This window comes from Bidens hawaiensis, unplaced genomic scaffold (assembly GCF_021521415.1).
Source record: "Bidens hawaiensis isolate Kalapana, Puna unplaced genomic scaffold, B.hawaiensis_p1.1 tig00050843_1, whole genome shotgun sequence".
In the NCBI taxonomy this organism is placed as follows: domain Eukaryota; kingdom Viridiplantae; phylum Streptophyta; class Magnoliopsida; order Asterales; family Asteraceae; genus Bidens; species Bidens hawaiensis.
Window position 1 is genome coordinate 21,257 of NW_027499127.1, and position 72,089 is coordinate 93,345.

The window sequence follows — 72,089 nt, forward strand, 5'->3', positions numbered from 1 at the left end:
TAACGGAGCTTGCATAATTATAATCGAAGGATACACATAATAAGCCATTGTCACTTTCCTTCTTCTCCAGTCCAGAACTGGAACTTGCATAACTATATGCTGGTCTTTAACGTATGACAATGAAACCGAAGTGGCTCCTGGCGATAATGTCAAATAGTACAGAAAGTATTTTCCATAATCTAAAACTGAAATCCCAAATACATAAGATTAATCAATAGATAAAAAAATATAATAAGATATAGGGGAAGGTTAACGTACAAATAAAATTAACGCGTTAAACGTGAGAATGAGTAATTATATATACAAGTAGAGTAATTATGTAATTACATCATAGAGTAATCATTTTCTGTAATCTACTTGATTCTCACATTTAGCACGTTAATTTCATTTGTATTTGATCCATACCCTATAAGCAAAAGAAAAAAACCACCGTAACTTGGAAATGTAGTAAAGCTTCGATTGAACATGTTCTGGCGTCTGCCATAGATCTTAAGCAAACGATATGCAAAAACAGATTTGGTGAGGTGATTGGAAGTACTCATGTGGCGCAGGAGGGAAGCCATGTGGGTGCAATATGATAGTTTGGAAGTAGATCGAAATGAAGGGTACTAATGTATTAGGGTTTATATATTTTGGTTTCTGCTTGCTTGCAAAATAAGTAAACTATTTATTTAATTATTTATTTTAGGACTCTAATAGTGGTGCATGTCACTTTAACTATAACTTCCCGTGATAAAGGAGAGTAAAATAGGAACTGTTATTCAATAGGTATAAACTATTTATTTACTAGGTTAGTGACCCGTGTAATACACGGGTCGAAGAAAATAAATTTCAATAATAGTAATAAAATAAATGAGATAAAATGATTATAAATATTTCATGAATAATATAAAAGTATAATCTCATTCAGTGATGTTATAATAAAAGATTAGTTTTAAACCTAAAAAAATAAGTTAAAAAAATGTTTTAGAGTGTACTCTCCTTATTGTTGTTTGGGAGTCAATGGAATATAACCGCAACCGGTCTTGTAATGTTAGCCAACTAAACATTATTCACATAGTTAGGTGATCCATCCTACTTTGATTCATTACCCGACCCAAACAATGTTTTTGATGGTCAGGATTAAAAATAACATGAACATTCTTGTAATAATGTAACAATGAGAACATTATAGAAATAAATTCACAAACTTATAAAAAACTATCATACAAAATATTTATCATTTGAAACGACAAAATTCCAAAAATCAAACAAATTGTTGCAAACATATTAAAAAACATCCAAAACCAAATGATAACGGTCTTAAAACTTAAGCCACTAATTATTTTTCTTTTCTTGGAATGAGTAGGTTTCCAAACTTCCCATCTTCTTTACCGCCTTACAAAAACTTTGGCCCACCTTTTGTTCCTGAATTACTTCACCTTCATATTGAAGGTATATTGAGAAATGCTATCTCCGGTTGTCAGATGCATAGAACCAGACAACCCATTCTGACCTGGTCTAGGTTGAGCTTCTTCTCAAGAGTGGCAATCATCTTCACAACATCATAAAATTTTGCAATTCCAAAGCACTTTTCTGTCTGTCCACATTATATTTCATCTTGAAAGCATACTTCTTCTCCGACAAAGTGTTCTAAACACCAGATAAAGGGTTCAGTTTCAACACCTTGCAACAAAAATAATTAAAAAGGTTCAAAACTGAAGGTCTGGTGGGTCGGGACGACTCAAACCAGAATACTATGAACGGGTTTATTAAGTATATTCCATAAGTCGTTCAAAAAAAAAAAGAAGATATAGACGGTGCATACAATAATGTTTTATAGACAGTTTTAATATTTACCTATGTTTATGAAATGATTCAAACAAAACACATTTCTGGTATTTAGGTATATATTAACATTTCTATTTCATTTGGTGGTTTTTAGACAACTTTTAAAAAAATCTCTGAATGAAAGGTCAATTACAAAATCTGTTGATCAAGTGATTAACAAACCTGAATTTTGAGTAGGTTGACGATTTTAGGGCCTACAAAACCATATGCGCCTGATACATTGATAAACCAACATAACTGCTTTCGATTATACCTAAGAAAACATCCAAAAATGTTTTAAGAGTTTAGTCAAAGATCTTTTACCTGACATAGGCCCATTAAAATCTTAACAAAATGTTTTTGATTAATGAATGCTGAATGACGAACATATCTACTTTTCAGACATTATAAAAGTCGTGGTTTGGTCACTACAAGAAATGGTTGCAAAACAAAACACAGCAATAATTAGTAACTTCACACACATGAAAAGAAAATATAAGTGAAGTTATATAAGAACATAAATTAAAGATTACTTGCAAGGAGCATGACATCACAAATGGATTATATTTGAGCATGTTAATAAATTACTTATATCATATATATGGCCTGCATCACATATATAAAATATTACCATTTCTTACTTCAGTATATATAATACGGTTTTATAATCACGCTTAATGCATTAATTACTAATGTTGCCCAGCCCAGTCCCTACATATGCTTGCATAAACTCGCAATGAAGTAAAACACAAACCTGAAATGAAATCAGAAGTTTCGCATCCGCCTCAGATATTGTGTGTGAACTTTAATGTTATTGAATTTTCTCGAAAATTAAGTGTTATTAGAGATAAATCCCTTATCATGTGCATCAAACATCCAGCTTTGACTCTTTAAAGTCAAACAAAGCCATTAACAGTCTTGAGAAAGATGCACAAAATTGCAACTGAAATAACATATCGTCAAATTCATATTCATCAGATGATTAAAATGGGTTATTTCAATATTAATGATAAAATAGATCATGACAAAATACGAGCATATTATAGAATAAATATAATTACCTTTATATTATCACCAGTCACACTTAAAAGTTAACTGAATTAAAGGAACAACAACATCTCCTGATAGTGAAGCTCAACAGCTGGAATTCCTAAAAGAGCATGTTTAAATGATCTCCACCATATCATCTGCATATAAAGGTAGTATTAGTGTAACAATTTATGAGTTAATGAAATAACAAATAAATAAGAAGTAAAAAATATTGATACTATTTATTAACTAAAACACAGCTAGTTTTATTGTTAACCTAAATACTAAAGCTATGGTTATAATCACCATCAGATGTGCAATTAACATAGCAGGAAAATAGAAACTAACACTTGTATCAATCATCAAAATTACACAAACAAACTTGATATACAGACAAGAGAGACACAGCTACAAATGATGAAAAGTTCACCAATTTAAAACACAATATAATAACTACATAGAGACATTTGATGGTGTGATTAATAACCTAATAGCGTATAAGTCATATACATGGTGCTCACCTCTTGGGCACTTGGCCTAATGATACCAAACACTAACAGAAGCTATTCTTACTTCGGAAATTAGGTATTAATCTAAGGAACAAAAATAATGATGTAGTGCTGACCACAAAAACAAATTGCAAGATCAAGAAAACTAATTATTATGGTAACACGAATAAATTAATTAGTGAAAACTTATTTAAATTTACATCCTCCTAAATTAATTAGTGAAAACTTATTTAAATTTACATCCTCCTCCTGTAACTGATCATTATGTTTAAGTAATTCCTCTGATAAATATGGTTCTCATCAAAGTATCAAAAAATCTCAACTTTTATAGCCTTGTCACAATATGATCATCATCTTCTTCAACAAATAATAATGTTGACTATTATGGCGCTAAAAGCTTAATATATTAAGTAACAGTAAACAAAATCTATTAATTAAAAAACCAAATCTGAAGAGTTGAAACATTTTGTAATACTAAAATTTTAGCAAATCAGTATTATGACTATTATGGCTATACACACATAAAATACAAACATGATGCAATGATATTTAAAGATCAAGTTTCTTGAACTGAGTACTCATTGCAACCCTTAAAAAAATTGATTCGGCCGGGAACGATCAAGCTGTAAGTGAAACACTCAAAACTGTATGCATAGAGTTTGTTATCCTTAATCAAAATCACAACACGTTGATATGTGATGATACCAATCAAAATCACACCATACACCAAAAAAATAATACCAATTGAAGATTAGATGTTGAACATACCTAGTGAATCTGCAGCAATCGATTATATATGGTATATCCAAATTCAGTTCGTTAAACCATGCCCCGTTTATCTTGAATAATGATTCAATCCGGGTATTAAGAAAAGGGATGAAAAATAAGAATCAGGAGGGAAGATGAAGCGTATTGTGAGACGGCTTTGATGGAGATGATAATAAACCCTAAATAATCAATCACCCGTGGAGAATAATAAAGGGGCCTTATTATTGTTATGGGCGGGAAAATAAATTTTTAGGTGATTGAGATAGCTGTCCCTAAGGATTTCTTTATTAGAGAGGGTAGATTTTAAGACTCTAATAATCCATGTCACGTTAAACATAACTTCCCGCGATAAAGGAGAGTAAAATAGGAATTGTTATTTAATAGGAGTATAATCTTACTACACTAATAAAGCAATACAAGTTTTTCGTATGACATTCAACTATCATGTCTACATAGGCTTTCAACTCATCAATTTTTCATTTATATAATTTTCACATGTTAATTTGAGCATTAATTTTAAACATTAACTCCTAAATGATTATAAACATCGGATTGAGTTATTCTACGAAGGCCAACAAAAAATGAGAAGTGTGAGAAGCCATAATTAATTGACATATGTCAAATGAGGACAAAAAAAATGTTATAAAAGTAATAATACATATTTTCTCTCTTCACATGTAAGACACATGTTAATTTCCCCATCATTTTTAATCATATATAACTTTTCTTATGATATATATTTTTTAAAATAAAATTTACCATAATAACAAGCGTGTTGTTGTCTTTAATATGAATATGATTTTGTTATATAAAAAAAAAATACGCCAATGTGTCATTTTGCTTACAATTGTGTCTTTTTTCGTCATTGTGTCTTTCGGTTTGTTATTTGTGTTTTCGTCATTGTGTCTTCAATTGATCATTTTGTTTTTAAAATAACACCGTTGTATAATAATATGTAAATATAATGAAAAATACAACAAATTATCTAATCTATAAAACACAATGATAAATACATATTACACAATAAAATGAAACGTAAAACACAATAATGAATACATATAATACAATAGGCTGAACTATAAAACAATGGCCTGAAACGTAAGAGTGTAAGATACAATGGTAAATACATATTACACAATAACATGACACGTAAAACACAATAATGAATACATAAAATACAATAGGCTGAACTATAAAACAATGGCCTGAAACGTAAGAGTGTAAGACACAATGGTAAATACATATAACACAATGGAATCTACATATTACACAATGACTTAAATGTAATGCACAATGAACATGATACTATTTTTCGCCGTTATTCTCGCTCAAAAAAATATCCCCGTAACCCTATATGACTTGTTCCGACCCAAAACCAAAACAACCCTTTTTTTAATTGACCTGTTTTATGACCTTAACCATTCTGACTCAAACATGTTTCGACCCATGACCCGTTTGACCCAACCCAACCCATTTGCCACCTTAACTCAACACCAGCCATATGATATGGATCACCAGGGAAAGCTCAGAAGCATGACATCTATTCTAGCAACCATGACATGGGGTATGTTTGGCAACGAGCTTTTATGAGCTTTTAGGAGCTTCTAGCTACAAGCTTTTAGGAAAAAACCTCCTATTCAATAAAAAGTCTTGTTTGGTAGAGTTTATTTATAGGAGCTTGAAGCTTTTATATTATGAGAAAAAGCTCCAGGTTGAAACGCTCATAATAGTAGCGTTTATAAAAGTCTACAAGCTTTTAGGGATTATAATTACCTAAATAGCCTCTCTGTATGTATATTATTCTATCCCATCTTCCTTCACGTCTTTATCAATTATCAGTCCAAAACAACTTTTCTCCTTCACGTTTCTTCAAGCAAGCTTAAAGGTATGAAATCTGATCTTCGATTATTATCCGTTTTTTATTTCATTGATTACACATGATATATGTTGTCACGATTTGGTTGATTATTATTGATGATACGTAACCGTGTGTGACGAATTTGATTTTAATTGATGATTTGGATCTTCAACTACTTTAGATCATTATCCTTATTAAACTAAATTATGCAGAATTTTGGCTCAGTTTTCTATGTAATCTATATTGATGAATACAAAGTTAGGTTGTAGATGACATTATAATAAATCATATCTTCTGTCTTGAATGTGAAACTACTTACATGTTTTTATATGACAAAAAGTATTAGAAATCTAAAGCTCTTTACTTGATAATCATGTTTATGTATATTTCGTGAAACTGGTGTATATATTTAGAAATCTAAAATTGCTGCCAGGAACTTCATTTGTAGGGATTATCAACAGTAGTATATAGGGCAAGATATAATAAATTGTTAAAGAAAATAGGGAGAACTGATTATTTATTTAATACGAACTTGAAATCGTTTAGGATCGCGAGCCGGCTCGAGCTCGATAACTGAAGATCGGGCTCGTTTATTAAACGAGTTTACTTTTAGACTGGAGCTCGGGCTCGATCGTGGTTTTATACGAGCCGAACTCAAGTAGCTCGCGAGCGGCTCGGCTCAGCTCGTTTACACCCCTAAGTATGGTATGAGTGATAATCAACTTGTTTGTATTATTTGTGACAACTTAGTTCCATGACCTGAAAGAATGAAATAAGATTCTCAACATTTGATAATCATGGCCCGCTGTGAACGGACCCGTATTGAACCTGTACTCACTTATTTTGCATCAATATACTCACATTAATTTTCAAACTCAAATAACTTCTTAAGTGATTAGAAGATTCAACATTCAGAAAACGAAAAGTTGATCATAGAACCTAACTTTTCCTTTTGAAGTGATTAGAATATTCAACATTAAGGAAACAATTTCTGGTTCAACAAACTACAGCTCATGGAAAATTTAACTGGTAAATATTTTTGTTGTAGTTGGGTGACATGCAAAGTAATCTAAAAAATTCCCAAATTGCCCTTGTATGCAACCTACCCTTGTATGCAACCTGTTAGCAAACAAACCTGAATTGAGCTGTCAAAATAACCTGCCAAATCTGACCCGTTTATAATTAAAACATATCTGTCCGAAATGTCTCTTTTGACCAAAACTTTGAATTTTGGCCCGAAATTAGCGAGGCCCGCCCGTTTAAGTTGCAAATCTTTAAAAAAAGATTCAGTAATTCAATCCTACTGCAAATATTCTTAAATACTATTTACCCGTAACAAAACACAAACTGACCAGTAACATGAAAAACTGAAAGTCTGACCTGAACCTGCAGTCCGCTTCGGCCCGTTATCAAAATTACATCTTTTGAAGCTCAAGTCTAACCTGAAACTGCAGTCCGCTTCGGCCCATTAGAAACATATAATGGTTGATAGGTTAAACTAGTATTATGACCACATACCATGAGTGAGTTATGCGAGACATTTCCATATGAGTTTAATTTTTTCTAAAATATAAATTTAATAATTGTTAATTAATAAATATAATGTCATGAAAAAATACATAAAAATAAATAAATAATATATATATATTCTTTTATACATAAAATTATAATAGAAAAGATTATATAAAATAACTATAATTATATAAAAAAATAATTTATAATAGTAAACGAGCCGAGCCTGAGCTTCAAAATCCATTCATGAGCCGAGCTCGAGCTTTGAAAATAGAGCTCGGCTAGGCTCGTTTGCACTAAGCCTTAGTGTTACTTAATATTGAAAACTACTGAGTACGATGATGATGATGATGATGATATTTTAGAAAAAAATATATATATAAATAGCAGGCTCGTTTAGGCTCCCGAGCCGGCTCGAGCATGAATGAAAGTTATTAAAGTTATTAACATGAATGAAAGTTATTAAGTTATTAACATGAATGAGTTTACCAACACTTTTATGAAACTTGATAATCAAATAATTATGCACACTGTACAACATCCGTACAGTGTAAAACATATCTTTGTAGGTAATTTTAATTATTTTTTTTATATTTTTAAATTGTGTATATATGTATTCACGGTTACTAGATGGATTCCAAAAAAGAGAGGGAAAAGAGAAAATTGGACAAAAGAAATGGTATTAGAATTATGTCGGTTCTTAAACAAATATATAACGAAGCATGGTCGAACTTCATCATTCAAATGGGTTTCTCTTCAGCCAGAGTTTGAAAAGGTTATAAATCATAAATTTGTCAGTGACAAAGCTATGAAGAACAAATATGACCATATGAGAAAAGAGTACAACCTTTGAAAGTCACTTAAGAACGGAGAGACTGGTTTAGGCTGGAATGAAAGTACCAAGCAACTTGGTTGTTCTGATGAGTGGTGGAAACTAAAATTCAGGTGACAAAAATATAACTCATTTAAAATTTAAATACCGTATAATATTCCAGTAGTAATGATAACTAAATAGTCACCATTATATTGTGTAGGAAAACCCGAAAGTTTTAGCAATTCAAAATAATCAACCATCTATACAACTACAAACAAATATATAACGAAGCATGGTCGAACTTCATTATTCAAATGGGTTTCTCTTCAGACAGAGTTTGAAAAGGTTATAAATCATAAATTTGTCAGTGACAAAGCTATGAAGAACAAATATGACCATATGAGAAAAGTGTACAACCTTTGGAAGTCACTTAAGAACAGAGAGACTGGTTTAGGCTGGAATGAAAGTACCAAGCAACTTAGTTGTTTAGATGAGTGGTGGAAACTAAAAATTCAGGTGACAAAAATATAACTCATTTAAAATTTAAATACCGTATAATATTCCAGTAGTAATGATAAATAAATAGTCACCATTATATTGTGTAGGAAAACCCGAAAGTTTTAGCAATTCAAAATAATCAACCATCTATACAACTACAAGAAGAGTGGGATCAGTTATTTGGAGATGCAGTTGCTAGTGGGGAAAATTGTGTGGCACCCTCTATGGATCCAACGACATTCAGTGAGGTGCATGTTGAGAATATTGAGGATGACAATGTTGAGGGAGGTGATGATGCAAATGCTTATCATGTATACAGTGATACACTTTCTAATCTAGAAAACTTGGAAACTCAAGGAAACAATTTCTACGCTGACTTTTTGAATGAAGTAAGTCAACCTAATGCATCAACATCAAGCCCAAGTGAGGTGGCAAAAAAAATTAAGAAGCCTATTAAAGTAAACACTAAGCCTACACCTGTTAAGATGAAACGTAAAGGAAGAGACTCATTGGGAGCTTCAATGCTTAAAGACCATTTAACTCAAAGTAATATGTATCAACAACATGCTCTAGAAATATTAGAATCAGATTCTTCCAAACTTAGTCAAAGTACTAAGTTTAGTATTGAATGTGATATAGGTGTGCTTAAGTAGATGGTAGATGCAGGATTAATGAGAGAAGATGAGGAGTTGTGGTTATTTGCAATGGACTTATTTGAAGGTCCCGTGAAAAGAGAAATGTTTATAAACATGCGACATGATCATAGTAGGTTAGCGTGGTTTCAACGAAAGCAAAGGGTCACCGACTAAAGTTTTCTTTGAGGGCATGTTATGAAGACATTATTGTTTCTATTTATTTAAACTTTATTACTCTTGGATTGATTTATTGTTTTTTTACCTTGATGTTTTATTGCCGTGACTATGGAAGTTATTTGATCTCTTTTATTTTAATTTGTATTTATGCAAGAATATTATTTACGTCTTTATATGTTAATCTATTTATGAGTTTATCTTTTAGCTATTTATGTGTTTATATGTTAAGATGATATTGATTTATTACCAGGTTTGTTATGGATAATGAAACAAGCAAGAAGAAGCACAAATTGCATTGTTATAACTTTTTGTTGGATTCAACCTATACAAGTGATCTAGTTGCTGCATACTTTTATAAGTATATATACAAGGAACCATGCATGACATCATCACAAACGAGACAGGCTTGGATAATGGAAGTTTTAAATGGCAATCCTATACGATGTGTAAATGCATTCAGAATGCATCCAAACGTGTTTATGAAATTATGTAGAGAGCTTGAATCAAACTATGGATTGCAATCGAGTGATAGAATGCCAACTTTTGAGAAGGTGGGGATATTTCTGTATACATTGGCATTGGGTTTATCTAACAGGGATGTTGGGGAGCGTTTTCAACGTTCTGGGGAAAGTATTAGCAGAGCATTTCATTAAGTTTTAGAGGCAATAGCTGGTAGAGATAAAGGTTTTCAAGGTCTAGCACGCGACATTATAAGACCAAAAGATACAACTTTTCAATTTGTACCACCTCAAATATTGAACGACAACAGATACATGCCGTATTTCAAGGTATTAAATTGATTAATGTCATTCATGCTTGTGTACTTTTACTTAACTAATTTCAAATTATATTTAGGATTGTATTGGATGTATTGACGGTACACATATAGGGGCCTGCATCCCAGAGAGTCAACAACTACTTTATATTGGTAGAAAAGGGGTGCCAACTTTCAACGTAATGGCAACATGTGATTTCGATATGTGTTTCACATTCGTATCAATTGGGTGGGAGGGATCAGCACATGACACACGTGTTTTTAGTAACGCGACCCAAAATAGTAAATTCAACTTCCCACACCCACCTGAAGGTAATATTTGGAACTGTTTACATATATATATTTGGAATTGTTTCATTTTACTCTTTAATAAATTTCTAACGCCTTTTGTTTTTTAACTCCTTTATCAGGTAGATATTATTTGGTTGATAAAGGATATCCGGGCAGAAATTGATACCTTGTTCCATATTCAAAGACAAGATATCATCAATCTCAATTTCAAAGAGAGCCCCCGAATAATATGCAAGAAGCTTTCAACCGTTCACATTCATCTTTACGCAGTTATATTGAGAGGTCCTTTGGAATTTTGAAGAAACGATTTAAGATACTTGGTACAATGCCCAAGTATAGCGTGCACACACAAATTGATGTTATCATGACTACATTTGTACTGCATAACTATATACGTAATTGTCAAGAAGATATCTTGTTTACAACAATGGAGCAACATCCAAACTACATACCACGAGATGAACTGGATGATATTAGTAACCATGAAACAAACGCGAATGGTCTATCTGAAGGAACAACGAATGAGATGAAGCAGGTTTGCAACAATATTGCTACTTTGATGTGGAATGCACGACATTAATGAGTTAATAGTAGTATATTATGGTCTTGACTCTTTGTTAGTGACTATGTTTTATTTATTTGTCAGAACTTATATATATACATACATACATATATATATATATATATATGTGTGTGTGTGTGTGTGTGTGTGATTACATTTAGTATTATGTTTTTTTAGTTATGTCCATTTTGGTCATTTTATATATTTTATTTAAAGCTCCAGCTACTCTGTCAAACACATAAATAATCTAAAAGGCTACAGCTACCCGCTTCCAGCTATCCGCCGCTTTCAGCTAGTTTTGCCAAACATACCCATGGACAGTTAGAATCATAATATATTTGGGTGTTCTAGCAATCACGTTGGCTGTGCGTACCAATACCCTATTAGCTCTTAAACACAAAAGTCGAAACTGTTGACTTTATAGTAAAAGTAAACAAGAGTTTTGACCCGAAGAAATCAAATAAGCCAGATTTATACAACACGTTCCAACTGAGTCAAAACAAAAGTTGTATCCACATTAGAATGAATGAAATGCCTATAAGAAATGAACAATTCTTAAAACTGCAGATTGATGCAACGCGGTCCAACAGATCAAACAAAACTAATTCAAGATACCTGCAATAAAGTCGGGTGTCATTAGATCTTTCAGTCATTATTGTCAAAATCAACACAATGTATTGGTTTAACAAAACATGTGTTCCCTATTGCCATTAGATTTTTCGGCCCCTATTGTCAAAATCAACTGCTTGATTGTCACAAACAAAATAGGAAAGCTGCGTACTTCTTACATATAATAGATATATCTGTTGAAAAGACCAAAACCCACACAAACCTTACAGAACTAGTTGCCAGTAGTCTCTTCCTTATGCTTGCTGGGAAGAGTTGCTTTGTACACTCCTTTGTAAATCTCTTCCTTAATCATACCATTCTCCGTCTCGTAGCCCTCTGGTATATGAAAGCACACAAGATAGTGCTCCGTCTCTGATTTCCCTTCGATTACAAAAATAGTGTTGTTTTCAAAAGAGGACTTGAAGTTCTGTGTCTTGAATCCGGTCATATTTAAGGACACGCATAGGCTTTCACCAGTTGACTCTATCTGCTCGAATTCTCCGCTACTCATTTTTACATATAGGCCTTCAGCAGTCTTCTTATAATTTGTGAAGGACCTGCAACTCGCATCCGGGCAGGCTATTAATGGGAAAATGTTCTGTTGTAGATATGTGCGATCAAACAACGCGTCTGCAATCATGAAGACGTATATATTATATATAATAGAGGGATTTCTTCTGCTTGATATTAAATTATTGATTAAAAAAAGAGAGACAATAATAAACAAATAAATATATAAACCAGAGAAAGCATCAAGATCTTCGAGCTTCCGGAGTTGGTTGGTGGTGCGAAGGGCGGTAGAGACAAGGTTAGTGAACATTAGCAGTCTGTACTTGAGTGTGTAAAGGGTCACTAATAGCAGTCCACCTCCCTTGATCAGCCACTTAAAACCCCTCTTCTTGTCACAGGTCATGGGCAGATTCATGCCAGCCAGGTAGGTTGTAACTCCGTCTGCGGTGCGGCCTTGGACGAGCAAATGGTTACCGTCAATTCTTGCGACCACATCTTCTACTAGTCCATCAATCTTCACAACTATACTTAGGTCTACGTCAGTTTCTACCTGCTTATGTACTCCAGGATCTTGCATAACTATGTGCTTGCCTTCAACTTTAGTGAACGATATTGAAGAAGCTTCGGGCATCAATAGCAATTGAGTCTTGAGCCATTGTTGATTAAATGACACTGAATGAAGTCCAAAAGTATAGTGCATGTTACTACATGCATAAAATTAAACAGGCAAGTAATATAATTATAAGACAGGCAAAGAAAAATAAAAACAGGTACCGTGACTTGGCGTAGGAATATAACTTCGGTTGCCAATGAAGTACAGTTCAGGACGCGGACAAGCTACTAATATTCAAGGCCTTGTTTTGCTCATGTTCTCCGCATAAGTAAGCGAACGATATGCAGAGACAGATCTGGAAGCATTACGGCGAAGCATCTCGGTATAATGGAATTTAGGAAGCGCGATCGAGACAAGGGACTGTGGCTGCTTGGACAATATATTGAACGAATATTTCTTATAAAGATTTCCACATATCTTGTAATTATTGTTGAGATTGTTGGAAAATCAGGCCTATAAAAGAACACAAATAAATCTTTTATTATTCTTTTGCACACAAAAAACGAAAAAAAATATTAAAATAGGAAGAAGATGAAGGATAAAATGGATAATAGGAGAAAGAAAAGATGTATTAGAAAAATAGAAGATCCGTCATTTTAAATGGTGGATGTCAACAAACATGTACCTGTCAGAGTGTCAGATCTTGTCTGGTGAGGTGAACGACAACCGGGTGTTCTGTCATTTCAAATGGCGGATGTCAACTTTGGTGATCCGCTAGTTTGACTGGCAGGTCACAATTTCCAAAGTAGGACATCCGTTACCCTATGTGTAAAAGTAAATTTTAATGGATATCCGTCATTTGAAATAGAAGATGTTAGCCTGACATCCGTCATTTCAAATGGCGGATATGATTAGTGATTTTGACTAATTTGACAACAACATAAGTCCTTTTTTCTTTATATTATTTACTTTTTTCTTTTTTATTATTTACTTAATAATCTTACTTAATAACCCCTTTTTACTTATCTTTATTTAATGTAAAATTGATTATTAAATTATTGTTTGTGTGTGTAGAGGATTTTAAAGCTCGTTAACACTTTGACTCACCTTGCATTTAACGCCTCTTAACCTATGAAGAAAGTGGTATAACACTCGTTAACCCTTGCCAACTCAACTTTAACGCCCTGAACATTAAGTTATACCCTTAGGCCTGGGCCTATATACTTATTGCATGCGTCATTAGTTTCAGTAATAATAACAAAAAGAATAGTTTAAGTAACAACGGACTTCAAAATATTATTCATTTAGGTTTATTACTGCTCCGCTATATAAAACCTTCGTCTTGTCGTCCATTTCATTATCATTACACAAAAAAAGGTAGAGTGAGTGAGAAAGTAAAGAAAGGTCTTTAGACAATGGTTGATGGTGGGGTAAGATAGTAGTAGTGGTCTTCCGGTGATCCCATAGAGTGGTGATGGTGGTGTCTCATACTAAATCATGTAATTGGATTGGTAACCAATTGACCTCCAATTCACTCAAGATCTTTTTTCTTTTGATTCCGGCAATTATAGCTTCTTTTTAAACGACGACCTTCTTGTATTTTGGCTACCGCACTCTCCAAATTTAGATAGTTCCGGCAACTGTAGCTTAAGTCACGGTTTTAATTTCAACGCCTCACACCGGTTATAATTTGTTTTAAAAAATTTAGTTGTGATGAATATGTAGATTAATGGTACTTTGTAATTTTAATCTAACAAAAAGAAAACTAAGTTTATAGTTTACTTTGATAGATTACAATTTTTCTATATATGTAAATGTTATATTTTCTAGTATTAGGCCGAATAAAACAATAGTAACTGGTCAGGCTAGGAAAAAGTTAAATTAGGGATTGATACTGAACTTGTACGGTACCGAAAAATGTAAAAGTGAAACCGAATATCGTACTAGTTTTATCGATTTGGAACTGGTCGGTAGTGGGACCACTAATAATATAAAAAAGTACTGATATTGAAAACATGAAAAATGAATGCTGGTACTAATATATTAATGTTGTACGGTCGGTACAAAATTGTCTTGACTGGGTTAAATGATTGGTTTGTTCGTCTACAAATAACTTTGATTTTTTTCATTGTTTTGCCTTCTAATATGATATTGTGTTTCCAATGTACAGCATGATTTGGATTTTCATATACATGTATGTTGGAGTCGGTGGTCGTCTATATGTATTCTAATGCAAGTCGGTTATTGTTATAATGGGTGGACTCGAAATTAACATATTATCTATATATATGTTGTTGGAGGACCCGTGAACAACATCAAGGTATACAATCTTCGGTCAAATAATTTTTTATATCTGATGGAGCCTGAACTTGTAATCGTAAATGATGAGATCCAACCGTTTGAAGTAGGAGTTGCTAGAAACGCTGCTCCAGCGAATAGAGCTCAGGTAATGGTGAACCAAGCGACTACTCTGGTGACGGCACGTTCGCTAATTGATTCATTTGACGGAGTTGCATGTAACTTAGGGTTTAATATTCCGCCGCCGTTGAACTAGGAGAAGCCTCCGGTGGTGAACGAAGATGTGAGGGGTGGTCTGACTTTAAGCTTTGGTAAATTGTGGTCACTATTGTTTCAAAAATGATTTTTAAGCCATTTTAAGCAATTTTAAAGGTTTCTAAGAATTGTTTGACAAGTTTAAAAGTTATTAAAATATAACATTAGTTAAACCAAATTAAATACTAATAATACAAGTTTTTATTAATACGAAAGATTCAAAATATATTACTGAGTCGGGTAAACGAATACGAATTCAATTACGAAAAAATCCGAGATGTTACAATGGCTTCGCTGAACTGGGAGCATTCGGTTGTGGTCGATCCGGAGAACGATCCGGTTTCGTTGAACAAGGAGCCTCCGGTTGTGGGTGCTTCGGAGAACGAGGGGGCTCCGGCGAACGGTTTTATAGAAGCGGCGGTGAAAATTATTTGGGATCTGAATTTGCTAGAGTTAGCAATGACGAAAGTGGGGGATCAGATCCAGTCGTGTAAGTCCAAAGGTGAGTTGTCATCACAGTTGGAAAGAATGAAAGGGTACACAAACTGCTTGTTTGATATGTTTGGGTATATTAAGAAGAATGAAAATTTGGCTAAACCAGCTCTTAGGGAAGTCGACAAAGTGGATTCAATGTTATTAGTCGTCAACAAACGCGTAGGTGCTTTTGAAACTGAAGTCGCTTCGATGAAAGCACGCATTAGAGATATCACTGGAACGGTTCTCCAAGCGCGGGGTGCTTAAAGTGAAAACATAAGCCTTCTGGCTTTGGCATGTCATCGTGAGTATCTTAAGGTCACTAGTGTTAGGGCACACTCCATCGCCAACGACATACAACATCGAAGGCAACACTACACCAACGGATTTCCTAATGGACGGATTCCAAACAGCAATCAGTTTATGCTCTAGAGCTGGAGATTTATTAGCCAAACACACCAGTCCTTGAGCAGAATCGTGCATGTACAGGTCGTTAGCATTGGGAGGCGTTGGGATGTTGACGGTGCAACCAGGGAATAAAGGATCATCATCAACCATTGACACGTAATGAGTTACAGAATAATTAGGCTATTTGTACCTTATCAGCAGAAAATACGGTTGGGTCGAGTTGATGTTGTGATGCATGATTAGCTCGGAGCTGTCGATGAAACGTTTCCACTCTTTAGAGACCAATCTGAATCGAACCAGCGACCTCACCGGACTCACGCTGTAACATCCCGAAATTTCTAAGAATAATATTATAAATTATTTATTTATGATGGAAAAGTTTACTTGAGCTAGTAGATAATTAATAAAATAATAAGGATGAAAGGATAAGTAGGCTAATTAGATAGAGTTAATTATGGACCAAAAAGGAAAGATGGGCCTTAGGTCCATGGGCTTAAGGGAGTATAAATACTCCTTAAAACCCTAATCCTTTCCATTTTCATACATCTCTACACAATAGCCTACACCTTGAAAAACACACACAAACATCATCCTATAACCCGAGTCTAGATCCGAAGGCGAAAACCCGAGCTTGTTGGTGCTAGATCATCGTAGCAAACCTAAACAACATCAAGACCAGCTCGTGTTTGTAGAACGACTCGTTTAAGGTACGTTTATATTTAGAAATCGTTCATATAGGTTCGGTTTGGTTTGGGAGATCATAGATCTGTTGTAGTATGTTATAAACGAGTCCAAAGCAACAAATCTTATGAAAATTGATTAACGTTTGATGGGTTAATTGTTAACATAAAGAAACCCGTTTATATATGCCCAAATCGCACCCCTTAAACACGAATGTTTGGATGATTAATGGGTTGGGGTTTGTAGGCGCTGCTTAGACGATTCCAGTGATACCTAAATCATGATATTTCGTTAAGAAATGAACGTTTAATCGCAGATCTGATATAGTTTGACTGTTCTTGTTCTTATCGATTTTGACTTTGACCCTAGAGTCAAAGATCTCGATAAGAACTGTTGATAGTTCGTTAAGGTGGATCAATTCGTTACACATGCATAACGAATGGTACTCATTCGTGTGAATTGATAACGAATCAGCCCTTAATTCGTTAACCACCAATTCGTTAGATAAGATAACGAATCTGGTGATTCGTTATAGGCTCATTCGTTAAATAAGATAACGAATCTGGAGATTCGTTATTGGCTCATTCGCTATGCTGAGATAACGAATCAGATGGTAATAAGGGACGAATCTGGATAACGAACTAAGGAATGTTATATAACGAATTAGATAACGAATTAGGTTTAATTCGTTATAGCAAATGAGTTAGCGAATTGGTTAATAATATGAAAATCCTAATGGAAAATGTGTTAAGACAGTTAATAGAAATAAAATTTTTCCCCAGCTCGACCTCAGCCAGGGGCTCTGCCCCTTGGACCCTGCTAGGGGCTGCCGCCCCTAGGACCCCGCTGTCAGGGGCGCTGCCCCCGAACCCCCGTTCGTTGTGGGTTATAATTAGACCAGGAACGTGTTATGGGTAGTGATAGTTAATTGATACGCATAATTGTTATACAGCTAGTCGTGCACAGCCAAACAAAGGAGTAACCATTAACGGAAGAAGTAACCGAGTTTAGGTGAGTTTCTAGCCCCATTTCCTTGTTATGTTTCGGGGTTTTGTGCATACTCGACGTGAAGTGTGAATACACTTACCTTAAGTGGTAAGTGTATGCTATAGATGTTATACGAGGTAGTTATTTTATAATACTTGTCGGTACGTGAACGATCTTCGGATATTGCACGTATCGCCAAGGATAGTGATTGCCAAGTGGTTTTTAGTGTGTATGAATGCTATGATGTGACTTTCTTATTATGTAAATAATGAACTGATACGAAGTGTGGTATAGACACGTAGAGGTAGAGTGTGTTAGAAGTGGCAAGAGTCTAGTAAGGGTGTTAGTGGTATAACGTGAGTGCGTGATAGGGAAAGCCTATACGTGCCTTCGTTACTAAGTGGCATAACGTGAGTGCGTGATAGGGAAAGCCTATACGTGCCCTCGTTATTTAAGTGGCATAACGTTAGTGCGTGGTAGGGCAAGCCTATACGTGCCTTCGTTATTAAGTGGTATAACGTGAGTGCATGAGGGGGTAAGCCTCTATATGCTTCCATAAACAAGTGGCTAAGTGGTTAGGGGCAGTTAAGTGGTTAAGTGGTAAGGTGAACAGGGTAGACAATGGATTATGTGTCTTCGGATACATATATATTGTATGAAGTGGTTGTATGGTAAGTTTCTTGATTAACTAGAACTCACTCAGCGTAGCTGACTTTTAATATGCACGCAGGTGAGCAGATTAAAGAACTAGCTTGAGGATGACACATGGCATGGATTGAACGGCTGACATCTAAAGATGGAAGAAGCGATGTTTAAAATATGATGTTTTAAGTTGGTTTTAAAGAAATGATTTAATGTTTTGTAATAATCGGTTAAAGTTTTATATTCCGCGAAAGTTTTAATAAACTCTGATTTGTAGAACTGTGTTTATGAGTAAATCCGACGTTAAAGTGAGGCACCGGGAACAGGGCCTTACACACGCGTTTTATGATTTCCATCTGGATTTCGAAAAGCATCTCGTCAGACATCGCTGGAAGGAACGCGAGTAGCTCAGCTCAGCTCTCAGGGCCTGTATGTGTGTCACTACGTTTGTGTGAATGAATATTACTACTACTAATAATAATAATAATAATAATAATAATAATAAATCTCCAGTTAATTAACAAATGAGGTCAACAACAGGTCAACAAATCTTCCTTTTAATTATTTTTATCATAAAAACTCACAACCCGATTGAACAACAACACAAGGTTGGGTTGTTTGACAAGTGTCACCAATGAGTGGTTTTAAATTTTTATTGGTAACTTTCTTTTTCTCTTTTTCCTTTTTGTAACATTTTTATGTGATAACTTATATTATTTAACTTAAAAAATTTAAACATACACAATCTTATTTAACTTTTTTTTTTTATAAATATTTTGATATAAATTTTGGGCTTGATTAAGAATGATTTTGTATTTGAAACAAATTAACAAACCAAATCTGCTCAGCGGTCGCGCAACGCGACCAGGTTGGGTCTTCATCTCCACACGACGCGGCGAAGGAGGGAGGGGGTGGCCGGTCAGTTTGCATTTTGTCATTTTAGTCCCCAAAGTTCCAAAAATCATTTTTAGCCATTTTAAACAATTTTAAAGGTTTTTAAATATTATTTGACAAGTTTAAAAGTTATTAAAATATAAAATTAGTTAAACCAAGTTAAATACTAATAAATAAAGTTTTCATTAATACGAAATATTCGAAAAAATATTCCCGAGTCTGGGTAAACGAACACGAATTTAAATACGGAAAATCTGAGATGTTACAGAAACACCAAGCCACGTCATGCGACAGGGTGTCCTAAGAGGCCACAAGACGCGACCTAGTGCATGCAGTAGATCAATTTTGTTTTGGTTTGTGTTTCAACTCGTTTTTTACTCGTTTATCTTCAAATATTTATCCAAATCATGTTATAGTTCAAATACAAAAGATCTAGATTGTTTATAAGCAAATTCTATCATTAATCTACGATTCTTATCGTCTAATTTAAGATTTTGATCAAGATTTAGTGTTTATCTTACTTAATTTTGAGTTTTAAACCAGTTTGGTGATTTACTGATAAACATAAAGTTATAAATTGATTCTTAACCAAGGTCCCTTATCATTCATTCTTTGCTTTTAAATAATCAATTCACTCTCTCATTCACGAATTCAAGTCGTAGCTCAAGTGTTGTTCGTCAGTTGACTTCCAAAAGTCAAAGCTCTACATTTTCTCAATTTCTCCTAGTTCTAATATGAATTTCGGGAAAGTTTGTACATCAAAGTTGTTCTAATTCATCATAGCATAAAATGCCCTCATTCAATTTTAAAGGATTGAGGGGTTATCATGTCCAGTTTAATCAAATTCATTTGGGTTTTTGTTAATGTAAAATTGGGGATTTTTCACTTAATGTATGTTCTTGTCAAAATTAGTTTTCGGTCCAGAATACTTTTATGTTAATTTTCACACTCTACATGTGATGGACCCGAACCCTGTTTCACTATTTGGATACTGACCTGCATCAACTCGCTCAAAACTTATTTTCGTCATAACTCATAAACCGTAAATCATTCTAATACGATTCTAGTCGGATTATTCTCGGTTTTAATGATATTTTCATACATTAAATTTATATGTTGTTTCTTGTCAGATCAGTCTGACCCCTTAGTTTCTTTTGCTCGCCATATTTCTAAGGTGAGTAATTAACACCCATTTTTCCATCTTTTATGTTTTAGGGGTAACATGCGTACAATATATATCAAAGTTTATTTGTTTGTATCTATACCTCATCAACCACAATTCGATATTATGTGTTTATGAATATATTGCTCATCGATCACATGTTATATGGTTATGTGTTTATTTTATTGTTTGGCGGTTGGGCCACCTCATTCTCATCTAGTATGCATACATTACCCCGGTAAGCTAGCTTTGTGCCAAACCAAAAGGGTCCACATCAATTTTATTTGGTAATTGTTATATATCATTAATGTTGTAATTGCTCGTATTCACATACGAATTGTTTTGTTTTACAATGAATCTAAACTTGTGTATCGCTCACTCAACTTTAAATTAATCAAACTCTATTTTTACGCATGTTACACATTTGTTAGTTGAAGATTTTAGAAATTCGAGAAGACATTTAGTTGGACTTAGGGCTGTTTGTTTGGCACTTAATGGGACCATTCAGATGTAGATGTCTGAATTGGTCAGACATGAGTGTGTTTGGTTGGTTCAAATAAAACATCTTAATGATTCAGTGTAGCTCTCACCCTCAAAAAAGGCTGAACCATTCAGATCTCGCACATGCCCATTAGGCTATGTGTAGTGGAGGGGCTACAATTGGGGGCGAATTGTGACACGTGGCGCCCAATCAGCATGGAGTGGAGATTTGTTTTTGGGGTGTAATGATGTATGGGCTACAAGTTGGGCCCACAGTGTGTTATTTTATTATTTTCTTTTTATAACTAAACTAATTAAATAAAAACCAATTTATTTAAATAATTAAATAAAAATGCATTAAATTTAAAAAGAAATACAAAAAAATTAAAAAACATAACTAATAATGCATTAAAATTAAAAAAAATACATAACTAAAAATATTAAAAAACATAACCGGATAACATACTAATATTCATAATATTTGCGCATTTTTTCAATTCGTTGTCGTTGCAATAATGCGGCCTCTTCGTGTAACCCGGCCGCTTTGAGGGATTCGTATTTTTCACTCAATTCCCTCAATTCCAACATTTGGTCAATCTTTTCGTGTTGTTTGCTGGTTTCTTTCATGGCATCTTTGAGTTCCTTGACACATTTTTTTTGTTTTTTGATGATTTATCTCATGGTAGCGGCGACTTCCACGAGTGTCGGTTGGTTCGGGTTGTTTGTAGGATTCATTTTGCTAAATTTTTTGAAGAATTTGGGGTATGAATTGTGTATGAAATGAATATGAAATTGAGAAGAAGGTGTATGTTTATATATATATATATATATATATAGTTAATTTTTTTTATATATATAGCCGTTACCCCCAACGGTAACATTATTATTATTATATTATTATAATTCAAGCGAGCAGGCGACAAATTATTCCCGCCCCGCCCCTTTTCGCCCAATTATCGCCGGGGGGGGGGGGGGGCGGTGTTCATCCCCTTTATCGCCCCAAATTCGCCCAAATTCTCGCCCGGTACGTTTGGCCTTATACCCTAACATACACAACACTCTTCTTCTTCACCACCATCTTCATCAGCTCTCTACTTCACCGGCCACCATCTTCGTCAGCTCTCTACACCTTCGCACCATCGACCACCGCCTCTGTCGGACCCGAATCCACGTCTCTTTTTTGCTCCGTCGATGTAGCTAACCAGGTTCAATATCTATTTCTGATTCCGTCGATTTCTATTCCATCCTCAATTGATTTAATCGATTTCCGATTTCTACGTAATAAATTATGTTTAATCCATTTTTTTTATTGTTTGGTTCAATCGATTTAGTTTAATCGGGTCAGAATGGATGCATGGTCAAATTAAGATAATTCTAAAGCTATGAAATCGTTCTCTTCTCTGCTAGTAGAACACAATGTGTGAATTTTTCCATAAACCCTAATTCTTGGATGTAATAATATTATAGAAATAATTTTGAAGTTGAAATCAGAGAATAAAACCTTGAAATCTTGTTGATTGTTGCTTAGTTATGACTATAGGATTAAATTATTTATATTCAACTCATGTTTATCATTTTTGAAACTCGGATTTAAGTTAAAATGATATTTGGGATGGAATTGGGGCACGAGTTTGAACTTTATGCTTAGAATAACTAATATAATGTTGTTATGAGGAATTATGAACCAAATTGTATTGTTATTTGTTGGTGTAGTGTCTTTAATCATAAAAGTGGTAATTCCCAGTTGAGTTGTGGTTTTAATAAAGCCTATATAAGTGTAAACTGGAGTATGGATATTGATGTCACTAGAAAGGGTATAAAACTGCGTTTTGAATTGAATTTGAAAACAAAAACAAAGCTGACGCGCATCTAATCTCGTTACTGGTCTGTCTTTAAAATTTTGTATAAAATCGCAGAAAAATCTAATAAGTGCGTATCTTATATGGTTAAAAAGCCATTTCAGTTTACTGCATTTCATATTAAGATATAAAAAGCTAATTTGGATATTAAGTGGGGTAAAATGGTTGACTTCTGGAGCTTTACATATTTTAGCAAAGCTGATGGCCAAAAATTACATTGCTGACATGTTTTCTCGAATTTATATAAAATCAATTGTATCTCGGATAAATGTGTATTATATATGGTTAAAAAGCTTTATGAGTCTACCATATTTTACCTTTGATCATGTTGAAGTAATTCAGGTCGTAAGAGTGTCAAAATCCATAAGGAGCAGGTGCTACACAGAACGTGCAACACTAAAATTGGGATTTTATAAGATTAAACTATGCCATGCTATATTTTTTTTTATAAAGAAACTTGAAATGAGTAAATGAACAATAAGTGAAGAATACCAATGGCTGGGTGATATATAGATCCTTCTTGTGTGTTCTAGTATTGAAAGTTGGCATTTTATCAAGATAGGTGCTTCGAAGCTTTGAGGTAAACGAGCCAAGTGGATGATCACAAAACGAATATAATTAATTAATCATACAATTGAATATAATTAAGAGTCCTCACTTAGATATGACTAATCTTTCAGGGTGATAATGTGTAGGAAATTTATGAAAGTGTTCGAGTCATGCAAACAAACGAGGCGACTATAGGTAAAGTTTTGAATGCGAGTGGCAAGATGATCAAGTCTTTTAAGATTGGGCGTTGCACAAGTATGAAGACATCGTTCGGTTTGCAAGAATGAAGACGCCGGTTTAGTTATTGTATATTATGTTCCTTTTTAAACATTTATATTTGTGGTATTCTGAATTTTTGTATCTTTGAAACTTTTATGTACATTGTTTTCTTTTTTACATATATTGGTTTCAATGAAAAAAAAGTATTATGGTAGTTCGTTGAGTTCTGCACGAAATAGTTTAGAGGGGTAAAATAGTCATTTTGAATAGTCATTCAGAGATCCAACCAAACAACACTTTACTGGTTTAGCACTTATTGGCTCAGAGCCTCTTAATCATTCAGACCTCTTAATCATTTAACACTTAATGGTTCAGCACTTGCAAAACAGTCCCTTAGGTTGTTGAAGAGATAAACAATTTATTTGGATAATCTTTGTTATGGCTTTAGTGTCTTGTGAGCTACTGTGCAATCAATTGCGCCCTGCCATTTCACTGTAGGTTAGGGTGTGATAGCCGGTGGAATCCATCATTTGCAAACCCCTAATTCAAACTTGGAATCAAAATATTATATGAACAAGGGTTTCATTTCACTTGGAATCAAAATATTCAAGTCGTATAAAAGTTGATCTCAAATCTGAATGGTGAAGATGATGATATTGGGGAGGGATAGAAGCTGGTGGTGGGTGGGTTATGAATTGAATAAACATAATCAAACTTTTAACAATAGTCATATTAGTCCGGTTGGTTTTGAGTGTTGTACTTAGTGTGGCTAGGCATAGGTTCGAAACCTATGGTGGATGGTTTTGTTATTATTTTTTTTTAGGGAAATCATTAAACAAAGTGATGGTCCAAATTGCATTTATTTAAAAACATAGGGTTGCAATTGTAAAAGTATTAGTGTCTTTTCACATAACGGTTAACCAAAAGTGAAATAAAAGGATCATCACATGGCTTATATCTTCGAAAATGACACCATTGGATTACAACTTGCATTTTGGGTTCCACCACATAGATCGTATTTGCAATTAACTCATTGTATTATAATAGGCTGATATAGAAGAAGTTAAAAAGGATATTGATGTTTATGGTGAAGGATAAGAGAAGAGTTACAAAAAAGAAAGATAAGGAAGCTAAAGAGGAAAATGCCCAGGGGATGATAATGTAATTCACATCAACTATTTAATGCTCAATGATTTATCGATCCTCATATAATACCGATCCACTATTATATGCACAGGTGGCGGCGGAGCCGCGGCATATGGGGCTCCTTCGAATGATTGAATCAGAGCGTTTCCTTTGTAACAAGGATCTACTCCATGATGATTGTGGAAGCCATATCTACTGATCTCACCCTTTTTAAAAATAAAAAGAAATTATCATTATTCGTTTAGTTAGTTACAAATTACCAAGTAATATTGTGTCATGTCTAATCGATTTAAAAATTTGAGAGCAATATGTTAACCTGAATATTTACAAACCGAGCAATCAAAACCAGACCCTTATTAAAACTTACGGTGTTATATATGGGTTTCGTGGGACGGATTCACGAGTTGAACCCATAAACTGCTACTCACCCTTACATCACTACTGAACCCAATAATTATACATGAATATATTTGCTTAGTTGTTCATCTTGGATTCTTGTCTCACCTAAAAATTGTCTTAACTAGATAAATAGTAGAAACAAACATCATCAATAATATCTAGCAATTTATAAAACTAATCGACTAAAAACAAGAATTTGAGCAAACTTTAGGTACTAAAAAATAAAAATGTACTTAACTTTATATTTAAACATTAAATTGTTTAAAATTTTCAAATATCATTAAATTTAACTATTAAAATTCAATTGTTACACCAGTTTTAAAAAAATCACAAATTGTTTCAAAAGGCGGAAATAGTTATTAATACTGAAAAAAAAAAAAGCTTTAACTAACTTTAATGAGAGAGTATTAATCTCATAACAATTGTAGAAGGGGGGAATAATTGAATAAAACATACATGTTACGTGCTAACCGGGTTTGACCCGGCCATGAAACACTACATGCGATTGCACTTGATCCGGAAAGGATGAAGTGACCGTCTTTCTTTTTTCTCCTCTTGATTCCCTGTTTGACAATCATACTTGCCACACCATTATCGTGACCCATAAAAATTATGTGTAAACCCCATTGATTTCAGTTTTGAACACATGTACATAATAAGTTGGGTCCAGCTGAGCGTTTCTGCCAAACCAGTTCTTAAATGGTTCGTATAGCGGTTTGGGTATTTCACTATCAAACCAGTTTTAAAACCTAACCGAACCAGCCCAATTAAGCGTTCCAGCCCATTCCAAGTCTATATATTAGCTCAAGTTGAGTTGCCCAAAGTAGTATGAAATAAAGTTGGGTGTGCATGAATTCATTCAGTCTCATTGTGATTTCGATACTTAAGGAATTAAAAGGGTGTGATCAACTTCCTTGTCCTTGGTGGTCAGCCATATATATTCCAATACAAGTCGGGTTATGTTAGAATGAGAAGACTTGAAACTAAAACTTGCCACGTATGTATATTGTGTCGGACCGCTCAAAGAACTGCGTAAAAGTATAATTATGTTATTATTTTTTGCTTTAGTGGGTGTTTGGGATTGCTTATTTTCACCAACTTAAAACTTATAAACTTTTTGAAAAGTGATAAGATGTTTGGGATTGCTTATATTGTGAGAGAAAAAGTCTCATAAGTTACACTTTTGTAACTTATTAACTTAATTAAAAGTTATATAAGAAGGCAAAATAAGGAATCCCAAACAACCCCTTAATTTTTATGTTTCAATAGTTAAATCTATTTTATATGTTTTCACCAACATTCATACCTTTTCATTACAAATATACATTGCAATTTGCAGTTCATGCCATAACTATAAAGCCCATAAAAACAAACAATTCAGTAAGATCAACCATTAACTAGACAAGAAATAAGTCAATAACTATCAGACTCAATTCATTAACTATAACACCATCTTCAACCTCAAGTGCTGGTGGAAGTTGCAGCAACGTTCTTGGGCCTCTTGACGATCAAGACCGGACACTTGCAGTTTTGCGCACAGTGATTGCTGACACTCCCAAGAAACGCCCTCTTGATCAAACCGTACCCATGGCTGCCCAACACCACCATGTCAACACTCATCTTTTCTGCCACATTGCAGATCACATCCCTTGGATCACCGATCTCCACTCTCGTCTCCACCTTCACCTGCACACACCAACCCAATTTATCGAATCAGATTCACCAAAGCATCATCATCAAAAGCAAAAGAGAGAAAGAAACTTTGTTTTGAAATGCGCGTGTCAGGGTGCGTAATGGGTTTAAGCAAATTAGAAATTTGAATGTTTATTGTGATGAGTCACAAATTGTAAAAGACCCCTCCCTCTTGGTGTAAATTGTTCTTTTTGATTTTTAGCAAGTTGCCAAAAATTTGTTTCTTATAATATCTCCGCTGTCCAAAAATTAATTAATCTCAACCATCGAGTGTTGACAAATAATAGTCTCATCTAACGGGTTAGCTGCTAAGGATCACATCTTTTAACATATTTGTTCTCAACGAGTCGCGACTAATGAAAGCTTAACTCCGTTAGTCTCAAGTTGCCAGAAAAGCGTTTTTGTCGGAAATGCCAACCTTTTTTTGACAGAAAACTGAACTGAACACCACCACCACTTGAATACCATCGATGAGCACCACCACCACCGTCGCTGGAAACCTTGCGTGTTAGGGATTTCTCTCATTCTCAACCGATCAGAAAAATAAACAGTCATTCGCCCTCGTCGTCAGAGCCTTAGTTCTCCGTATAAGTGGTTGGATGCTCGCCGGATTTGCCTCAAACCACCGCCAATCACCATCACAGAGCTGGGGTGACCATCTTTTTCTACAACCGCTAACTCCAACGGTGGTTCTAGGGTTCTGGAAACCTTAATAATTGGGGTTTTTACTAGAAAAATGTTTCTAAAGGTCAAATCTAAGGTTACAAAGAGTTTTCAGACGAAAATGTTTAGTTCTCCGGCGACCAAAGACTAGCACAGTTAAGCTTCTATTAGTCACGGCTCGTTTTGAAACACATATGTTAAAATATAAGACATTCAACCGTCACCCCGTTAGTTGGGACTATTATAGTCCATAATTAGGATTATTTAAATCCAATTTTCCATTTAAAGAAAATGCTAAACGTATTTTACACATACTTTTCTAGCAGTATAAAAAAAAAAAGAAAAAAAAACTCACATGTTGAAGATCTTGGCAAAGCTTCTTGGCTTTCTCAGTCACGGTTTCAGCCACCTCGTTCTTGTACTTATCCATCGTCGCAATTATCTCTTGAGAAAACAAGTATCCTGACAAACACAACATCATGTAACTTTAACTACTCTTCGATCACTGAATCAATTACTAATTAATTAATAAATCTCATATATGTATGGTCTGTGTTGTACCTGTTCCATCGAGACCCGTGTAGACAACATGCGGTGGTTTAACATAGAGAAGTACGAGGGTATCTTTAGAATTATTCTCGGTGACAACGTTTTTGAGGCACCAGGAGAGAGCGTAAGCACTCGCTCTCTTCTCCTTCGTCGACTGCTACAAGTATCCTCCGTTCATTCGTTGCCATTGATTTTTGCTCAACTGCTGGATAGATATAGAGTGTGTATGTGTTTGATTAATTGATTGATGTACCGTATGGATGATGATAAAAGTGGGGGGTTTGATGTTTATTATTAATAAGGTGGTTGGTCCCATAGAGTATTTACAAGTGTCAGTCAACTGTGTGGCGGCGGTTTCTGGTATTGTTGCTGTTTAACTGATTTGCTTTGATGGTTTTGTTTTTTTGACACCGGTTTTTGGTCTTTGTTTTGCCTTTTCTAGTCTTCTTCTTTTCTTTTACTATTTTTGAATATATTCTTGAACAATCAATAAAACGTAAATTTATTACGAGACAAAGCTCGAAACAAACAAATAATCGGGCTGAGCATACCGAGTTGCTATATCCCAACCCGTAGGCCAAATTACAAAACACCACAAATAAAAACTACTAAAACCTTAATTAGATTTTAAGCATCCACCAATCTTCTTATGACAACACGGCTCTACCTGTAAGCTTATTCTAATATTAAAACATATTCTTATCACAATATCACCAAAATTTATTTTCTAGTTATAATTTAAAATTTGTTGTTAACCATTCAGATGTTACATTTTAATAAGTTATATCTTTTAATGGTTCAGCATTAGATGGTCAAACAAATCATTAGCTAAAAAGATTTAGCTAATATTTTGTTACGTATGTTAAATATTTTAATAGAATTTAATAAAATTAGGTAGATCAAGGAATTTGAGTTGGGAAAAGGGGGGAGGGGGTCTCATTTCGATTATGTTTCTACGCTTTGAATATTTTTTGTTGGATGAAATCGAAAAATAAAACAAAAACAAAAACAAAATCTAGAAACTCATATTCCAATTCGGTTGTTTTTTTGTTCTCGACTGAATGTTCAAAAATTTATGTTATTGGATTGGTATGTGTGGACTAAAATTGACAATATTCGTAATTAGATTTAGCTAAATGATCAAACTTAAAGAACCACTATTTGATATTCGATTTAAAACAGAATAACAAATACCATTAAATCATAGTCTAAATGTATAGATTTATTTCATATAAATGTATTTACTAAAGAATAAATAATAAATTTATATGTATAATTAAAGTATGAAAATTTTCAAAATGTCCATTTTAACTCTCACTCTTTTTTAAAACAACCAAAGAATTTAAAAATCCCCAAAATATCCATCATAAAATCGTCGGTTCGTCCTTTTACAAATCTTATCCGTTGAACTGTTAATCAATGAAATCAAGCCATCTGTCAACTATCCGTTCGGTCAGACCATTTATTAAATGATCGGATGTTTTTGTATTATAAAAATATCCAACGGTTTAATAAAAAAAAATTTCATTAGTCAAGTTCCGTCCCTCTCTGATCCCACACGTCTTTCTCTCTCTTTCGTCTTTCCTTACTGAGCCCCCAACACAAACCCCGAACTCGAGGTGATGCCTGTAAACCCAAGTTAACCCGCGTAACGCCCCTACCCAAAATAAAAATTAAAAAAAAAATCACAAAATCTACGTAAATTAGATGCATTTTCAAGTTTAAATACGAAGTAATAATCGTAGACCAAGAGGGAGAGACGCAAGTCGCTTTGTAAGAACAAACAGCTGCTTCATTCATTCATCGGATCCTCGTACCAAAATTCAAACCTCGTACAATTCCATCGTCGCTGTTCCGAATCTGCAGGTATCTCACCTTCTTCAATTTCAATTCCAAAACCCTAGTTTTCGATTTCAGTAAATTTAATAAATTGCAGGCTTGAAATATTTTAGGGGTTTAGATGGAATCATCATCATCTTCAGTGATTACTCCGGAAGATGTATTGGAGTCGTTGATGAACGACGGCACAATTGACACCTTGAGATTGAAGATCATTAATCAGCTCAAAGCTAACGTGGGTTTTCTAATTACTTTCCTTTTTTATATTATTAGGGTTTGTGTTATATGATAATAATATTCAGTCTTGCTAGTGTGTCTGTTACAACAGCTTTGAAAGATTAAAACTTTAAAAACTGAGAGAATGTTATTTGGAACAATGATATTAATTGAGCTGCAATATACAGTAAAGAATTTGTTTTGTTCACTTTGTTGGTGAAAAGTGATTTTCACTCGTGTTTTCGATCTTGAAGTTTAATTCAGTGTTAAAGGGTCTTATTGTAACCGAGTTTCTTACTATAAAATCCACTAAGGTTTCAATATTGTTATGTAGTTGTGAAAGGTTTTTATAAATGTTTAATTTTTAAAATAAAGTGGTCTAAATGGAAAAAAAATGAAACTTGGTTACTTATTATGTGTTGTGGTTTGGTTAGTTAAAGCACCACGTCACTTAATATTACAAAAATAAATGATTGGCTGAAATAGGGTGGGACTCACATGTTTGAGCCTTGTTGGGCGTTAAAGGAGTGACGGCCGGGGGGGGGGGGGGGGTAGGTTTGCTTCTCCTTACCCCTCCACAACAATTGGCCTTAGTGATTACTTTTACAAGTATGAGTGTCTTTTTGGTAACAACGTTCAAAGTTCAAACATGGTTATCATTTTCTCTCTTTATTCAGTTTTATAATCTCAAAATTGGTATTCTTTCATAGGAAGATTTAAAGAGTACCACTATAAAAATGGTAGAACAGAGCAAGGTTCTCAACACACCAGGAGCTGAGAAACAAACTAAAAGGGAGCTTTTTGATGCTCTTCGCCAAGAACTCGAGTAAGATTTTATTAACTGGTCACAATTCATTTGAAGACTCGTTAATCTTGTTTTTTAATATATTATTGTTTGAAATTATATTCTGTATTGGTTTTGATGTAATGCAGGACCCCTGTGCTTGAAAAGGCTTCTAAATCCGTTTGGGAGTTAATTTTGGACGGTAATGGATTAGGGAGGGAAATAAACGAAACGGTTGAAAAAGTGTTTTGTAAGCTAAGCGGTAGAGAACCGCCATTGTTTGCTCCCAATGGTGAATTACAATCTGAAAAAGGAAAAGAGAAAAGGGCGGAAAAGGGCAAAGGAAAAGAAAAGGAAAAAGAAACTCAAAATGAGAAGAATAATGTGGACCCTACACCAAAGAAGCGAAAGTTGGTTGAGGCAACAAAGGCGAAAGACTCTGCTGCAGAAGTTGCAAACTGATCTGCGCGTGTTTTTTCGGTTATCAAATCTAAGAACCTTAAGGCACGTGTCACTAACTAGTAATCTTTATTCTCTTGCTTTATTTATTTCACATCGTGGTTAGGAGTGTTTAGTTTTTTTTATAAAAATGGTTAGTGTTTGGATGCCTGGCTCTTTGAAGTTGTAACGGACAACAGTTACATAATAATATGTTTGGTTGGTTTGTAAATTTTCTAGATTTTTAAGGAATGAGTCCATAAAATGACCAAACAAGATATTATGGTGGAAAAAGGAGAAACAATTTTAGTAAAAGTGTCTCAATTAGGATCAGAGAAGGGGTAAATAGGTCAATTTATTTTCAAATCTCAACTAATCCGTGACTGATTGTTCAAATTTGGCAATTTAGCATTCAGATAATCAAAAAAATATTATGTTTATCACTAACAGATCTTCAAAATTTAATGGGTATTTGGTATTTTCGATCAATTTCTTGAATATTGATACATTTTGAAGTGACCAAACAGTGAAAAAGAATGATACAGAAAAAAAATAATAAAAAAAAGACAAAACTTAACTCGTCATTGCAGTAACTTTTTCATAGTTTTTGTGTGTCCGTAATTGCAAATTCAATACTCAGGTTTAGTTTCCATGTTACTAAATAAAATGTGATGATTGATAAAACGCAGGGAACAAATCTGCGCGGTCTTACAGTGGCTGCAGACAAATCTGGTGGTGACCTGTTGAGAGGCTTCAATGACTACCCGATGCATTTCCGTTTGTGATGTTGAGTTTATTTGATATGTAATATTTCTGGATTTTACTTTGTGGTTTTGACCAAATATAGTCAAACTGATGTAATGTAGTTCCTATCAAGATTATTTAAACAAATAGAAGTGAATGAAGATTAACCGGCTTAATTTAACAATCATCCTAACTTATTTTGGTACATGGATGTTACAGTTTGGGTTTTTCTTCAAATTTGTTATATTAAGTTTATTTGTGTTATATGTGAGTTTAATTTTTTTAGTTTTTTACTAGCATAACAATGTACAACTTCTTGACCCAAAAATAGCCTGAAAAGTGTACATAGTTTTTATCGTATGTCGAGTGAATGTAGATGAAAATAATAAAGAGTCAAGTGTATCAAACAAAATGTATTTATTCTTTATTGATTTGTTTAGAACAAGTCGGCTTGTCTAGCCACAAACTAGTTGGAGTTGTAACTGAGCCGAGTTAGAGCTGTTTTTAGCTTGGCCGGTTAGGTTTGAGCCAAGCCGAATTGACTTGTATAGTTTTGAGCTCGAGCCTGAGTTAATGCTAGATTGGCTTGTGAACAACCTTAGTCACGACTTGGTGAACATGTATCGATTTTGGGGAATTTCCAATATGAATGTGCCTTGGTTAAAAATATGATAGGATTTTATGACAGCAAAATTAGGTCATATGAAAACGAATTGCCGGTTATCTATTCTATAGGTATACGGATACGTTCATACACTTTTTGTGTAATTGGCTTACAATAAATTGTGTTAAAACTTAAGTTTAGGTTGAAAACCATAAAAAATAAATTAGTAAACAAGTTTTAGTGCAAGTCACAAACTTTTATCCAACTCTAAAAACCATATAAGTTTAAGAATTTGTTAACGTTTAATACAAGTGTTTGCAATTCCAGAAACATAACATTAAAATAATCAGATTTTAGGTTGTCATATCTAACTTGTTTAATAAACATGTCATGTTGGGATGTTATGTCATGAGTGGTACTCATCTCGTCAAAAAGTTATTTAATAAACATCAATGTAATATACAATAATAAAATCTAAAAATCTAGTTTTCACCGTTGTAGGGAGTCGAAATGTGCAATTAAATTCTGCTAATACAATAAAACTTTGGTTTTAACATAACTCCAGTTTTAGTAAACATTTTTAATTTTCTATAGTTGTTTGGTAAACGTAAACATAAAACACTAAATATATACACACGCCTAATCTTCACTATCGATGGGTAGTCGAAATGCATAATTATATTTTGTTGAGTTTACCGATACAAGCACGCTCAAAAGACTCGGTTGCAGTACAAAATCCCGAAACTGATATCATAGTAGTTCGGTGACGGTAAAAAAAATACCTTGTCTATATGATAAGATTAGAAGTGTTATTATAAAAATATAAGAAAAACCTTTAACAAAGATTAACGAATGTTAACGGACAACTTATCGAATGTCTGTTAACATCGAATGTTAACGAACAACTTTAACGAATATTAGAAAGGTTTGCTTACAGATACCTGCTATTCTTTTAATCAGTTATTATTAACATTGAAATACTAAACAAAAATAACACAAAAAGGTAGCTAAAACAAAACTTGTGGCTCAGTGGTAGGAATACTTGGGGGTTCTCAAGTGGAGTCTAAAATTCAATCCATACTTGTGTTATTTTTGATAGATTATGACAATGAAGAATTTGAGCTAGACCTTGTGAGGTTGTCAGTTCGAATCTCGAGCTCACTCGAGTTTTCATCCCACTGTGTGTTACGCTAAAGAGTATTGCTTTCATGGCGGCCGATGACTATCAAGTGGTGGTCGGTGGCATGGGCGGACATACCACTAGCCCAGCCATAGCCTCCGCTACGGCTCAAATTTTTACGGTTAGTGTAAAAAAAGGGATATTGGTTTTTAATACTTCCAACTTTCCCTCATTGGTAGATAACACTCCCAACTTTCGATTTGTCACCCACCACTCCCAACTTTTACCCTATTTTCCTGTACCACTCCTCATCTAAATGAACACTAACCTCGTTAATGTTTTGGACTAAAAATGTCATTCAAATTAGTTGAGGGGGTAAAACAGAAATTTTGTTTTTAACACACAACCTCCATTTCCGGCGACCTCTTTTTTTCCGACGAATTTGAGTTTTCCGACTATCTCGTCTTTCAGGAAATGGAGATGGTTCAGAGGTGTAAAAAGGTGATGGAGATCATGAAAATTGTACACTGGTGGTGATATGATGAAGATGGTGCTCGCCGAAAACTTGCAACTCGATTTTCCGGCACGCAGGCGATCCCGGAAGGTGGATGGGTGAGACATTGGTGGTGGCGGGGGGGGGGGGGGGGGGGGGGGCGGGGGGTTGCGGTTTTGGGGCGGTGGGCGGTGAAATGATGGATATGGTGTTCGCCGAAAACCTGCAACTCGCCGTAAAACTCAAATTCATATGTGTAGCTCGGTGAAATGATGGATACGGTGTTCTGAAAGACGAGATAGCCGGAAAACTCAAATTCTCCGGAAAAAACGAGGTCTTCGGAAAAACGAGGTCACCGGAAATGGAGGTTGTGTGTTAAAAATAAAATTTCTGTATTACCCCATCAACTAATTTGAATGACATTTTTAGTCCAAAAAATTAACGAGGTTAGTGTTCATTTAGACGGGGAGTGGTACAGGAAAATAGGGTGAAAGTTGAGAGTGGTGGGTGACAAATCGAAAGTTGGGAGTGTTATCTACCAATGAGGGAAAGTTGGTCCCTATTTCGTTACGACTGGAAAAAAAATAACGTTACAAGCCCAACCAATATATGTTTTAAACCCAAACAAAAAAACCCATACCAAACTCAACCCGACAAAACCCATTTACTGATTTACAAAAAAAAAATACGCACATACGATACAAACCTCGGACCTCCACCGTAGCAGCGCAGCCATCAATCCTCAACACCTCCACTGTAGCAGCGCAACTCCACGCCTCCACACTACCGCGACACAGCGGACGAACCTCCACCTGTCACCACAGGTCCACAATTACTGAATTACCGCCCACAGGTAGATTTTTAATTTCTTGTTTAAATTAAAATTAATTTAGGATTTAGGGTTAAATACTTAAATTGGAATTGAATAGGTTTTGTTTAGGTTTTTGTTGTTTAATTTCCGTGTTTTGTCGTTCTGATTGACTACGGCTATCTGATATTGATAATTGGGCTACTGTTGCTGGGTTTAGATTAGAAACTCTTGGTACGAGTCGTGATCTTTGTCGGTTTAGTTGAATGCGGCTATGATGACTATGTATCTGAGCCTATCGTTTCCGGTTTAGAATCGGTGGTGGCGGGTGAGCCGTGGTGGCTTTATTGAGTGCAACAAATTAGTTTTTTTTTATATATTCTATACGACAGTTTCATTGAGACTGTGTTTATTATAATCCTGAAATTTGCGTGTATAAAAGTTAAATATGTATAAAAGTTTAATTTCACAAGATATTAAATATGGCATAAAAGTTGTTTAATTTCACAAATTACAAAAGTTTAAATTCAAAAGCTTCAAGGAATTGTTTATTTTCGTCGTCTTTATCCTTGAGTTAGTTTCCGTCGTCTTTAACCTTTCAACGCAAGGAAGTTAATGTTTCAGCATTGGTTGTTTTCTCTCAAGTACACGCCTCCGCGGCGAAGTGCGGGTAAAATAACTTGTTAATAATACAAAAACAAAAAAAAATAATTAATAATACAAAAACAAATAAAAAACAAGAAAATGACAATTAAATAAACATAAAAAGACAAAAAAAAACTGCTTTATCAAAAGTTTGTTAAAGTTAGTCTCGGAAGTTGTTGAGGTGCTTCAATTTATTAAATTAGATGGAGATAGTGTGCAACAAAAATCTAATGCGAAAGGTATTCTATCATATTTTAAGACTCTTGAATTTGTGTTTTATATACACACTTGTTGGACGAAATTTTAGGCCTCACAAATGCTTTATAAAAACATCTTCAAAAAAAGAGTCAAGATTCGTTAACCCGGTTAGTTTAAATTTATTTATTGTCGTGTTCTTTATATTTGTTTCGTTAACATTGTATTAAATATGGGGATTTTTTTTGTGAGCGCTACGGCTCGGTTTCGAGTCTAGATCCGCCACTGGTCGGTGGTATGGTTTTCCGGGAGAACGTCTAAGTCAAACTCTGAAACCAGTATAAACCCGGCTAAAACAATAGACTCTCCAATTTAGATATTGTTGTGGCTAACACAGAAAAAAATTTCGCTGTTGTAATAAACTAACACTAAAAAAAAAACAGACTTTGTCTGAAACAGAAAAAAAAATCACTTATTTCATAAAACCCTAATCCACCACAGTTGTTCACCGGAAGTCCACCACCGACCACCGGAAGTCACCACCGCTCACCGTCGTTCAACCGTAGAATTATTCATTCTCACTTGATTTCTATTTATAAGTATCCCCCAATTCATCACATCCGCTAACTCTTCAGATTGTGCTGCATCTATCTGTTTCGATCACATTTAAGGTAACCTCCATGTCTGTCTAGTTTTATTATACTATTCACATATCATTCAAAATATATATGTAATTTCAGTATAATATATTGTCAAGGTTGTATTTTAATGGCACCAAGATGGAAAGGAAAAGGATCAGAAGCAAAAGCACTTGCAAATCCCATTTCACTCGCCATTTCAAATCTTCAATCCTCTTTAATCAATTCCAATTCTCAAGCTATACTCTCAGGCTGCTCTGTTCTTCTTGCGGCTAACCCGGAACAAACCGAGCTACTGAATCAAACCTGTTTCGGCCGACCCGTTATTACAGTCGATAAAGATAAACAATGGTTTCAGTTTACATTAGAAGAAGCCTTTTATCTATGCTATTCTCTAAACTGCATAAAGATAGTAGACAGTGATCATAATGTTAAAACGAATAACGAGTTATGGGAGTACATGGTTTCGAAACAGGCGTCGTTTTGTTATTCTTTCAAGGGTTATTCTCATCTCCGGGCCAAGAATTGGGTGGTGAGGTCCGGGTGTCAGTATGGTGTTGACTTTGTGGCGTATCGGCATCATCCGTCGCTTGTTCATTCCGAATATGGGGTGTTGGTGTTTTCTCAAGGGAATGGGATGAATGATCGGTTGAGGGTTTGGTCGGATTTTCAGTGCACGCTTAGGCTTTGTGGTAGTGTTGCGAAGACGTTGTTGGTTCTTTATGTAGGTAGGAATGATGAGAGTGTGATGGGTGGTTCTTCGGTTTCTTGTTTAGATGGGTTGAGCGTTGATGAGCAAACGATTACGCGGTGGACTCCTGAACGGTGTAGGGAGGATCAAGCGGTTGTTAACCGGTAAGGTGTATTTACTCTTTTTGTGATATGATTTTTTGTATGATTATGAATAATTTGTTAGTTGATTACATGGTTATTATGATAATGATGTACTGATTTATGACAAACAGTGGGTTTTACATCTTTTGTAAGGTTTATTTAAATTTTCATTTTAGATACAGTTTGAATGTATATAAAGCCAATATAATCCAAACACGGCTCGTACTTAAATGGTTCAAACTGACAAGTCAAAAACAAGCTGATAGATTATTAATGAGTTGTAAACAGGTTGTAGACAAGCCTAGTAAACTGTGCGAGTCGAGCGGGCTTGGGTCAAAATAGGTTCTAAGAAAAATGAGTTTGGTCAGAACGGGTCGGGTTAAAAGTAGTTATGCTTTGGTTTGAGTCAAAACAGGTTGATATGAATTGAACAGTATGGTTATATTATTCTGGTTTCTTATGTTGGGTTCTTTAGACAATCATTAACTAGGATTGTTGTGTATCAATTGAATACAGTATATGTTTAAATATTGGTTAAAGTTTGTATATACGTCTGTATGGATGATGACACATTCTGCAAAATATATATATATTATGTTTGTATATAGGTGTGTATATATTGGTCGAAGTTTCAGTGTTGTATGTATGCAGCAGAAATATTTGTAATATTTTTCAGTGGTATCTATGCGACTAGGCTCGTTACAATACAGATCCGATAAAAAAGTTTATTTTAATATATATTTCCTTTAAAAAAAATTATGTTTGTGAAAATAGTTATGTAAACTCTCCTAAGACTTCCCACATTTCTCGTTAACTAGAAAGGTGCCTACGCAATGCAAAGTGGAACGCAAAAATTATTGATCACGCAACATATTAATTATTTTTTAATTAAATAAAAAATATAGCAAATTTAATAGATGGTTTGTTATGAACATACAAAGGATTTTGGATTTTGCAATGTATTTTGAGGCAATATCTCTTTTGAGGCATCTCATATAAACATGTTTGAGGCGTGTAGTTAAATAGGAAAAAAGATTTGAAAATCTTGTCCTGTTTGTTTCACAGTCAGAAAGACCTTCAACATGCAATGATATGAACTTCGGCGCCAAATTAACGACAAAAGTAAAGGCTTCTATTTTTCATTTTCAAAAGCCAAATCAAATATTTGATTATAGTCATCTACAAAATGCACATCGAGACCTTCCTTCACGTTCGGCGCCAGCTCATCGAAGTCCCGTTTATTAGCTAAAGGAAATATTATTGTTTTCACCCCACTTCGCCTTGCAGCTATGGTCTTCTCCTTCACCTGTATGTTATTATTATTATTATTATTATTATTATTATTATTATTATTATTAAACCTTTGAATAAGAAGTATTGTTATGTGATTGTTTAAAAATAATAAACAAAGGATAGACACATACCCCACCAATTGGAAGGACCCGACCCGTTAAGGTGACCTCACCGGTCATGGCTAGGTCCTTCTTGACACGCTTGTTCATTGCAAGTGAAAGCAAGGAAGTAATCATGGTGCAACCAGCACTAGGCCCGTCTTTAGGTGTAGCACCCACGGGGACGTGTAAATGAACCTTGGAATTGGCAAAAAACGGGTTCTCCTTATCTTTTTCAGCCAATATTGCTCTTGCAACCGTGTGAGCAATTTGGGCACTTTCCTTCATGACATCACCGAGTTGACCCGTTAAATGAAGGGCTCCTTTGCCTTCACCTTGTTCAACTTGTGTGGTCTCTATGTATAAAGTGGATCCGCCCATTGCGGTCCAAGCCAGGCCCATTACAACTCCTAGTGGCGTCTGGTCGTACATGCGTTCCGCATGGAAAACCGGTTTTCCAACATAATCTGCAAGGTTTTTCTCATCAACCAGCACAGAACTGGGTTCACTCTCCTTTGACTCAGTTACATCCTGAGTTGACTCGGCTGTATCCTGAGTTGACCCAGTTACTAAAACTGAAGGTTCTTTTTCTGCGCCTTGTCGAACTAGTTGCAAAGCAATCTACAAAAAATTTCAAAACAAAAAGTGAATACAACAATGTTGACCATTAAAAAAAGTCAAACATGAAGTCAACCAACCTTGCGGTAAATTTTCTCAATCTGTTTTTGAAGATTACGAACCCCGGCTTCTCGACAGTAATTGTCTATTAAAGAAAGCAGCGCTGCATCCATTAATTCCACCTGAAAAAAAAAAGCTTTATATTTATTTGTAACAAAATAATAATTGTCACTTTTCAAGATTAATAAGAGAGAAATACCTGTTGAGGCTTGACACCACACGCATCGCGAGTATTCTTTTCTAAATAATCTTTAGCAATATGCATTTTTTCATCAGTAATATAACCCGCAATTGGAATTATCTCCATTCAGTCCAAAAGTGGGCCCGGTATCGTCTCCACTACATTCGCTGTGCACACAAACAACACCTGCACCACAAATTAAGTAATGCTTAAAATATTAGCTAATAAAAAAGAAATTGTATTAAGATTTTTTTCATTGACATGTTGTCATTGACCTTTGACAAGTCAATGGGAACATCAAGATAATGATCTAAGAAATTAGCATTTTGCTCCGGATCAAGCAGCTCCAACATTGCACTTGTAGGATCACCTGCGTGTCCTCTTCCTAACTGCAATCAAGATAAGAAATGAAAATTAAATAATTAAAGGTGTTTCTATATGCAATTATTATATGTGATAATAAACATGAATTAAATCATACCTTGTCAATTTCATCAATAAGAACAAGAGGGTTTGCGGTCCCCACACTTTTTAAACACTGGACCATTTTCCCCGGCATTGCGCCTATATAGGTTCGGCGGTGTCCCTATTATAATTTTAAAAGTTAATACACATATAATACTGTAAAATGACATAGATGCCCCTGATTTAAAAAGATTATATAATGCATATAATAATTATGTGAAATGGCAGTTATACACATCAATGTAATGCATGATTCTCAATTTCTCATGTTAAGAAGTGGTTTAGAATGGTACAACTGGCATTTCACATTTGAAACTATCCAGGATAATTTGGGGGCATTTTAGACCTTTTGAAACTTATCAGCATAATTTGGCTGAAATTGGTATAAACAAAAACAAATACATACTTGAGTTGCCTATAAAACTGTATTTATAAACAGGTGACCTTAATGAGAAAAAAATTGCACACCTAGATGGCTAGATGTATATCCCTCTTTTAATGCATACAACCTCCTAACTATTTTATTAAAAGATGTAGATTATCATGTAATAACCAATAATACTTCTTTTTTCATCTTATATAAATACACAAATTCTTTTACCTTGATTTCAGCGACATCAGACAATCCCCAACTGAAAACCTATAAAACTGTCTGTTTAACGCACGTGCAATTGACCGACCAATGCTAGTTTTACCAACTCCAGGAGGACCCGAAAGACAAATAATTTTTCCTGCAACAAAATATGTTGTATTAACTATTAAAGCTCGTTTATTTCCCAAATCATATGCATAAAATATGCAAGAAAAATACAAATTATAACCTTGTGATGTTCCTCTGAGTTTTCCCACAGCGATAAACTCAAGAATCCTTTCTTTAACATCAGACAAACCATAATGATCCTCGTCAAGAATTTGTTGAGCCCGTATAACATCAAAGTTTTCATCACTGAAATTAATTAACAAAAAAATTTATTTAACCTTTTGTTTTATAACAATACTCTCAATTGATAAAAACTCAAGATTTTAGCATACCTATAATTACCCCATGGTAAAGCAGTCAACCAATAAAGATAGTTACGCGTAACATTAAATTCACTTGAACTGGCTTCCAAAAGTTGCAGTTTTTTCAGTTCTTCTTCAATAACTTGCAGAACATGAGGCGGTATTTTCTCCTTGTTTGGATCAATTCTTTCTCTAAATTTATCTGCACCAAAATATCAAAATGATTGCCGATTCAATGATTCATAAACATTAACAGATAGAAAAAGATTATTAATTAATAAATAGTTACCAGTGAGTGCTGTTTTGTCATCAGTTTCAAACCCTAACTCCTGTAACAAGAAAACATTTGAATAAAGAGCATGATGTTAACATAATTAGTTAAAAAAGGTTACCTTTTTGATAGCTTTGTACTGCTCGTTTAACAAGTAACGGCGTTGTTCGGTACTTATTTCTCTTCAATAGCTTTTGCTATGGATTCCTAATAAGAAACCAACATTGAAACTTAGATGGTATCAAGAAATAAGTATTTTATGAAAGAAACATACAATAGATCAATATGTTACCTGAATCTTGTGTATCTCCATTTCTTTCTTTAATAGTTCAAGACTGAGTCTTAATCGTTTGTCCACCTAAATTAAAATAAAGCAAGCAAATCTATTGTTTATATGTAAACAGTTATTTGAAACATTAAAAGTGACTTACATCTAGCTCTTCAAGCACTTTCTGGCATTGTAACTTGTTGGAACCGGATATTGCAGCAGCAAAGTCTGCTAATCTTGGGTAATTAAAGTCACCAATATGCTGCAGATCATATAAGAAATTTAACCAAAAAAAAACAAGTTTTAGTTTCATGAATATGTGTATTTTGTTTAAACATCTTCAAGTACCTGATTGTATGTTTGAACATGATCCCTCCAAAGAGAACTTGTTTTCAAAACATCTTTAAGGGTTGTTATGACCTCAAATGATGTTGCCTTTATCACATCATCATCCTTGTTGTATGGCGAATCCTGTAATTTACATAAAAGAGAAACCAAAAATATAAGCAGTGTGACATAAATGAAATTAGATTCCAACATACTTTTACTTATTGCGTCTCCAAATAACTTAGGAATAAAGAATGGATGATACCTTGAGATGATCCACTTTGACCGTAAGGGGGTCTTCACTGACCTGTATAAGATGTAATCATAATATTTCAGTAAAAAAAATCAAAATGAGATAAATATATCTTCAATTTAGAGTGCTCTGATGCATTTAACTTATAAATTAATCGGCTTTGGGCTGTAAATCTCAGAATGGACAAGTAAAATATTTTAGCTAAAAGGAGAATAGGTTAAACAGGTTTAAACTTTAAAGTCATCAAATTTCTCTTTATTCATGAATTCAACATCCAAATTGTTTCATTCAAACATTTAAGATTATTAACGTATCAAAATTTATAAAGCTTCCACTCACCATTTCCGTTATGCGAAGCCGCCTATGACCGATAAGAACAACTTGGTCTCCTTGAATACTTGTAATCTACTTAAAAATATCAAAATTAATAATCAGTTAGCTTAACAAGTTTACCACTACAAATTAACAAGATTTGCATCATAACAAGTACCTGAGCCAGTGTGCCAACATCATGGAGCCGGTCAAGCAACTCTTTACCCTTGAGCTCATAAATATTTTTCCCAGGATCCGAACCCTTACCCTCGGATCCCGGGTCATCTTTTACAAGGAATGCACCAGCATAAGGTGCTTGTCGTTTTCGACTTTCTACCAAGGCTGCTAGTAGTTTAGGATCCTAAAAAGTAAAACAAACTATTAACTAATTATATTAAAAGTTACCAATAATAAAAAGCACTGAATTTAGGGGTGAGCAATAACCGAATCGAACTTAACCAAAACCGAATTAACTGAAAATTGGTTGCGATTTGTACCCTCGGTTAACCGAACCAAACCATTCATATTTTCATATATTTCTAGCTTTTGTGCCTCCATTACATGCATTTCATGTTTTATACCACCAGTTCATGTATTTATACCACCATTTCATGTATTTATCTCTCCATTTCATGTATTTCTAAGTAAAAGTTTCAGCCCAAATTTAATTTTAGTTATTAACCAAAATAACCGAAAACCGATTGGTTAACTTTGTTGAGTCTAATAACAGAACCGAACCGAACCAAACAGTGCACGCTCTTAATTAAGAATGATTAGAGAAAGAAGTAAGTAGTAAGGTGTGATACCTTGACATAAATTGCATATAAAATCCTGGAAATAAAGGTCTATGTGGCAGCGGCAATGCTAACACCTGCGAAAATAATAAAAACAGAATTTGATTATTAAATTAAAAAAAACTAAAAAAATAAATAAAAATGAAGAAGAAATAATAACTGTGAGGAAATCATCTGGTTTCTTAATGGGTGTAGGAACAATAGCAGCTGGAGATTTGGATTCAGCTTCTTCTTCAACGGCGGGTGGTGTATCAGTTGAATCCAAACAGTAGAAAAGCCTTAATTTAGGGTTTTTATCCCCAGAAACAGAGCGTAATAGTCCATGAAAAGGTGAATTTAATTGAACCCCGTGGCGTGAATTAGAGTGTAAATAGGCTGTGAGACGAGGTTGTTGTAAGCAAGAAGAAGACCGTAAAGCCTTCTTCAACATGGGGATTATTCAATGGTGGTTGTTAATTTTGTAGGAGAAGATGGATTAGATTAATGTGAAAGGATTGAAGATGATGAAGAAGAAGAAGAAACCAGAGTGTTCGAACGTTTGGCCAAAAGCCCACCATAAACCCTCTTTCCTTCAATTTTTTATTTTAAACAGCACAAAATAACATTCAACTTCATTCTTTTAATATATAAGATAAGATAAGTTAAGAGTTAAACATACAAATGTTACGTTTAATCAATGATGATAGATCTCAACAAATCACTATAAGAAGTTTATCAAACACGTGCTTAAACGGGTTTAACATAAATTATGTTGATGAGTGATGAGTTAGTTAATCATAAGAACATATTTATAAAACTTTAAATTGACACACATATAACTCACAGCCAACATAGATGATCAGATGTAACAAACCGCCTATTCATTATTAAATGGATATGCTCATCGAACAAAAAATAAAGAGCTTCGAGCCAATAAAGACTAAGAGTATTAACTCAAAAAACAATAGCTCCAGTTATGACCATTTCCCCATCGTGTCCCATACACAGTCTTTGATCAAAATCCTTTCGTTAAAAAAATTATGAGCTTAAAACATTTACCTTAGCTTCCTTTCGTTTCATAAACCCCTTTTCAATTAAAGAAAACTTAAAACAGTGATTTGATTAATAACTTTCATCACTCAGGTCACTTGACACGCCTCATTGCTACAAAATGGTTTTCGCTCTACCCAATCCCCAAACACCTTTTCTTTGGATGACCATGGCAAGCCCATACCCATGATACGTTGTCTCGTTGCATGTTAATGCACAATTGTCGTGCGGCATGAGTAATGTTGTAGTAATCGGGATTAACCATGATTAATTGACGCTTAGTTATAATTTTTACAATCATGGATATAATATAAAGGATATTATCCTATTTTAGTGTCTGGTGTAGATGTGATCAGTATCTTTTGAATATCCCGATAGTCCACCCATTTCCTTGTACACGATCACTTACGAGACCTTGCACCAACCTACCATTAGAACCTTAGTTGGAATTTGTACATATTTAATGTTTACTCAATGTTTCACTAATGAGCCAGCCATAAGAATGATATTACATTTTCTAGTTATACACGTATACAAAACCGGTCAAAAGATATATAGATGATACGAATGAAGCAAGAGGGTCGATTCTATTATAGGCTGACTAGCAACATATTAGCAAACGGTAGGGGTGTTTACGATTTGGTTTGAAACCGTGAAACCGCCCAAACCGATCATTGGTTTGGTTTCACGGTCGGTTTTTGTATTGAACTTTCGGTCGGTCAGTTTCAAAAGTTTCAAACTGTAATGAGCGGTTCGGTTTACAATTTTTAAATTTTCAAACCGTAGAAAACCAGACCGGACCGTATAAGTTGAACGGCACTATAAGTTTTGAGTGTTACCCAAACTTCGGCAGAGCTATGGTATATATTCAATTAAATGGATAGGTAAATAAACAAATGCTTTTCAATTACAAGTTTCTATGGAACAGTTTTCATCACAAATTTGACTGTTTATAAGTTTTATTTTTTTAATTGTTATTTGTTTACAAATTCATAGGAGTATAGGTGTTAATTAATTGAAGGTAAGATTCCACACTGAAAGTTGGAGAATTGGCTTGGGTTCTAAATTTCTTGATATTACTCCATGTTATTTTTGTAACTTCCATTTGCCAATTTCAAAAAATTAAAATTACTTGCAAACATGGGTTAACATGCAAATATGAAGAGTGTTTAGTCGACTTGCAAATGCGCCGATCCAATAAACCGAAACCGTAAAATTAAACCGGAACTAAACCGTTAGTAATGGTTCGGTTTTTATTTTTCAACGGTTCAGTTTCGGTTTACATTGACAAAAACCGTTACTAACGGTTTGGCTCACGGTTTGTCCTAAAAACCGTCAAAACCGGACCGTGAACACCCCTAGCAGACGGCGAGACAATAGAACTACATGTTGCACAATACAAGTTAGCATTTTAACCTTAAACTGTGACATCGGCCATCCACTTCTAATCTATAGCATATAATGAACTTATACACGGCACCAGTCAAACACAAATGTTAATATGTGTTTTTGTTATTTTGGAATAACATGTTTAATTCTTAACAATACAACCTAGAGATGCTAAAAAAACCACTTAAAACCTAGCTAAATTGAACAGTTTAATTGAGTTAAAATTGAACCGGTTCAATCAAGTTAGCACTGAACCGACTTAGTTTACGGTTTAGTAACTATAATTTATGATACGCATTGCGGTTTTTACAGACCAAGATATTCACAAACAATATCTTTATAATCTATATACTATAACTTCAATAAAATTAAAATACCTTAACTCTTATCTCATTTCCTAGAACTTAAAAAAAAAGAATAATATTATTTGGTGCTAAAAAGCCGGTCCAAATGGGCAAACCGTCGAGTTTAGAGAAAATTAGTCAAAAACCGGATGAAACCGTGAAAGTGAGCACCAAACCGGGTGTTGGACTAACGTGATTTGGAAATTTGTGATTTTTCGAAACATTAATCAAAGAAGAAAAATAAGCAGTTATTTGATTGATTGGTTGATATTCTTTTGTGGCGTGAAGAGAAGACGAATCGATACCTTGCCTCATATTCGTGAGTGTGTGATCTTATACTATACTTAACCAATCCAACCAGTTCCATTTCTAGCAGTGTAATTAGGGTTATTATTATTATTATTATTATTATTTGATGATGGATTTCCAGAAGAAGAGGTTTCAGTTACTGGGTTTTGTTGTTGGCGTTATTGTCCTCAGTTTCACAGGTACCAATTCTTTCGTACTCTCTACATTCTTTCATTTGTAAATTAGAAGTGAAATTAGTATCAACTGCTGAGATAATAAATATTATTAGAACTAGATTTGGGGAACTTATTTAAGTTTAATCATTCTAAACAGTCTTGTAGAACTCGCTAGGGACTAGTCGAGCAGACGGGATTAATCGGATTGGTGTTTATATACACACACACACCCAAATTTTATATAAAGTTTCAATTTTGACCAAATGGTGATTAATCAGCATATAAAGTTACAATTTTGACCAAATAGTGATTTACTGACGATTAGTCGGTGGGGTACCAACTAGAATTAATCAGGATTAATTGGCGCCTTGGCGGGATTTTTACAACCATGATACAAAGTAATTATGCCTTTGTACTTATAGAGATACTGGTTAGACTTCTAAACTCATATATATTGTATAAAAGTAAACACTGTAAAAAATGTGTAAATTTGGTAATACGGTTGGCAAGATTAGAGGTCATTCTCTTCACTGAGAATTTTGAACCTTGTATATTTATTAATTATATGGATTTTGGTGTTAGTTGTTTTGTATTGGATGTTTGGAACAGGAAGAAAAAGACTGGCATCTAATTGCAAGTAAAAAATGAAGTTATGTTTTATGGAAAATTAAAATGTTATTGGAGTATTGTGAAGGGGAGTGAGGATACTACAGATAAATTTTTCTAGTTAATTTCTAAAAAGAATTTAAATAGGTTTTGCATTTGAGAAGTACTCATAGTACATACATGTTGAGATGCTATGAAGCAGACCATGTGCTTGAGGGTTCTAGTCCCTTGGTGGATGAAGATGCAGATTTAGGAGTAGTATTAGAGTGTGTGCGTGCTCGTTAGCTGTTAAAAAACAGTCTAGTGTGTGGTTTGTATTGGACTTGGTATGCGACTGTCATCAAAATATGATTTTTACTGTCACATAATTGATACGTTTATTTGCTATAAATAGTTGGAAAAAAATTAGGTGTACCATGGATAAATCCTGTAACTACTTCAACTGTGACTTTGAAGTGTGACAGTGTTATAAGAAAGAAAGCAGTATCTTTAATATTGTATATGGATGTAATCTGATGTTTGATTGCCTAGAGTTTTTGTAGTATCTAGTATATTATGTACATGATCAAGTTTTTCTTTTTGAAAGGCTAACTCACATACAGTTGATCAAGTATGTGGTAGTGTTCTTGTTTTAGTACTCTATATTACATGAGAGTATGAGACTTGTATCAGGATTCAGGAGTTCACTTTGGCCTTTAACAGTGGAAGTGTTAAAAAAACATTATGCTGCCAAATTTTATAATAGTTGCGGAAGTAAGCATGTGGAAATTTCTACGCTGCTGCATTAATGATATAAAAACAACATTTTTTTCCCCAATAAACCATTAAACATGCTTTTTTAGGCTTTAATTTGTTACTTTGACAGATTTTTTTAAAAAGAAGTCCAGATGCCTTCTTTTTAGTTTTTCTTCTTTGTTTACTATGATGCATTGGATATTTTGATACTTCTTGTTTAACGTTTTATATAAATAATCAATACATTAATTATGATTGCAAAAAGGTATAATATTACAAGTATAATATGGGCTTTGCATAAAAACAATTTAGGAGGTTTTATGCATCAAAAATAGTTTGGCTGACTTTCATCCTGTTTACCCTTATGGCTAAGTATCTTGGTTTAACTTTGAGATAAATAAGTCAAATTTCTATATGAAATCATTCCTGACAATATAATTTATTTTTTTCTTTAGCTGAAAAATGTCGGCAATTAGTGGGAGAAACCAGTTCATCGCAGAGTGGTAAATTCACCATTTTCAACTGTTTCGACGGGGGATCAGGAACGGTAGCATGTCTGGTAAAAGAAGGCGTGAAATTATACACATACAATATAAGAACACTCCATGTCGAGGTAGCAAGAAACAAAGCAATTGAAGCATCAATAGCAGATGCAATTTCACAAGGCATGGAGCCCCAAGCTGCTGCTAAAAAGGCACAACAAGACGGAGCCAAAGCCGCCAAACAAGCGACCCGAAAAGCCAAGAGGATCATAGGCCCAATTATCTCTTCCGGGTGGGATTTCTTTGAAGCCATTTATTATGGTGGAACGATTACCGAAGGGGCTTTAAGAGGCACCGGGACATTATTTGGAACATATTTTATCGGGTATTTAGGGGAAGAAAGATTTGGTAGATTCGGGTATTTGATTGGAAGTCAATTTGGGAGTTGGATTGGTGGTAGAATGGGGTTAATGGTGTATGATATTGTTAATGGTGTTCATTTCTTGCTTCACTTTGGTCAACCTGTGGAGAATGTAGGAGAAAAGGTTGACTTCTTACAAGGTGGTCAAACAGAGGAGAGTGCAGGGGAACAAAATGATATTGGGGCTGCGGTTCTTGAAACTGTTATGGGTTATGTGGGTTCGTATGTGTCGGAAGCTTCTAAAGAAGCTGTCTCTGAGACCGTTGAGGAGGGTGACACGCATGAGTCACCAGTTTATGAAAATGAGTTGCCAGTTTATGAAAGCTACGAGTCTAATGAAGAACTTTGATGAGGTAAATGTGTTTGCAGTTTAAATACTTGTTCTTATTATTTGAAGTACTTGATAATTTGTGTAGTAAGTGTAGAATGATTCATTAAACTCGTACAATATAAAACTGAATGTAGAACTTTATTAACGCTGAATGTGTGGTGATAAACAAGGTGGACTGTCGTGTTATCAAGGGTTTCCGGATGCTATTTAGTTTTGTTTATAGCAGCAAAAGTCATCAATCTGGCATGAAAAGATAGATGTTTTGAGTGTAAGTATGAAATGCTTAGTGGCTAAAAATAGTAGTTTTGTAGTCGTGGTTGCAAGTGATTAGGAGGGTGTATAAAACAATCATAGCACTCCTCATCACTATTGCTTGTTGAGTTGTTGGAACCACTTTTCACAACACTAGTCATTAGTGGCACACTTTGGAACATTCAAACAGTTGCGATGTTGTCAAAAGTGTGTAGTCACACTGGTTCGCTCTAGAGAAAAGGGTGCAATCTGCAACTACATCATAGAAACTGATCCGATAAGTCTTCAACCATTGACGAACATATGATCTACTCAAGTTCAAATGCGCATCATTTTAAACCAATAACAAATGATGTTACATATATACGATGATTAATCCACGATATTGAGTAAAACCCTTACTTTGCTCAAGAATTGACCCCGGGTGTCTAAGACTGTTTGCCCACTTTTGTCATTTGTAGTTGACCATGCTAACCTATAAACCCAAATCATTCGACCCATATTAAATTATCCAACTTATGAATATATATTCATTTTAATATAAAATGGAGGCGTAAAGCCCTTGCTTTAGTTCATAGCCTAATAGACAGCTCGTGCTTGAATCCAACATGTCCCATATGTAATTGTAAACCAGATAAAAGGAGTTGTAACTTAAAATCTTCTTCATCCACCACTTTGTAATATTTTGTAGTTGCTTCTATTAAAGAAAAAAGTGTATGCATATGGTTCTACTTTCATATACCTTTCCTTCCAAGGAACAACAAGGGAATACATAGTATGACATATGATACGTGTGATGTTTAAATGAAACAAGAAAACAACTGTCAAGTGGCACCTGTGTTTATATAACTACCCCTTCGTATCATTGAAAGGATTAATTGGTCCCTAATATAATTAATTCATTAGCAGACAAGTACCGTTTTTATAACTATCCTTTGCTTCTACTTTTATTATGTATCGTCCATCCCAAGTCAACATGCCTTGTCTATAGAATTTACTTTTCATTCTTTTATTTTATTTTAATAGAAAGGATAATATTGTGAATTAACAACTAACATAAACATATTAATTCCTATCAATTTCAAATTCACTTTATAAATGTATCATAAAAAACCAGAATAGAAACACTTGCGTCCGATTCACTTAATAGTTTTATTGACGGTTCGATATGTTTAATCTATGGCTAGACGTTTCAATCAGACGGTCTTGTTTTTAGTTATCCAAGTAGTTACAAAATGGGTGTGTCGATGTTTTTGTATTGTAACTATAACATATTATACAAGAAATAGATTTTGATGTCACATGTTAGAATGGATATTATTTAAAATAAGCATAAAGCCAAATATGTGACAACCTCTAAAAGGTTGTGTAACATATACGAAAAATACATGTGAAAATTTCAGGGAAAGATGAAACTTCCACGGCTAAATCATCACCAATCTCCACATATATTAAATTCATAAATAAACATAACTATCTAACTATTATTTATATAGTACACATATATGAAAGAGAGAGAAAGAGAGAGAACTAGTACACTTTTGTTAGTCAATAAAATTGTTAATCAGCTTAACTAATTTATGGCTCGATCAGTTATTTTTTTTTATTAATTCTAAGGGAAATAAGTAAAAATTATTATTGATACTAGACTAATGTTAATGTTAGATCACAAAGTTGGCACTTTGAAGTTTGAACTATAATAAGCTTTTAGTTTACTAGCTACCTAACTATCCATTACCTATTGTTCTAGTGGCATGATATTCTTGCAACTATGACCTATTGTTCTAGTGACAATAACTTCTTGTAAGGTAAATGTGGAATTTAGGTATTATAAAAAAGTTTACTACCTAAATAATGATTGAACTTAAATTCTAAGAACACTACGTACCTTTAGTTAATCATCAACTAAATGCTTATAGTTAGCACCATCTGATTGTTATAGTGGTTAGTAACTTAGTATAGTCACAAATTCATGTTTCTAGATAACTCTCCAAATCATATATGTTTACACCGAAGTATATATATCAGTGGGCCGATTGATAGTTAAAGTGCTTGGCGGTTATTCAGTTTTGTTAACGATAACTTAGTTGCTTCTAATCACCTTTTTATGTTATTAACTGAAATGGGTATTTAGGTGAATTACACACCCTTTAACGTATGGTAATTATATCCATTTATTTAAATTCCCTTATTCTTATCACGCTGTCTGTTAAATCGCATTATCTCATAATTAATAGATAAAATTAGGGACAATCAAGTAACAATAATCAAGTTAGGGGGGGTGATGGAGAAACAACAACAAAAAAAAAATAGAAGTAACAAAGAACATGTTCAAAACGAAATATGTTTATATTCTTACGCAAATGATATCGATTTCATTATATTTGCTCATTTATCATTATATATAGTTCTTCAATTTTCATGAAGTATGCTCATCATAATATCACACAATAATAATTCTATCATAACACATGTTATAATTTTTATGGTAAATTACTTATTACACCCTCTCATATATGGTAATTATATCCATTTATTTCAATTCCTTTATTCTTATCACGTTGTTTGTCATTATGGTAATCTTTGTAACTAAAATATGCATTACAATTTTTCTAGTAGTGAAAAACAAAATATACAATCATATATATAATAACAAAAATAAAAGGCTGCACTTCTATAAATAAAAGAAAATATATTATACTTCGAATTTCATAGCTCTAGCTATTTTTCCTGATTTGTGCGTGTCATATTCTTATGCAGGGGTCATGCTAATCTTCTATGTATCGTTCCAATTTCATTAGATGTCCCCGAAAGGACAACTCTTGCTATTTAATAATACGTTTTCTTTGCTAAACTTTCACATACACACAAAATGTCTTTGTAATACCTAATATTAAGCATAATACATTTTATACGCTTTATTATGTTTCAGGTAAAAAGCAACAAATCATTTTGTTGCTTTCGATCATTTCATCCAATCATTTTATGTGGTCTTCTTAAATCCTACGTGCTTCGCCCAAACTTATCGGTTCTCTCAAATTGAAAAATAATAATAAAAAAAGAACAAAAGAACAAAAATGCAATCATATATGCCATGTTTCTATTTGCCAATTAAGAATGGCCGAAAAATTGTTGTAAAACAGGAATAATATGACACAACACAACATGATATGTATTAAATTCATGCAAGACAAATTTAACTAAACATTTCATTACTTAAAAACTAACATGAATGTGTTTAATGAGCAAGCTAATACAATTAACATAACAAGTTCAGTATTACGAATGAGATGACATGACACATAAACACGGTTAACATTTAACACGATTAAAATAAAAGTAAAAAATAATTACAATCCATAAACTCCTTAGGTTAACATGATATATTCATATATTTAATTACTTAAAAAATATAAAACTACGTTGTTTTGATAAATGTGTTACAAGTGTGTCGTGTTAACATTTAATATGTTTAACATGATTAGTACATGTATTATTCTTGACATAAACGAATTAAGCAAGTTGAACTCATTCAAACACTTTTTTATAAAGGTTGTTTAGACATGGTTTTTAATCGTATTATTAGTGTTTCGATCCATTTATAACATGGACATATTTAATATAAACCCTAATCACATATAAGAGATCTATAAATTACATATAATTGCATCATTATGTCTAAGTAAGTTTAATAAAATCATTTAATATATACTAAATGGCATTAAATGGTAATATATTACATATTATATATTCTATGAATTTAATATTTTATTACAACCCTCTTAATAAACAGATGGTTGAGTTTGCAGATAAATAGGGCACACATCCCCACAACAATACTACACAAATTAACACCATTGGTTCTGTCTTCTGACTCACACACCTTTTTGAGTCTTCCAATAACAGAATCTTTTACCCTAATCTCCTCATAGTGTCGACATGGAAGAACACACTGTGTTGGTACACAAAGTGTGCAAGATCTATGACCAAATTTCAAAGCTTGAAACCCTAAAACCATCTAAAAATGTCGACACTCTCTTCACAGAGTTAGTCCTCACATGCATCCCACCCTCTTCCATCATAATCTCTGACCTCCCAAATAATATTCAACAAATCAGGTCTAAACTCATTAGACTTTGTGGTGAAGCTGAGGGCCATTTAGAGGCTCACTTCTCAACCCTTTTAGCCTCTTTACCAAACCCTCTTACCCGTCTTGATGTCTTCCCTTATTACTCAAACTACCTCAAACTTAGTCGTGTCGAATATGACATCCTTATTCGATACGGCTCGGCTCAGACCAGACCCCCTAAGCGTGTTGCCTTTGTGGGGTCTGGTCCTTTGCCGCTTACATCTATTGTACTAGCTTCTTGTCATCTAAAGGAGACAACTTTTCATAATTATGATATTAACCCTGCGGCAAACGCTATGGCGTCCCGCCTTGTTTCCACCAATCCTGACTTGTCACAAAGGATGGTATTTCACACAAGTGATATTTTGGATGTGAGTGATGAATTAAAGGAGTATGATGTGGTCTTTATGGCTGCACTTGTGGGGATGGATGTTGAGGAGAAGGTTAAAGTGGTGAAGCATTTGGAGAAGTACATGGCTTCGGGTTCGATCTTGATGTTGAGGAGTGCTCATGGTGCTCGAGCTTTTCTTTACCCGGTGGTTGACACTCAAGATCTTCATGGGTTTGAGGTTCTTTCGGTTTTTCATCCGGTTGATGATGTGATTAATTCGGTTGTGATAGCGCGTAAGAGTCGGATTGATCATCATCATCATCATCATGAGCATTATCAATTGGAGGTTGAATCTATCATGCCTTCAAGTTGCAAGTGCTGTGAGTTCCAAATGTTTAATAATCCACTTAACCAGAGGAGCATGATTAAGGAGTTGCCAATTGATCATGACTAGATGATCATGAAGAAAAATATGTATCCAAGATAATAACTAAAAATTTTATGAAGTTATATGTGCTAAAAATTACCTTTTGTGAATGTTTAATTAACACTTTGTGATTTGATCAAGTGGATTTGATATTGTGTGATCTCGTAAGAATTGATGAAATAAAAGAACTTCAGTAATTAAATTAGGTTATGTTTATGTCACTCTTTTGATGCGTATTGATTTTTGTTTTTATATTTTTAGCTTCAAAGATTTTGATTTTGTGCACTACTCAAGGGAGGATTAATAAGCATAAGCCTAGTTAAGGAATACTCTGCTACTTCATTTTTAGTGCATTTTTTTTTATTTATTAGCTATCCTGAACAATTTTTTTTTTATTTTTTACTTGCGTTACCTCTAAGCTTTTCTTTTAGTTCCGTCATTGGCATTATTTGTTAGAAAGATGGAAGAATGTTTCTCTCTTTAATTCTTTTTAGATCTTGTTGAGTTGTAGGCTTGATATGTTCGTGCGGGCTATGTGTGTATCAAGTCGTATGGTGCTCTTTTAATTGTTTAATTAGGTATTTTTGAAGGTATAAATTTCATTAGTTAGTGGTGTTGTTTCTGATTCACTCGGTATGGTAGGTTTTGGGCATCCATTTGAGCTTGTGAAGTCAGCCAGTCAAGGGTGAGATTTGTACATTGCTATTGAAAATACCAATATCGAATTTCAAAAAAGGTGGTGCCCTCTATGGGTAGCTAGTCGTTACAAAATGTTCATCTATATGTGGCATCGCTATCATAATTTTTTTTTTTGAAATAGTGGATACCGAATATATCGGTATTTTTGGCCTAACATGCATGCCTATTTTTCTTCAATTGTCGTCGTACTAATTCTTACTTTATTTAGGATTAAGGAAAGTTATAAATGGTAATCAACTAATCAATTAAAGATCTTAGTTGATATCATCCTTGGTGTTTATTTAACTAACTTTTCGATCTAGTGATGATTAATAAGTTTATTATAAAATATTTATACAGGTTAACGGTGTGTGTATAATTGAATTATTGCTTATTGAAAAATAGATTGAATATCTTCTAATTTTTTGTGGTGATAGATTGTCTTCTTCTTTTTCTTCTAGTTTAGCGTCTATACTTTATAGTACCTATTTAGCAATCACACTATCTGATGTCTTCGATTTTGGATCCATATAGTTTGTGTGATGTGTTCTTATAATTCAACAAGAGTTAACTCTATCTTTTAGAAAACCCAAAGGGCAACAAAATGTATTGTATATATACTTAATTTCATTTAGAGTCTTTTCAACTTTGCACACATATAATTAAAAAATGATTGAATATACGTGTGTGTGTGTGTGAAGTTAAAGAAATTTGAATGATATTATTCAAAATTTAAGAAAGATTTGTAAGTAAAATATGAAAATATCTTAAGAAAAAAATAGGCGAACTATTGTAAAGAATAAAATACATAAATATATTATTTTCATACTAAAACCAACTTTGTAGTTTGCCCAAGTAATTATTAACTTTGTCCGGTAATTATATAACAAAAGATGATTGTGCACAATGTTGTGGAAATACACAAATTAATGGAAACATATTAGATAAACTTTAGCTGTACTAAACATCCAACAATACATATTATATCACATATTCAAAAAGTTTTTGGATGGTTTTCAGAGTCTATACAAGGAATCAAGGAAATAATATTTTCATCGAGTAGCTAGAGAAGTGGTTGCATTTTGGATGATTTAGAGGTCAAGAAATAACTTCGTTTTCAATAAAAATCACTCATTGGTTACAACAAAATTGGTTAATGACATTGAATTTACTTCCTTCCTATGGTGAAACGCTGAATTTCCCACAATTTTTGTATGTTTTTTATTATGGGCTGTTTCTCCTTTTCCTTTCCTTTGTATGTTCGGGTTTTTGGCTACTTGCTAGAAGCTCTCCTTTTTTGTTTTAATATATACATTGGCTTTAAATAAATGGGCGTTTGAGATTATTAGACTACATATAAAAAAATGAAATTACCTGCCATCCCATGTTAGTAACTTCAATAAAATACGAAGTGAAATCCGAAGGATCTATTGGCTATCATTTCATAATTTCAAACCACATGCTAACTATATAGCCACTAGACATGCACATATTACATATACATGATCATAATTTAATTTCTTGTCATCATCACACGTTTGACCGAATAACCGAATTGGGCCCCAACCCTCTTGCATCTTGGTTCAGTTTAACTGAGTATCTAGCTCGATCATTCCGCATGCACTAACCAAGAAATAAACACTTCTGATCCATATTAATGTTACTATATATACTACAATTATTAATGTGTGTATGGAGATATAATCTGCTTAAAATGCAATCCACGCAAAGATTAATATTTAATAACTAGCGTTTTATATTGTTTTACTATAAAATCACTCAAGCTTCATTATTGTAAAAAAAAGACAACTAAAAGTTAATTTTATAACCTAATTAGAGCAATTATAAAAATTGATTATAATTTAATGACATTTTTCTTTACAACTATCTCATATTTCAGGTTAGTTTAAAAAAGAAGCAATTACTGGATAGTACATGAGTTTTATATCGTTTCATTTAAGTCACTCAAATTTGTAAGCATTTATAGAAAAAAAAATCACACCGATTGAAATAATATAATAAAACATTTGAGTGATATTTGTAGTTAGCCAAAAAGCATAATTAATTAAGTAGAATATCAAAGAAAACTTATTAATAGAATAATAGCTTTTTTTAATTTATTTTCAAATATCAATTTATTTTGTTCATTATAAAACTTGAACTCTCATCAGAATTCATTGTTCATCTTAACAATCACATTGTACCATTCTCCTAAAAGCTTTTTGATATTAATATTTTATGCTATAGTAATGATTTTTTTCTTTCAATTTTTATAAACAGTAAATGTTATCTCTACTACTATTCACTCCTAAATTACAATTCCAGTTTTGGATTGAATTCAAGACCTCTCACCTAAGAGACTTACATATCTACCATACATGCTAGTTTCATAGTTACGTGAAATATTTCTTTAATATATAATCATTAAAGAAAATGGATTTTTAGGAGTATATTGTGGCATGATATTCTCAATGCCAATTTGAGAATTATTGGAGATCCCTAAGAATTATTATACTTCATTGGTATGGGAGCCTTATCTCAAGGTGTGGGGTCACTGAGGTATAAATCAACAAGATATGTGCTCTCTACTCTCTAGTCATTGGTGTTGTCATCTTTGGTTATATACTACACTGTAGTTAAAACTTAAAAGATGCTTAATTATTGATTCATTTGTTATACTGCCCATCACAATACACTATAGTTAAAACTTAAAAGATGCTTAATTATTGATTCATTTGTTATACTGCCCATCACAAGGCATGTGTGAATCTTTATTAAATTGTCCAAAATTAATCCCACAATAATTTATATATTTATAATTTCGTGAGAACTAGGCAGCTATGTTTTGTACTTTAAGCTGTTTCAATTGTACATTTGGAGTTGGTTTTGTCTTTACGTCTGCCTTCGTTATTTGCTCCCCTTTTATTTTGCTATTGTGAGACACGTGTGTCACAAGCTTGATGGTTTCTGTCAGCTCAAGTTTTTGTTTGGAAACGTGTCTTGCTCTCTGTTGCTCCAAGTCTTCATTAATTCTTTAGACCACCCGTAGTGGTGCGTTGTGGCTAGAGTTTTGGGTGAAAACGCAGGGGGTACACCGCCCCCCTGCGTTATGTTGAAATTTTTTTTTTGCGTGTTGTATGTAAAATGCGGATATGGAGGCTTGAAATAACTCTGGAAACACCGCCCCCCTCCAAGTTATGGAGGCTTTATGACTACACTTGTTTTTTGTACAAAACCATAACTCTGACCGGGCGCCACGTGACGCATAACCCCTGGATGTGAAGCTTTACGACTACACATGGTCTTAGCTAGCAGGATGTTCATGACACCATCACTGGTGCCACAACTGGTTGTGGATGACTCCTCTCTCTCTCTCTCAATCCTATTCTGCCAACCACAGTAAGTGCCAATTGCCACCATTACTTAACTCCGGCTTTCTTCTTCAATCGAGCAAAACCATCATGTAATCCAAGTTTCAATGGCTGGAATCGATCAAAACTATCTGTTATAGCAATTACCACGTTATTATCATCTTCTATTTCTATGTTCGTTCTTCAATCCTATCTCGAATCACATCTGCAACCTTTAACCCGATCTCTGTCTCTTCATCTTCAAGAATCGACTAGCCGAATCTACGGTTTGGGTAAACCTTAATTGAGATGATGATGATGATGATACATGGTGGTTGGCCACCGAAAAATACCTTCAAACCTGGTTGCTAAACAGAGGCGTCAGTGGTTAGGTGTATTGTGGTGGTGCCGGCCATGGCTGTTTGGTGGTAGAGGAGTTGTGTTGGTGGTTGTGTCAGGGAAGAGTACTTGAAGAGATGGTCGGTGGGAGAGTCGGTGGTAGATGCTTTAATAAATTTGCTCATTGTATTCATACACGTATAAGTGTGTATACAAATATACAATAAGCATTCACATTTCACAACATGTAGGAAAGGCCACTCATAATAAAACATTATTAGCTACAATTTAGGCTACTTACGGGATCCTGTTACAAAACAATTGAATTATAATATATTATAATATAGTTTGGTGTCCACATAATGTAAAAAGTATAAAAGTAAGTGTGATTCAACCCTTACTTAAACTGGAGACATGATGTTTTGTTTAGACTATAGAGGGTGTCTGGTTACATATGCGTGAATTTGAATACTATACGGGTTAATAAGTGATGAGTGGATTAACATATTTTTCTGAGTACTATATTATCTATCAAAACCCTTTTGAGCAATAAAACATTACATTGTTTTTTCTATGTTCGGGTCTCAAATAATTTCTAAAAGAGTGGGATTGCGGTATAAAAGAAAGAAATACAGGCCATGTCTAAAATTCTTCGTTGTCAACTAGTCATTTCCATTTAGTTATTTGAGCCTTTCAAGCAGGGTGAGAATTTTCTTACAAAGTTTTAAAAATAGGTTATAATAGTTTTTAAAAATAGTGATTATACTATTTTTATTCTTCAAAGCACAATTATGGTTATTGAAGAGGAATTGGGTGATTTGGTGGACAATGAGAATTCCAGAATTTGTTGGATACCGCGGGAACAGTCACGGTGGGTAAATATCTAGGAGGCATGAGAGTTGGATCTCAAACATTCCAATTTCGTTTTATTAGCAATATATGGTGTTGAAGATTCAAAAACAAAACGCATATTTAATGGGTTCAATCATAAAGCAACCCCCATGCAAGAATGTGATATCGGCCCAATTAGAAATTCGGTTTGATCAATACACGTATACACACTCCAGTGCCCAATAAAAAATTAAGTCACAGAAATCTTATGCGCCAACTGGGAATCGAACCCGGGTCTGTACCGTGGCAGGGTACTATTCTACCACTAGACCACTGGTGCTATATGTTTTTTCCTAGTCAGGTAATACTTCTTATTCAGTTAGCCTCGTGTCTGAGCTGATCTTGACCGAAATTTGGGCTCGTCTGCACACATCAAACAATCAGTCATGTACTCCCTCTGTCTCCTTTTAAGTGTCATAGTTTGACTTTTCAAGTATTTCTTTTGCAACCTTGACCGTAAATATTTTTGTTCGTGTCATATAATACTTGATGAAGATTATATCAATGCAAAATACATTTAAAACCCAATCCATTCATATATTTTACATCAAGTATTATATAACACAAACAAATATATTGTCGGTCAAAGTTAAACAAGAAGGACTTGAAAAATCAAACTAGGACACTTACGATTGGACGGAGGGTGTATATTATTTAAGGAAGAGCAGAAGGCGCCTATCATTTCAAATTAACCTGTTAGTTAATCACACATTCAAAATTCGAATCTAGGGTTCACAATTGAAGAATCATGATTGTGAGAACGCCTCTACCGAAGAAACGACGGCCTGAAGCCACCGACAGCCCTAACTCCGACGGCCGTCTGGTCATCTTTGAGGACCTGCCTGAGCCTGAACCGAGCTTTAGAAATACAGCTCTAAACGAGCCAAGCTCAATCTCTCTTAAGTTAAAAAGAGAGCTTAGCTCACTTACATCCCTAAATTAAACATGAAAGAAGAGTACCTGCTTCAAGTCGACCCGTTAAGTTATCAACCACTATATTTTTGGGTTTTTGAGGCATGACCGGTGGCTTGGTATCCAGTGGCGGACCCAGGATTTTTTGACAATGGGGTCCTATTTTTGTCGGTTTTCAAACTTTTCGGGTCGGTTCAAGAGTCGATACGAGAAACATAATAAAAAAACGAAATACATAAAAAAATGGGAAAGAGCAAGGCTCGAACTCGGGTCATTTGTGTGGTATTGGAAGGGGGTTTCCACCAGACTAGAATGGTAATATTGATATGGGGTCCAAGTGTTAATTTATATGGGGTCCTTCAAAAATTTTCTATATCGCTTCTAAATAAATTTTAAAAAACATTGGTGTCCCGGGACCCCGACGGCTACTATCTAGGTCCGCCCCTGTTGGTATCTATCTCGGTATGCTTACTTTTTAATTGCCTTTTATTCACTGTTGATGATTGAAGAAACGTGGATCTACTCACTGGTAGCAGATCTACTTTCCTCGGGTATGATTAAACTGTTTCACCGATGGTTCCTTTGAATCCGTGTTCTTCCACCTACAAAATGAACAGCGCCGTTACTTACCCCTCAGAAAGGGACAGAAGGGTCCTCTTTGGGGTAACCCTCCGGCGTGAGAATCAGTATCTTTGTGGAGAAGATAATAAAGTGAGAGTCAGTGAAATCTCAAGAGTATTGCTGAATCGCTGAATACTCTTGATTGTGTGACTATCTGTTTTCTGTAACTGACTGTGAGTGAATATAATTCAATATGATTGAATGTGATATCACTGCTTGTAACTGTCAATGATTGAGTGTGAATGAATGTGTCATCAAAGTGGAGTTGATGCTGTATTTATAGTGCTAGGGTTTCCACTGGCTGGGCTCAGCCTCGTTGGCCTCCTCCAATCGCACTGCGCCACGTGTCCTCTGGGACACCTGGCGCTTTCTCGTTGGTTGTAATCATGTGGTAGCACATGTGTCATGCTGAGTTGTCGACCTTTCATTTGGCAGCTGTCAACATCAGCATATTCTTACTCCTTAAAAAGATGCCTTATAGAAGAGTGTCTGACGTGCACAATCAAGGTTGCCCTGATCCTGATTTGGATAAGGACGAGGTTGATTATGTGTACGTGTGATATGCGCCCATCCTGAGAATGCGCGAAGTCTTCTTTTTATTCTCACGCGCAGATATTTCATGCGCAGGTGTGATATGCACGAGCGTGTGATATGCGCCGCGCGCTGGTGCGCCACGCGCATATGTGACGCGCGAGCATATGTGATGTGCAAGAGCATGCGATATGCGCCGCGCGCATATGTGATGCGCGAGCATATGATGCCTGAGCATGTTTTGTATGCGCAATGCGCCTGGGTTTTGGCTTTGTGCCTTCATAATGTCTTTATCTTGTGGGTTGACCCGCCTTGCTTGGTGTTGAGGCGGGTACATACCTCTTCAAGCCCCCCCAGTCTAATGTGTGTCTTATCTTGCGCGAGCGTGGTAAGATAGATATTAGACTCACTGAATTATCCTTTTATAGGGGGTTTTGTCGTTTACTTGGTTGTTTCCATCGTCGCGCGAAGTTCTATCCATTTGGTTGAAAACGAAAGGTCCAAACACGTGGTTGGTTGGTGATGACGTGCGCCGTAAACGTGTCAGACGTTTCGTGTGCTCGAGGTGCTACAGTTGCCTTTCACGTCCCCTCACACAGCTGTCTTGAACACGTGTCGCACTCGCATTGGTTAGTACCTGGGAGTGGGGGCGCGTCTCTGTTCCGTGGCAGGTCGGTTACATCTTTTTGTCCCCTCACACAGCTGTTAGGGACACGTGTCGCGCCTTCGTTGGCTTGCCCCTGCGAGTGGGGGCGCGTGAAATCCGATCAGCTGCCACATTTCTCTCTCCTGGGCCTATAAAAGCAGGCCCTTAGGAAATTTTTATCTTCATCTTCATTGTTGCTAAAATTCAAATTTCTGCTTTCACATTCTGATTTGAGTGTTTACATCGATTCGAATCCCCGATTATCGGCTATTACAGTTGTATGTCTGATAGTTCATACTCGTCTAGCCCTTCAATCACCTCCGTTGCCTCTCGAAGACGCCGTGTGAAATCTGTGGTGATGTCGACATTGAAGCAAAAGGGGAAGGGGAAGAAGGTTGTTGAGACCACATCGGAGGAAGTAGGGAGGACCAAGGCCACCAAAAGGTGGAATGAAATCCCCTGCAAATTGAAGCAGGCAGATCTCGACAACCTGATCACCTCTCAGGGCTTTCCCACCCTGTTTGGCTGCATGTTGCCTAGGTCCGGGCAAACGGCGGCTGACCCGCCTGCCGGCTATATATCCCTATATAGCCACTTTTTCACCCACTGCAACCTTCGTCTCCCGATGACAAGGTTTGTGGGTGCACTGTTGAAGTTCTATGGGATTCACATATCCCAAGTCCATCCGTTTGGACTCGTGCGCGTGACTCACTTTGAGTTCATGTGCAAATCCCAGCGCGAGGAACCCACTCCTCGGCGCTTTCAATATTTTTATAAGGCCAAGATCCAAGACAATTGGATCTCTTTTATTCCTCGCAGTCAGAAGGTGAAGTGCTCCACTGTTTCATTCAAGAGCCTTCATGACTGGTCTGAGAGGTTTTTTTACATTAAGGCCGGTGTGATCCCCATCCGTATGACCATGCGCTCTATCACTTCTGCGCCTGCGGATGAGGATGTCCTCAAGAACCCAACTGGCGCATGGGTTAAGAAACTGACCGCCGAACCATCCCCCGCGAAGAAAATTTGCGAGGAGGCGCTGGTTGGGGTCGGCATGAGCAGGCTCTGGGCCGACAGCGCGCTTGAGCCCGTTATCCAAGTCGACGGGTTGTGTAAGTTTTTTTTTTTTTTTTGCGCGAACATCGTTCTTTTGCTGATATCATTTAACTTGTCTTTGCGCAGTCACCAAGGATTACATCCTTGCCGCTTATGATGAACATGTGGAGGGCGGCTCCGTCGAACTTGGCGTTGGGGAGGTTGGTTTCCCGGATCGCTTTGATGACATGTTCATCCCAGTGGATCTGGATTTTGACTTTGACGGTGACGCGCCTGGTAAGCCTTCGCACTCCTGCTCATTCCTTTAGAATACCCAAGTTTATTAACAGTTCTGTCGCTTGTTTTTGTAGATGCGCTTGAAAACTACGAGCTAGAGCTTGCGGAAGAGGAGGAGGAGGAAGAGGAGGCGCCTCTACTAAAGCGCAAAGCTAAGGGGAAATCTGGCGCAGGGGCCAGTAAGAAACAGAAGAAAGAGGACACCCCTGTCGCTCATCCCCATGCTCAAACGAAGGGACCTAAGGAAACCCAGGTGTTTACCACAAAGGTTTCTTTAGCTTCTCTGCCTGTGAGAGTGGGCAGACCTCCTGTCCACTTGAGGTATGGTGGCGTCGCCTCCTCCTTTCGCGCGGCTGAAGAGAGAAGCAGTGCCGCGCCTGCAACAGGTATACTTTATTTATCTTCATCTGGCTGAATTGTTATTAAACCTTTGCTCCTTTAAATGTTTGCAGAGGCAGCGACGGTAACAGATCAGCCGCAGGCGCCACAAGGTGCCACGGCTGCTCCGGGTACTCCATCGAAGTCCCCTGTTCTACCCTCTGAAAAGGGTAGAATGGATTTTATGGCGATGTTCGATGCGCGAACAGAATTGCGCCAAGGTAAGTTTTGCACATATGTCTTCTGAATTTTTCCCTTTGGAGTCAGTCATAAACAATTTTTCCTTGTTTATTTGTTCATAGGAGTTGTAGCTGGCGCAACAGTTGCTGGTGATACTCCTGGCGGCACTTCCGGCGCCGCTGGTTCTGGTCCTGCTCCTGCTAGTGCTGAGTCTCCCCTTATTGGGATTACCAAGGAGCAGGAAACCGTATTGCGCGCCGAACTGGCGGCGTCGAGACCTCCCTCGCCTCCTCCTGCACGCAGCCCTCCCCGCGAGGCTGGTTTGGAGCCTTCCAGGTCGCAGGAGAAGAGGCCTGTTGAAGAAGACGAGGAGGACGAGGGGGTTCAAGTTGAAGACTCCTTGGGAGACCGCGCCAGCCCTGCGATGCCGCAAGTGTTCGCAGCGCAGACCTCTGGTGGGGCTGGCGCTGACTTTCCTGCTTCATCCCCGCAGGTATGTATTGATTTGTTGGTCCGCTGCGCGTATCTCCATATAAGTATGTTTTATGACTTAGAACTTTTCTTGTGTTTTGCAGGAAGGTGTCCACGTTTACCGCCCGAGATGGAAGATTAATGAAGAGAGTTCCTTTCAATCCATGGGCGTATGCGAGGACTTCTGGGCTCATGCCGTGCCTCCTACTGAAAGGAGGTATCAGGAGGAGCGCACCCGCGCGGACTTGCTGAACGACCATGTTTTCGCTGGGTCGGCTTTCTTCGCTGCTTCCCAAGAGCTTCGTCGTGATTATGTTAAAGTACGCGACGCTCTTGTGGAAGCCCAACGAGAGGCTAAGGTGGCCGCCTGGAACCTGTCTGATGCTCGCGCGCGAGCTGAGAAACTCCAGGCGGAGCTCAGTGAAAACAGAGCAAGTGCCAACACCGCATACATCAAGCGCGGGCATGAGCTCCAAGCTGCGCGGGAGAAGCAGCAGTTGGCGGAGGCCGAAGTTGCCAAGTACGCGCGCAGAGTGCGTGTCTTGGAACAGCAGGCCGAGGCGCGTGACCAAGCTATCATCCAGAGTATCACTGAGAAATCATCACTGGAGAGCGAGGTTGCGCGCCTGAAAAGGGATTTGGCGGCCGCGCAGGCCGATAGAGATGAGGCCTTGGCCACGGCGGCGTCTAGCCAGGAAGCACTTGGTGCTGCGCAGGCGGAGAAAGAAAAAATTTTGGCGGCAGCAGCGTCTGATAAGGAGGAACTAAAAAAGGCTAAGGAAACTGTTGAGTTATTAACTCTCAGGTTCCTGCCCTCGAGACGTCTGTTGCTGGCCTCGCGCAGGATCGCCAATGGCTGGTGTCACAGGGCATGGCTCGCTGCGCTTTGGCGATGAAATATTCCGCCGAGTTTCAAGCCCTTGTGATGGACTGCAATGCCGCCGCGCGTTTGGTGGGCCGAGCTGAAGGGTTTACGGATGGGTATGAGTATGGCATGTTGAGGAAGAACCCATCCGAGTACCCTTACAAGAGCGATGCGGCCTGCGCGGACATGGCCGCGGTGGGGGAAAAGTATATGAATACTCCCATCCCCATCCTTATGCAGGTACCTTGATCTTAATGAGTTTTACTTTACTAACTTTTCTAAGTGTTTTGTACTCATTACTTTTCTAATGATTTACAGATAACTGCGCTTGCTGACCAGCCCGACCTCGGCGCGCTAAAGAAGTTGCTTGATGATTGCGAGAGGGCTGGTGGCGATGATGGTGGCGCGGGGGATGTTGCCCCTGCCAGCGGCTGTGGCGCGGCGAAAGAATCTGCTCGTGACACCGTTGTGATCGAAGACTCCAATGAGGAGGAAGAACTTGACTATGGTCAGTTCGGGGATGAGGAGCAGACCGCGCCAGATGCTGCGGGAGATGATGAGGGTGATGAAGCGGCTAACGTCGACGTGGAGACTTGAGAAGCCCTTCATCAAATTTTGTATATTTATTTTTTATACTTGTAATTTGTAACTCATCATACTTGTAAATTTCGATCCAATGGAATGAAACTTGTTCTCTCCTTTTCATATCTTGCGCATTTCCATTCATCTCTTCATGTTTGGTTGTATAGATATAAGATATGCTTGCACGTTAAAATAAGAACAAGGTTGTATGGAAATTATTCACTTACCCTCTGTTCTATTTTGTTTGTGGTTCTCGCAGTATCTTGCTCATGTTGACATGCGCGCTAACTTTTCGTTATTTTCTTTTTCGCGCGTCGTTGTCGCGCGGTATGGAAGTATGAGTTTAGCCATTACATGTCAGCTTGTGTTTCTCAGATATCCACTATGATTCCGCGCGCGGCCTCGACCTGAGACCTTAACATGATATGGCATGTACTTTGCCTTAGTTGTGTTTAAGGATTTTTATGATCAGGCTGCGCGGGATGTAAGATGGATGTTTGTGAGTGTTTTGAGCTAAGGCTCTTTGTTTTGGGCTAAGGCCCTGACGTTTTTAGAGTTAAGACTCATTAACGTGTTTGAGCTAAGGCTCGTAAGTTTGGGCTAAGGCCCTGACGTTTTAGAGTTAAGACTCGTTAACGCGTTTGAGCTAAGGCTCGCGCATGTATGTTTTACTTCGCTTTATTTTGTTTTGAAGTCAATATAGTGTTGTCATATTGTTCCAATTTAATAAAGGAAGTGTGAAACATGTATGCAAAGGTAATAGAACAAATATTGAAAGATAGCGCGACAAATATTGAAAGATAGCGCGAATCATCATTCATGATGGCTTAAAAGCCTTGATTACAAATTTGAACTTTTACATGAAGCATTTTCTAAGTTGTGCCGCGTTCCACGAGCGCGGTATCTTTTTTCCATTCAAATCTTTTAAAGCGTACGCGCCTTTCCCCAAATCTTCTGAAATTTGATAAGGTCCCTCCCAATTGGGGGACATTTTTCCTGGGGGTATTGCGCGACTAGCTTCATTGTTTCGAAGGACAAAATCATTTTTCTTGAAGTGGCATTCTTTAACGCGCTGATTATAATATTTTTCCAGCTTTTTCTTGTATCTGGCTTCATTAATGATAGCCGCTTCTCTGCGCCCTTCAAGCAAGTTAAGGTCCAATCTTCTTTCGCGCTCGTTATCGGTTTTGCTCATCATGAGTACCCTATGGGATGGGCATCCAATTTCTGCTGGGATCATAGCCTCTGTCCCATAGGTTAGGCTGAACGGGGATTCGCCATTGCTAGTTTTGCTTAATGTCCTGTGCGCCCACAGGACATTAGGTAACTCTTCGACCCAAGAATGGGATTCTCCCTCCAACCTTTTCTTCAGCCCATTTAGCAAACTTTGATTCGCGCGCTCCACTTGACCATTCCCCTGAGGGTGGTAGACGGATGTGAAGATTTGGTTGATGTGCAATTCTCTGAGCCAGCTTGATATCTTCCTGTCAGTGAATTGTTTGCCATTGTCGCTCACAATTTCCATGGGAAGGCCAAAACGGCAAATGATGTGGCTCCAGATAAATTGCTTCATCGCCTCAGCTGTGATTTTTGCTAGTGGCTTGGCCTCAACCCATTTTGTGAAATAGTCTATCGCCACTACCAAAAATTTCACTCGCCCTTGCGCTTGCGGCAGGGGCCCTACAATATCAATGGCCCATTTGTGGAAAGGCCATGCGGAGGTGACTGGAATCAAGTTGTTCTTTGGACGCATGGTGTTTGGCGCGTAGCTCTGACATGCCTTGCATTTTTGGATTTCTTTTAGCGCATCCAAGTACATGCCTGGCCAATAGTAGCCTGAGCTCATCGCCTTGGCAACCACCATGCGCGGGCCAGCGTGAATTCCACAGATTCCTTCATGAATCTCCCTAATCACATAGGTTGCTTCTTCAGCATCCAGGCACTTCATGAGCGGTCCAAGATAAGAGCGCCGATATAATGTACCATCAAGTAATTCATAGTTCTGTGCCTTGTGTCTTATCTTTCTCGCCTGTGCGCGATCGTCCGGTAACTTCCCCTTCATCAGGAATTCTGTTATTGGAGTTATCCAGGATGAAGGGGTTGTATGAATTACAAGGACCGATTGCGTTTGCACTGACGGGCTGCTCATTACCTCCACCCTGACATCTTTGCCAAAGTGATCAAAATTAGTTGATGCCATTTTACTCAACGCGTCAGCGGACTTGTTTTCGCTGCGCGAGATGTGTATGATTCTGAAGAAGTCAAACTGCTCAACGAGCTTTTTTGCCTGCTCTAGATACAGAGGCATTGTGTTCTCCTTGGCGTCATATAGGCCGTTGACCTGAGCAGCTACCAAGTAAGAATCAACATGCGCCTCTAGTCTTTTAACCCCAAACTTGCGCGCGATGCGCAGACCAGCCAGCAGGGCTTCATACTCAGCCTCATTGTTGGTACTCTTGAAGTCCAACCTGATAGCATAAGTATATTCACGATTATCAGGGTCCATCAGTTTGAGGCCTGCGCCGGACCCTTCGCTGTTGGAGGCTCCATCAGTGAATAGCCTCCAAACATCTTCTTCATCATTTGCTCGCGGAGGATCTACCTCGCGCTGAGCTTCTTCAATCTTTCCGTCTGGGATTTCCGTGATGAAATCCGCCAAAACTTGACCCTTTATCGCTGGACGGGGCTTATAAGTGATCGTGTGTTCACCTAATTCCAGCGCCCACTTTGTCAGCCTTCCGGAGAGCGCGGTGCGTCGCAAGACTTGCTGGATGTTGTAACCAGTCAGAACTTCAATAGGATGACCATTGAAGTATCTATGGAGCTTGCGCGACGCGTGTGTTAGTGACAAAACTAACTTTTCCATTATGGAATAGCGCGTCTCAGGGTCTGTGAGCACCCGACTCACATAGTATATCGGCGTTTGTATCCCCTTGCGATCCACCAATAATACTGCGCCAATCGCGCGGTCTCCAGCTGACAGGTACAATGTAAGGGTCTCGCCAGGAAGTGGAGCTGTGAGCGCTGGCAATTTAATGAGACATTCTTTTATCTCAGTGAAAGCTTGCTCAGCCTCAGGCGTCCACTTGAATTGGCTCTTCTTCAAACAGTTCCTCAAGGTGTTAACGAATGGAGTAGATTTGCTGGCGTGGTTCGCTAGGAACCTGTTGATTGACACCAATCTACCATTCAGCTTCTGAACCTCTTTCATGGTGGATGGTGAAGGCATGTCAAGGATGGCTTCCACCTTTTCAGGGTTCACCTTGAAACCATCCTTAGTGACCATTACACCAAGAAATTTCCCCTCTTCTGCGCCGAAAGTACATTTGCTCGGGTTGAGCTTCATGTTAACCTCCGTTAGGCGATGAAGGGTTTCCTCGATGTCTTTGAGCATTTGTCTCTCCTCCCTGCTCTTGATCACCAAATCATCGACGTAGACTTCTAGATTTCTTCCGATTTGTTCACTGAAAACCGAATCCATAAGTCTCTGATAGGTTGCGCCCGCATTCTTTAAACCAAAGGGCATTTTTGTGTAACAAAAAACACCCTTGTCGGTTCTGAAGGCCGTCTTGTCTTCATCCTGTGGTGCCATTTGAATCTGGTGATAGCCTTTGTAGGCATCCAGGAAACATTTGAGCTTGAATGGCGCCACGGAGTCCACCTTTGCGTCGATGTTTGGGAGGGGGTAACAATCTTTCGGACATGCTTTGTTGAGGTCCTTGAAGTCAATACACATTCTCGATGACCCGTTGCTTTTCTTTACCATCACAGGATTGGCTACCCATGTCTGGTATCGAATTGGGCGGATGATGTTTGCGCGCAACAGGTCCTCCACTTGCTCATTCATGGCCTTCGCCTTTTCATCCCCCATGATTCTCTTTTTCTGTGCAATTGGCTCCACCGACTTAAACGCGTTAAGAGAATGTTGCGCCAAGTCTCGCGGGACCCCCGTCATATCGGAGTGTTGCCACGCGAAAACCGACGTGTATTTTGTAAGTAACTTTTTCATTCTCAATCTCGTTTCGTCTGAAATGGTAGCGCCAATTGTGACCGTTTGATCTGGGAATTTTGGGTTTAAAATCCACTTCGCTGGCGCATTGTCAGCCATTGTAAGTTTCATTCTCCCTTCCCGCGGCGTGCTTGTCACTGCGCACAAATGATCGCGGTAAACAAATGCTACGCCTGTTGGTGTAGGGATCCCTAATGCGCCGTGCGCTGGCGACGGTTACAGCATTAAATTGGGCAATCGTTCCCCTACCCAGGATCATATTGTGGCATGACGTGGTGGGCAAGACCAAGAAGTTGACAACTTCGGCTCGCTTGTGCTCATCATCCCCCATAGTTAGTTCAAACTGAATCTGGCCTAGGGGATGTATGATTTCATTTGAGACACCACAGATTGGTGCGTTCACAATTTCGAGCCGCGCTTGGTCTGCCGGGTCTAACTTTCTGAAACACTGCTCATACATAATGTCAGATTCGCTTCCAGTGTCCACCAGGACCTTTGACACTTCGTAATGAGCAATGTGTGTGGTAATGACGAGAGGACTGCTTATTGAAGGGCCTCCCCTGATTCTTGGGAAGATGACTTGCTGCTCGCGCCAATCTCCGTGTATTTGCGCGCTTCTCTTTCTTGACGTCTGCCCTTGCCGTCCCCCCTCAGCCACACAGATTCTTTTGTACTTCTTGCTGGCAGAGGCTCCCTCCGGTTGCTCATCTTCTATTCTTTGGTTTTTTACCAAGTGAGCCAGTCTGCCCGACTTTACATCCTTCTCGATCGCATCCTTTAAATGATGGCATGCGTCGGTGTTGTGGCCCGGGGACCTGTGAAATTCACAATATTTGCCACTGTTTTGCGGGTCCCTTGTAGTGTAGTTGTTTGGGGGGCTTGAATTGGACATTCTCAGTACTTAACACCTGTGAAGGTGTTTTAGTGAGGGGCGTCCATATTCTTGGCAAAGGTCTGCTAGGATCTCTGCCGCCCTCCCTCTTGTCACCCTCCCCGCGATTACGAACTTCTTTTTGGGGCTGTGGTGAGGTTGGTTGCGCTTGTTTTTCCGCGGAAGAAAAACTTGTTGGCTGCAACCTGGACCATACAGAGTTCTGTTTGGCCCTCTTATCTTTGCTGCGCGGTGATTCTGCCTGATGCGCTCTTTCTCTTGCCCTATCTTGGCAATCTGTTTCTCATTTCTCGCGAAAACTCGCGATGCCTCCATTAACTTGGCCCACGTGGTGGGCATACCATCTTTGCTTACAAGAGCCCGGCGGAGTTGGTCACTGCGCGCGCCTTGTATAAAGGCCACGCGCAGGAGCTGCTCAGTTATGCCCCCGATTGCCAGGGATTCCTGATTGAAACGAGTGATGTAATCTTCAATCGTTTCATCATTCCTGCGTATGCAGTGCATGATGTCATCAGGATCGCGCGGTGTGCCTGCGCTGCTGTACGAAGTGGGCTTGGAACTTTTCTAATAGTTCCTCGAACCCATCAATTTGCCCTGTCGGCAAGCTCTCGAACCATACCCGCGCTGCGCCTGTGAGGCAGCGAGCAAACATATGACACCATGTTGGCATCGTCCAGCTCTCTAGGTTTCCCGTGTTATAGAAACCTTGCAAAAAGTCATCTGGATCTGTTGTGCCATCATACTTGCCCAGACCACTTGGCATCTTTGTCTTGTGCTGGATGGGAGCCTGCGCGATGCGCGCAGTAAACTTTGAGTGTTTTACCAGGATGGCTGGTCTATAGGGCGTGGTTACGTCCACTTGCCCTCTGATCGGTGGGCTGTACGGCATGTGCAGATCCAGATCTGCTC

At 36.4% G+C, this 72,089-nt stretch overlaps 3 protein-coding genes, 1 non-coding gene and 4 pseudogenes across 7 annotated transcripts; 5 read left to right on the plus strand and 3 right to left on the minus strand.

Annotated features, from left to right (window-relative positions):
• Positions 1-8,149: 8,149 nt before the first annotated feature.
• Positions 8,150-9,618, plus strand: LOC143598802 (uncharacterized; annotated as a pseudogene).
• Positions 9,619-26,637: 17,019 nt separating this feature from the next.
• LOC143598804 (universal stress protein A-like protein) lies at positions 26,638-28,671 on the minus strand (annotated as a pseudogene). Its single transcript, XR_013147182.1, has 3 exons — positions 28,279-28,671; positions 28,073-28,179; positions 26,638-27,048 (listed from the first exon to the last, which is right to left on the minus strand). The product of XR_013147182.1 is annotated as a universal stress protein A-like protein (transcript).
• Positions 28,672-30,003: 1,332 nt separating this feature from the next.
• LOC143598809 (uncharacterized) lies at positions 30,004-32,540 on the plus strand. Its single transcript, XM_077076934.1, has 5 exons — positions 30,004-30,132; positions 30,219-30,340; positions 31,032-31,147; positions 31,255-31,609; positions 32,233-32,540. Exons 2-4 carry the CDS (start codon positions 30,227-30,229, stop codon positions 31,565-31,567), a joined length of 543 nt encoding a protein of 180 aa, XP_076933049.1. The 5' UTR covers positions 30,004-30,132; positions 30,219-30,226; the 3' UTR covers positions 31,568-31,609; positions 32,233-32,540.
• A 4,380-nt stretch (positions 32,541-36,920) lies between these two features.
• On the plus strand, positions 36,921-37,721 carry LOC143598805 (tRNA-splicing endonuclease subunit Sen2-1 pseudogene; annotated as a pseudogene).
• Positions 37,722-38,730: 1,009 nt separating this feature from the next.
• LOC143598810 (lon protease homolog 1, mitochondrial-like) lies at positions 38,731-42,991 on the minus strand (annotated as a pseudogene). The gene is made up of 17 exons (XR_013147185.1): positions 42,951-42,991; positions 42,800-42,865; positions 42,473-42,514; positions 42,229-42,351; positions 42,044-42,142; positions 41,905-41,970; positions 41,734-41,819; positions 41,631-41,670; positions 41,372-41,543; positions 41,161-41,285; positions 40,941-41,070; positions 40,356-40,460; positions 40,150-40,263; positions 39,893-40,060; positions 39,714-39,815; positions 39,049-39,636; positions 38,731-38,930 (listed from the first exon to the last, which is right to left on the minus strand). The product of XR_013147185.1 is annotated as a lon protease homolog 1, mitochondrial-like (transcript).
• A 3,609-nt stretch (positions 42,992-46,600) lies between these two features.
• LOC143598806 (uncharacterized) lies at positions 46,601-49,553 on the plus strand. 2 transcript variants are annotated; one of them, XM_077076932.1, is made up of 3 exons: positions 46,601-46,816; positions 48,589-49,389; positions 49,502-49,553. In XM_077076932.1, exons 1-2 carry the CDS (start codon positions 46,744-46,746, stop codon positions 49,383-49,385), a joined length of 870 nt encoding a protein of 289 aa, XP_076933047.1. In that variant the 5' UTR covers positions 46,601-46,743; the 3' UTR covers positions 49,386-49,389; positions 49,502-49,553. The 2 variants fall into 2 exon arrangements, with proteins under 2 accessions (XP_076933047.1, XP_076933046.1); XM_077076931.1 differs by having other exon boundaries at positions 48,589-49,553.
• A 2,778-nt stretch (positions 49,554-52,331) lies between these two features.
• Positions 52,332-52,436, minus strand: LOC143598811 (U6 spliceosomal RNA). The gene has a single exon (XR_013147186.1). It is a non-coding gene; the product is annotated as a U6 spliceosomal RNA (small nuclear RNA).
• Positions 52,437-53,409: 973 nt separating this feature from the next.
• Positions 53,410-54,683, plus strand: LOC143598807 (nicotianamine synthase-like). Its single transcript, XM_077076933.1, has one exon. The coding sequence runs from the start codon at positions 53,559-53,561 to the stop codon at positions 54,531-54,533; it is 975 nt and encodes a 324-aa protein (XP_076933048.1). The 5' UTR covers positions 53,410-53,558; the 3' UTR covers positions 54,534-54,683.
• The last annotated feature ends 17,406 nt before the right edge of the window (positions 54,684-72,089 follow it).

Coding starts and splice junctions, on each gene's coding strand:
- LOC143598809 (XM_077076934.1), top strand. CDS start 30,227: ATGGAATCATCATCATCTTCAGTGATTACTCCGGAAGATGTATTGGAG. Junction 30,341..31,031: donor TTAATCAGCTCAAAGCTAAC/GTGGGTTTTCTA, acceptor ATTCTTTCATAG/GAAGATTTAAAGAGTACCAC. Junction 31,148..31,254: donor GCTCTTCGCCAAGAACTCGA/GTAAGATTTTAT, acceptor GATGTAATGCAG/GACCCCTGTGCTTGAAAAGG.
- LOC143598806 (XM_077076931.1), top strand. CDS start 46,744: ATGATGGATTTCCAGAAGAAGAGGTTTCAGTTACTGGGTTTTGTTGTT. Junction 46,817..48,588: donor TATTGTCCTCAGTTTCACAG/GTACCAATTCTT, acceptor TTTTTTCTTTAG/CTGAAAAATGTCGGCAATTA.
- LOC143598807 (XM_077076933.1), top strand. CDS start 53,559: ATGGAAGAACACACTGTGTTGGTACACAAAGTGTGCAAGATCTATGAC.